The 69,045-nt window shown below is 27.8% G+C and overlaps 4 protein-coding genes across 5 annotated transcripts; 2 read left to right on the forward strand and 2 right to left on the reverse strand.

Moving 5' to 3' along the window:
• Positions 1 to 6,787: 6,787 nt before the first annotated feature.
• On the forward strand, positions 6,788 to 11,490 carry LOC107445116 (selenoprotein F). Of its 2 annotated transcripts, none has more exons than XM_016059455.3 (5): positions 6,788 to 6,925; positions 7,851 to 7,923; positions 8,249 to 8,419; positions 9,811 to 9,874; positions 11,038 to 11,490. In XM_016059455.3, the coding sequence occupies exons 2-5, from the start codon at positions 7,867 to 7,869 to the stop codon at positions 11,211 to 11,213; spliced, it is 468 nt and encodes a 155-aa protein (XP_015914941.1). In that variant the 5' UTR covers positions 6,788 to 6,925; positions 7,851 to 7,866; the 3' UTR covers positions 11,214 to 11,490. The 2 variants fall into 2 exon arrangements, with proteins under 2 accessions (XP_015914941.1, XP_015914942.1); XM_016059456.2 differs by having other exon boundaries at positions 6,922 to 7,067.
• Positions 11,491 to 13,491: 2,001 nt separating this feature from the next.
• LOC139424836 (eukaryotic translation initiation factor 5B-like) lies at positions 13,492 to 20,196 on the reverse strand. The gene is made up of 6 exons (XM_071180049.1): positions 19,788 to 20,196; positions 19,551 to 19,682; positions 18,795 to 18,871; positions 17,244 to 17,547; positions 14,938 to 15,099; positions 13,492 to 13,739 (listed from the first exon to the last, which is right to left on the reverse strand). The coding sequence occupies exons 1-6, from the start codon at positions 19,941 to 19,943 to the stop codon at positions 13,632 to 13,634; spliced, it is 939 nt and encodes a 312-aa protein (XP_071036150.1). The 5' UTR covers positions 19,944 to 20,196; the 3' UTR covers positions 13,492 to 13,631.
• Positions 20,197 to 23,552: 3,356 nt separating this feature from the next.
• On the reverse strand, positions 23,553 to 43,818 carry LOC107445094 (eukaryotic translation initiation factor 5B). The gene is made up of 15 exons (XM_043052261.2): positions 43,500 to 43,818; positions 40,924 to 40,969; positions 36,146 to 36,778; positions 35,864 to 35,969; positions 33,412 to 33,497; positions 31,365 to 31,481; positions 30,688 to 30,838; positions 30,076 to 30,168; positions 28,376 to 28,737; positions 27,279 to 27,386; positions 27,061 to 27,171; positions 26,322 to 26,389; positions 25,489 to 25,630; positions 24,753 to 24,884; positions 23,553 to 23,820 (listed from the first exon to the last, which is right to left on the reverse strand). Exons 1-15 carry the CDS (start codon positions 43,538 to 43,540, stop codon positions 23,584 to 23,586), a joined length of 2,433 nt encoding a protein of 810 aa, XP_042908195.2. The 5' UTR covers positions 43,541 to 43,818; the 3' UTR covers positions 23,553 to 23,583.
• Positions 43,819 to 43,871: 53 nt separating this feature from the next.
• On the forward strand, positions 43,872 to 45,877 carry LOC107445108 (V-type proton ATPase subunit C). The gene has a single exon (XM_016059441.3). The coding sequence runs from the start codon at positions 44,153 to 44,155 to the stop codon at positions 45,281 to 45,283; it is 1,131 nt and encodes a 376-aa protein (XP_015914927.1). The 5' UTR covers positions 43,872 to 44,152; the 3' UTR covers positions 45,284 to 45,877.
• Positions 45,878 to 69,045: the final 23,168 nt, after the last annotated feature.

A 69,045-nucleotide genomic window follows, 5' to 3' on the forward strand; every position in this document is an offset into this window, starting at 1 on the left:
TGAATATGATGTCTTGCAATAAATTGATTTTAATGACGTGATAGAAGGCTTCACCTCTCAAAACGCAGAAAAAGTATTGCTACCTTAAACTTTCAATGCAAATAATGTATTAAAGCTTTTATAATAACTTATCATTGTTTTACTTTCTAAAAAAAAATGAAAATTATTCAAGAGTAAAATTTTTTCTTTGAAATTACTCAAGGTCCCCCAAACAGGCCCAAACCCTCTAAAAACGGCTCTGTTTACACAGGTTTTTTAATGAAATATATACTAATTTTAGAACTATAACCAATTTACCCCACTCTGGGGTAAAGTGGGTATAACAAAGTCAAACTGTATTCTTTTGAATGTATTACTGTAAGAAATCAAACAAAATTGATCAGATATATGTCAATCTACATGAATTTAATGTAAATAAAATGCATCAAAATTTTTGGAAAAATAAATTTAATAGCTTGACTTTAGAGTCTTCTTCTTCTTCAAAAAAAAGCATAATTTATACACACTTTACCTAACCTGACCCTATAAAATAAAAATCTAAACATAAATAGCTAATTCTAAATACTCTTTAATATAATTAATCCAGCATTTTTTTTACAAATAACTATCAGCATTCCAATAAATCTTTAATACTTGCTTTTAATTTTAATGATGAATATCACTCACACACCACAGAGTTCACTAAATAATCAACCAAATAGTCAATTAAACCAAACATTTAAAAAAATACATTTTCATTTTAAGAATTTCTCAATAATTATTTAATACTGTATAAAAATAGTATTTCAGAATACTGGTCAATATCATGATAAGTCATATCTGGTGCCAGTAGTATCATCATATTACTGCATTTGAAAAATCTCAAAGAATTATTTAAATCTGAATAAAATGACATAATAGTATTTCAGAACAATGGAAAACATTATTATATCTGGTATTAAGTCATATCTGGTACCAGAAATCTCATCATAGCGAAAGATTAGAAAAATCCCACAAAGAATTAGGGTACATTAAAATTAATTAAATGGCAAACAGCATTTCTGAACACTGGAAAAGATCAATATAAGTCTCATGTTGCGCCAGGAGTGTCATCATGCCACCGTAATTGGAAACTTACCTCAAAGAATTATTTAAAACTGAATAAAATGGGAAATAGTATTTCAAAACACTGGCAAATGTAAGTCATACAATGCAAATTTTTTAAAGTAAACAATGAACAATTTGCTTAATAAATCAAATAACAATAATATAAAATGTATGGAAGTTTTACAACTAAAATTATTCATCCAAGAAAAACTGTGAGGAAAATTTAAATCCAACAAATCTATGCTATTCAAATGCAATGAAAATGATATCATTAAGAAGCAACTGTAGTACATTACAGGCTTGTGATAGCTGGAAGAAAAAACCATAAATTTTATGGTTACATATTTTACTTAATATTTTTTTCTAAATGTGTAGTTTTGCTTTCTTTAAAAGTTGTTTTTTTCTTTCTGCTAAGATTATTTTTGTTCTACCAAATGAAAAATTATTAAATAATAGACTTGTATTTTTATACACAAAAGTAACATCAATAAAGGATTCTGTTAAGTGACAATAGGAAAAAGAAATAAAGTTCTATCCAATGAATTTTTTCTCATCAACGAATTCAATCAAACCCCATTATAGTGAACTGTCTACGGTACGGACACAGTAATAACGGTGTGTGTGTGTGGTTCACTAAATTCCAATTTTTAAAAAAAATTATACTTTAGCGTATGACATTTAGCGTATTGTTGAAAATGGTTGTAATTGTATATTTTTTATAAATTATTAATTGATAATTAGATTATATACCAAATATTAAAAATAATTAATTTTCACATTCCATGGAAGAAATTAGTGATTTTCGATCGATTACTTGTGCAGATTTGAGCTTAGAAATTATATTATTTATTTATATTAATAAAAACAAAATCATTTGTTCGAAAATATTACCTCGCGCAATAACAGCAGTAAACTGACTAACATGAAATTGTCAGGTAAGAGCTTGTGATTTGTTTACAACATAGAGAAATAAAGAGAGCCTAGATAGCTTCTATTTCTGCTCCGTACGATGTAGTTTAATGACGTTCTCTATTGCTATTAATTCAAACTAATTTTAATTTGAAATGCTTCATGAAGTTCAGGTACAAAATGGTTATTAAAATAAAAAAGAAAAATAATTTTTAAAATATTGGAAAAATAAAATAAAAACATGAAAAAATAAAATGATTATCATAGAAATACAGTAGGGAACCGATTATCCGGAACGATCGGGACCATTGCTATTCCGGATAACTGATTTTTCCGGTTTTCTGAATCGCTACAAAAAGCCGTTTGTTTATTGTTAAACCCAACCAAAAAAAATGTTTTTTTGGAAATAATCTTAAAAAGAAGAATAAACAATGAAGGAATACACTAATAATTATTTCCTAAATGATGGTAAGGTAAACATCTTTCAAAAAAGAAAAAAAAATCCTAAAATATTATGAGGAAAAAAATTTTTTTTTTTTAAAAATGGCTCAAAAATTTATCGAATTTCGTTCCGGTTTTTTGGTTTTCTGATTTCCGGATAACGGGTTCTGTACTGTACAAAAATGCATGATGATAAAAAAAAAAGAATCTCCAATTCGAATAATATATTAAAAAACTCATTACGATTTTTAAACTCTTATATCTTAACTCTTATAATATACTGATTTGCTTGCTTATAAAAACATAGATTTATTTATTTTGTAAATTAAATTTAAAAACACAAACATAAAATTGTCCAAAAAAGGAGTTTATTCAATTCTGGACCCAACTGTTTTAATTTATGTTGACCTTTTTTTTTTGTCGTAATAAGCATAACATTGAGTGAAATCTTTTTAAGGGAGATTAATGATTAAGAAAATCAGTCATAGAATAAAAACAATACTGCTTTAATTAAAAAGATTCCATTTAAAATTTTGATAAGTATTATTATTTATCTAAATTGAACTACTGAAAACAAATTGAATTAAAACTTATACATAAAAAATAAAATTTACTTCTTTTTATGATACTAAGATTTTTCAAAAAGATGAAAACTAGAAATGATTATCATGATGATAAAAGAATCTGCAACAATCATTACTGCAAAACAAATTAATAAAATAAAACCATTAATTTCCACACATTTTTCAAGTTGAGAGATTATTATCGCTGTAATTGAGGCATGATATTTTGATGAATTTAAGAAAAAAATGTATTTTATAATGAATGATACATAGGATTATTTTTAAAATACATTAATTATTAAATTTATTCCAAAACAAAGCATACATTTTAAATAGTCCTAGATGATGAAAAGAAATAAGAAACTTATTAATATTGAAGACAAGACTATACAAACAAGAAGGTTCATCTAAATATCAGAATTTATTTGACACAATGTATATAAACAAAAAGGTACAAATGTATTTTAATACTTTAAATAACCAAGTTTATTTAGAGATAATAACATGCAGTTTAGCATCAGAGGATACTTGTGGCAGCATACACAAACCTGGTAATAATGAGAATCAAGTCAAATATTTGGATTAAAATTAAGAGATATTATGTATGACAATAATAATAACTCATAATGCAGAATGGAGCTTATTAAGCCTAAAAAAAATTGTATAATACTAAAATGCTATAGAACAGATGTTACTAAACACTATGTGAAAATAATGCAAAACATTAACATCAGACATATGAAACATTATGTGATCAGATGCATGATCATATCATTTCATATAAAAAATTAACTTTTAACTTTATCAATTGTATTTTTTCTCTATAATAACTTTCTTTGTATACCTTTTGGAAAGGAAAGATAAAAATCATAGATGTTGCAATAAGTAGCTACACAATTAAAAACATTAATTTTACAGATATGCCCTATAACTAAAGCTCATTAAATATAACAAAAATGATAATGATTAATTGATTATATCTGCTCATATTATTTCATATATAAAAGTAACATTTACTTTTAATCAACTGTACTCTATAATAACTTTCTATATTTGAATTATGATTTATATGTTACTATAAATAATTTTAACAGAACTGTATATAAATTAAAATGAGCCAGAGAAACAAAATATATGAATGTGCATTACAAGGGCTAATAAATGATAATATAATTTATTTTTACAACAGCATTTATAAATTGTTATGCAGAATAAAGCTCACTTACTAGTTTTTCATTATTCATACTGAAAAGGAATGTGAAGCTTAATGTTGCTGAATGAGATTTCTAAGCAAAAAGTACATTTAAGAATAAGATTACTTTGAGCACAATATACATATCGAAACAAAAAGATTAAAATGGATTCTAATAATTTGATTTAATTCCAAACATGCTTGAAAATAATAATCCCAACAATGGAGGATTTGGCACCAGAGCAGAAATTTGATTACAGGTATAAATTCAGATTAAAAAGGAACCATTTGATGAATATCCCTCCTACAGAGTTGGAACAAATCAAGAAATGAATTACTAACAAATAGAATTGAAAGAAAGAGTTCAGGCATATGCTAGAAAAATTAAACCAAGGGAGGATTAAACATCCTGAAACAAATTTTAAATTCATTAGAAAAAATTAAATACACTGAATAAATCTTCAGTGGTTGCCAGAAAAATTCTAATGATGGCATAAAATCTGAAAAGAATTAGTAACAAATAAAATACAGAGAATAAATTTTTTTTATCAACATCTTTTGCATCTATGAATTTTTGTGAGCATTATCTGTTTTGTTCAGTGTTAAAAAAAATAAAAAGTTCAGAAGTCTATACTTTTTGGCGACTTTTCGCTTGCGCCTGACAAACCGAAAAGTATCCATAATACATATTCATAATAAGTATTAATACAAAAATAAAATTATTTTCATTGCCTAATTAGATAAGCTTTGTACTATTAAAAATCTTAACACAACCAACTATAAAACCTAAAATTTATCTTTCAAATCCAGATTTTAAGAACCCGGTAATTCTAGTAGGAGCGAACATGCATCGATATGCTTTTAATTAACTTCTTTCAATTATTTTTTAATTAAACAGAGCTAAACGAAACAAAACTATTTTAAATAAAACGAAATTTTTTATTTCCTGTTTTAAGTTTGTAATGCTTCTTTTTGTCCTATTTAATATCTTAGAAAATCGATGAAACATTGAATCAATCGATGAACAAGATTAGTGGAAGGTTTCTAGATGGCGCTGGTTGTGATTAACTTCCTTACTTGTCATTAAGTGACAAATTAATGGAAATCAAATTCAATACTTCTGGTGGCAATTAAAAAAAGGGGCTACTCTCTTTCAATCGTATTTGTTTTGCTTGTTGATGCATGTGCTATGGTGTTTTCTACACTAGGGAACGCTGCAAGCTCTATACCGCTTATATCTCCGGGTTATTGTTTCCGGTGTATTTTAAAGCCATTTGGCTCAAAGCGTGATCATAGTGTTTTCAGATTTTTGCAAACGTGGTATTTGAGTGCATATTACTTGTGTTTACAATGCTAAAAATACTCATGTTCACAATGCTAAAGGTGCTAACACTACCCTAAAATGGTGCACAGCTTACAACAAGAACAAACAGTAATAAAAAAATGGAAAAAGGCCAAATCAGGACTGCCAAAAAAGCGAGTTATTGAAAATCTAGCAACCATATCACCTTTTTTAACAATATAAATAACTGAAACAATTTTTGCTTCAAACTCACCAGAATTACTTAACAACATTAATATCTTATGAAATACATCAGATTTGAGCTCAGAAATTATCTAATTTACTTCTTTTATTGAAAACAAAATTATCCGTTCAAAATATCACCTCGCGGAATAAGCTGTAGTAAGCAGTTGCAAACTTTCTAACCAGAACTAGAGCAGGTATACAGCTCGAGATTGTTATTGTTTATATTTATATTGAAAACACCATCCATTATGTGCTATGTATTCTTTTTATACACATGAATTTGTGGCGTAACTACCACTACAAATATTAAATACCAAATCAATAGTATATAAGACATGTTAACTTGAATCTATCACGAGGTACCTTTTGATAGATGAAGGTTGACATAGTCGACATATAATTCCCCACAAATTAAGAAATAAAACACAGTAAATCCTTTTACAGCACCAAGTTATTCCACGTACCAAACCAAAAACATTTTTTTTTATGAAGTAAATGTTTGGTTGAAGTAAATCATATTTTAATGGTAATAAAATATTTTGCCAATACAAAGATGTTTGTGAAGTCCTTAATCATTTACAGTTTAAATATATTTTAGGTATTAGAAAAAAATTAGCAATTTTTTTTCTTAAATTGAATCTTAATTACTTGATAAGCTTTTTACTTTAGAATAAGTTGACCTATACATGAGTAAAACTGTCAGGTAAAATATTTATTTAGATATTTCTTTCTAATCTTTCCTATAAACAAAATATTTTTTCCCTCAAATATTTTTATGTTCTTTCCCGATTAGCATAACCAGATTATTTGTTCTGATCATTTACAGGCCATTGTAAATGAAAATTATCCTTAATGATAATAAACTTTTATTATTTTAATAATGTGGTTGCAAATGACATAAAATGCATATTTTTAAGACTAAAATAAAATGAATGATCTAAATTTATGGATTAAGACAAATAATAATAAGATTTTATGAGCAATATTATGTCTCATAATGAAAAAATTTGTCGCAAAACGTGAGATAATCATCAAGCATCAAAATAAGCTAAACCTAAAACACTGAAAGTTTGTTGCCAACAAAAAATAGGTATTTACTTCCTTTAATTTGTAACTATCATTTCTATCATCTATTCATTCAAGAAAGAAAGTTAAAAGCTGGTTTAAAGTTGAACGTGTTATTTAATGTTTTAAACAGGAGCAAATGTACGTATGATTTCTGATAATTAATTAATGATTTCTGATTATTCTTAAATTTTATGTCTGTAATTGTTACGGAATTCTTCCCTCATATTCCTGTCTCATCATATTAGATATAAAATAGGACTTCTCATTCTTATGTTAGCCGGTATATCTAATTATTCTAAAATGAGAGATTATAAGTCACTATTCGGTCAATTGTTTCTTTAAGTTTAGATTTAAAAAAAAAATTATAACAAATTTAAATTTTTTTATTGTAAATTTGTTATTCATTTTTCCCACATATGTATCTTCTGAATGAATATTACCTTCAGAGTTGTTAACAAAAAACTGTTGTTTTAAACTTCTATTAAAAGGAAAAATGCTTGTTCAATTAATATTTATTAAATGACTATGATATTTGTAATTTATAAGCAAAATGAAAATTCAATCTTGTAATGATAATCCCCCCAATTGCTTACGATAATATTCTGAACAATAAAATATTTATTTTACTGTTAATTGACATATTGTTGCATTACTTTATTCAATTTTATGTCTGAAACGTATTTTTTAATACATAAAAAAAACATGAATGTTTAAAGTTAAATTATTATTTTTCAAAAAAATGTTTCGTTGTCAAAAGCATAGGATTTTTAATTTATTAAGGATATATTTCTTATTTCTTAAAATTTCCTTGACTTCATTGAAAAATCCCTCTTTTACTTTATTCTAAAGTGAATGTTATTATCAATTTACTTAGAGTTCAGTGGAAATTTCCAGTATAGTTATGCTTCCTTTTCATTAGATTTTAAGTATTGTTGCATAACACTGCTTTTTTTTCTAAACAAATACATTAATTTGTTACACTAATAAAAATATGTCACTTAAATGTACATCATATTTATATGATTTATGAACATGCATAACACATATTTAACTAATATTTTAGAAACAAACATGCTATAATGCTGAACAAAGCCCTTGGAGTTGCTAATGAGCTTCTGTTGTCTTTAACTGTACTGGTCAGTAAACCTTTTAAATACTTATTTTTATAGCAATTTTTCTTACATGATTTATAAATATTTTTAGTATATTTATATGTTTTTAAAAGAGTTTTTGCAGTTTGTAATAAATTTTTTTGTAAAAATTTTTGGTTTATAAAATATGTACCTTACGAAATATTATGAAAAAAATTACGACATTGGAACTTGTTGCAGAAACTGCATTTATTGAAGTGACGGAGTTTCTTTTTATTTATTATAAAGATTGAAAGAAATATTTTATGATCTCTATGCTGAGTATTATGTAATTTCTTGTAAAATGTAGGCTAACGGGAATTATTTGCAGGTGACAACCGTGGCCTGCAGTTTAAGCAATGAAGCTTGTTTTGACCTTGGTCTTAGGAGATCAGATCTTCAATGCACTTGGTGTGATAAATTAGTACAATTTGAATTGGATGACATCCTTAAGGATAGCTGCCTTAACTGTTGTGTGAAAGCAGAGAAAGAACCTGTTAAGGTATGTGGGATTTAAATTGACATTTCTTCTATCAGTAAAATATTTCAAGTTATTCTATTTGATAATAATAAAATTATTCTACAATCCCTGCAAACATTAGTCATATAGTTTTTGTACATGCTTTTAATAAAGTTGTAAACATTTATGCAGTTTAATATATTTTTCTGTTCTTTAAACTTTGAAGAGCTTAGTGGGAGTGAGAGACGTATGTCAGGTTTAAAAACATGCTGCTGTCAGCTTTTTTTGTTAAAAAATTTCTTCACATGGAAACATTTTGAATATAGCAATTTTGAATAGAACAAGATTTTTTTTATGATTATATTAAATCATTTAAATTTAACTTTTGAGTAAGCAATTCAATTTTTAATTAGTTTAGTAACAATTGGATCTGCATCATTAGATTAAGTGTTCATTGCTAAATTTTTAGATGATGTTGATCATCATCAGTGGTTCGACAGACCAGGGTGGGTCTTCTCAAGAAGTTTTTTCCAGGCTAACCCTTTTCCTGCAAGAGTTTTTTAGTTTTTAAGACCAAAGGGTTTTTTTCTAGGCCATCTATCCATCTCAAATTCACCCTGCCTCTTTTTTGTGTGCCATCTGATCTGGCAGTGAAAATTCTTTTTGTGGTATGGTTTTCATCCATTCTGATAACGTGGCCTGCCCATTTTATTCTTTGTCGTTTAATGAGGTTAATAATGTCAGGTTCATTATATGAGTGATAAAGCTCTAAATTTTATTTAAGCCAAACATGATTTTTTTTTAAATTCCTTCAAAAATATTTCTCAAGACCTTTCTTTTAAAGGTACCCAACATAACCTCCTCCGTACAGGATATCGTCCAGGTTTCTCAAGCATATGTTAAAATGATCTTAAAAGAGATTTATATAATAAAACTTGTTTTTTTTATGAATTATATTGGATTTTATGTATTTTCCAATTCCATTAAAACATCTATTGGCTATAGTTATTCTCTTTTGTATTTCCATTGTAATTTTGTTCCTGTTGTTGATTACAGAACCCAAGTAAACAAAATTGTCAACAACTTCAAATTTATATTCTTCAATTTCTAAGTGGGTGTTATTGAATCTTATGTTAGTGCAAGGCAAATATTTAGTTTTATTATTTAGTTATAATTTTTAAATGATACACTCTCATAAAAAATTAGAAAATAGCTTTTTCTAGAAACAATAAATTGCGTAAAAATATCAAAATTTAAAAGCTGACATTTAGTTTGGTATAACATTACTTTAAATATATTTTACATGCTGCTTTTGATTAATCAAGGTTGTTGTTTTAACTTTTCTAAAGATCTGCCAACTGTTTTGGAAGTCTTAGCGTAATCGATAGTTATACTAATAGATCATTTATAAAATATATATTGTTTATTTTTAGAAATATCCTCAAGCGCGACTTGAAGTGTGTGGATGAAAAGTCGGTCACTACCCACAAATCCAAGGTAAATATAACATAAAAAATATTCGAACTATACAAGACTTGGAACAGTTTTTGTTCATTTTATATCAATATTTTACCTTAGTTTTTACATTTAGTATGTAACACTAATTGGATAATTTAACACAAATATTGTAAAACTTTTCAACTATATATTCTTTGCTAGAAATTAATTTTTATCCTATTTTTAAAATTGTATGCCAGTGCAAATTGTATGTTCAAAAAAAATTTTTTTTTCTTTATTTCTAAGTAATTGTCATTTTCTCAAAATTTCATTTGATATATTATTCCAAGTAATTTTTTTGCTATTGTCTTGTTTAATTTATTGCATTTGACTGTTAAAGTAGATTTTTATATCTTCCATTTATAGCCTTTTAATTTCTTTAAAAAATTGTCCACAATCGAAGAATTCACAAAATGTCTTGACAGAGCTAAAAGACGATAATTTTTCTTACAGTTTCTGGTAATTCCAATAAGAAATGCTATAATGAAATACGACCTGTATTTATTTCAGACTACTTAATTTGTGTTCCAGTTAAGTAATTAAATATATTTACGTTATTGTTTCAAGAGTATATGACACAATAACATGTATGTTTACTCCTATACTTATGTTTAATGGGAGACTATCATATTTTACTTCTGCCTCTCAATTTTTCGTATTTAGACTATTTTTCCTTTTTTTTATTAAACTGAAAAAAAAGATTTTTTTCTTATTAAAAGTAAATCTTACATTTCTCAAAAATATTTATTTTTTTGCTCATTAAAACTGTCATCTATTGCATATGGGTATTTTTTTGAAAAATGGGGGGACATATCGCTCCATATTTACTTATACTTCTAGCATTGGATATATGATTAATAGTAGCTTATATAAGACAAAAAGTTAAGCCATTACTTTTTTTACTGCTAAATAATAACCAAATTTACCAAAATTGAGAACATTTTGTAATCCATGTTTTTGTGTCTAATAATTTTGAATATCTTAAAAATAGAATTGTAAAAAAATTGGTACAATGCCTCAAATAAATTTCAAAATGTTATGCTTCATATATCAATTTCCTTTTTCAATTAGCATAATTTTTTTTAAAAATGTAAAATGCAATTATGCCTTCTAAACTTCTTTAAATGAAATGTTCTAATGCTTTTAATATTTTTTTCCACCAGCATTTGTGCGTGGTGACCAATCAAAAAATTTCTCTGGACTCACTGTGAAGTATGTTCGGGGAGCAGATCCAGTGATCAAACTTCTGGATGCTGAAGGGAATGCTCAAGAAGAACTTAGCATTCAGAAATGGGACACTGATACAATCAATGAATTTCTTACTGAACATTTAGAATAGTTTAATTGTCTTGTTTATTATTATTTGTTTTAATGTCGAAAAATTGCACTGCAGACTAATGCTTCCTCTATCTTGAAAAAGCTTTTGGGACTCTTGCTGTACATGTATGAAGATTGTTCAAGAAACTAAGAGATTAGTTTGAACAATTTGATGTTTGTGTTCTGCATGATTTCTTATGTGTTTTGTTAAGATATCCTGATAAAGCATTGGAATCCGGTGTTTTTGTAATATGCTTTTAAAAAAAGTTTAATTTTGGAATAAAAAAACTATTCTTTGAGATTTCTTTTATTTTGTATTGAAACTTTTTGGGAAGTAAAGTTTATTTTTAAATTTTTATAGATATTCATCTTTTAAACAAAGAAAATTGTCGAGAATTACATTGGCAATTCTTTGTATTACTTTTATATATACTTATTAGTAATAAAAGTAAACTAAAATATCTTGTAAACATGGGTGAGTTAATGTTTGTTCTAAAAATGACCGTCTATTTATAAAATAAAAGAAAGGAAAATGAAAGAAATATAGGATTTTCTTTCTCACTAAGTTTCAAAATAAGTTACAAAGTTTGTCAGGAAATGGAATTTCTCATTAAAAAAAAAGTTGTAAGAAAAAATAATTTTAAAATAACCACTATTTGAAACATGACAAGCAGTATGAAGGCGAAGTTAGCTGACGCTATAGGCAAATATCTGTTGAAACAGCCAAACTTAGAGGTTGGGCAGCTCCAAAGAGCACGGAACAAGAAAGTTTTATAGCTGAACAATCCTGAACAAGAAAGTTTTATAGCTGAAATAAAGTTCAGCAAACACCTGACAGGAATGCCTTGCAGTTCCTAGGCCTTAATGCACCACTCTTTGACCAGAATAGAACTCACAATCACAAAGTATATGTCGTGAAGTCTCCTCCTCAAGATGACATTCTCTACAAAGAGGATCAGATACAATACCCATTATGCATTGGTGTCTCCTGAGGGTGCAGTGTCCAGTGAGAAGACCAATGATCTTCCTCAAACTGTTCCTGTTTAGCTTAAGAAGCTCTTTTTAACGCACACTAGAATAGTCATGATTCAGCTCTCTAGCGCCATTGCTCATAGGCAATTTTACCTTAGAGCTTGGAAACAGTTGCCCTGAATGATGTGGGGGAGATTCCCAAAGCTGGTTTAGGGCCCAAAAAAATGCCAAATCGCACTGGAGCCAGCTCATTTTCAAGATAACCCACTTTTATAGGTACACCTTGTTATGAGTAGAAAGCTCACAGAGAACCGAGCACTCCCACATTAGTGAAGAGGGGAATTTACACCTTGATAGTGATAGGAGAGCAGCCTGGCTGGTCAGAGAAGTGCATAGAAGCCAAACATGTAACACAATACATTGTTTTATGGTTTTTGTAGTTAGCTGTCATTTGTTGAAGAACTTTTTTATTATAAGTTATTTTTTATTATTCAGAAAATAATCAGTATCAGATTTATGTGATGACTGTTGCTAGAATATTGAATTTTTTTACTATTTATCTTATTGACTTGCTGAATTTTCTTCTCTTTTAGTTTATATATAAAAATGCATAAATAATTACATTTCGCAGCAAAATCTGAACCCATTGAATAAATTAAACTTTCATAATGAAATAATCACATTTTTATAAAAGCTGTATAGTAACTTTCTATTCCAGAACATGGCTGGAAAAAATTTATTTTTTTCCTCTTGCATATTTATATTTAACAATTCAGATGCCACTTTTGGTCTGTGGGTCATACATTGTGCCTCCCTGTTTTAGATGGAATTATCTAATTGGCAACTTTTATAAATATTTGTATCATATAGTGGATTCCAAGCATGGTGGAATATAATATGCATAAATGCAACATACTAGTCAAATAATTGTGACCATATTTTTAGAATGGATCTACTCTCCATATCTAGTGGCTCAAAAAGTGAAATCAACTGAAAAAGGGTATGCTTATACAGAGAAAATAAGTTTTTGCAATTTTGCATATTCTCTGCTCTAATTAATTGAGCATAGTTAAGGTTAATCATTTGAGATAGCATCTTACTACATGATAATCCTATCATTAAGTAAAGAGTTATTCAGACATTGTTTTCTTATGCAATGTAAACTAAATTTTAATTTTACACAGATCTACTTTACACAATTAATTTTACACAAATCTACTTTAAGACTTGACAGAAAAAATAATGTTCTATGCTAACCATAGTCTGTACTTATGATGCAGTGAATTTAAGGTGACCAGATAGAATAAGAAAGAAAATGGACATCAACATAAAGCAAATTTGTTAACCGTTTTATTAAAGTTATACATTAAAAACGAAACATAGAATTCCTTCCACTTAACAGTGTTGAGTATTGTTCTGGAATGGGACAGTACGAACGATAATTTAAAACAGCTAATTAATATCCTGATCACATTATTTGGAAGAGCTTTTTCAATTCCACCATCAATTGCCAGTCGGTTTTTTGAAGATCATCTCGGAAGTGTTCTTTGCACATATCTATTGACTGCCTTGATATCTAAAAGAAGGAAAGGGCGAAATTACTCTTAGATTAGTAAAGAACTTAGTAAGATATTAACAATTATATATAGTTGAAAACATTTATTTTCAAGCATAAACTACAAGAGTATATATATATATATATATATATATATTATCAAAATAACTAACTGCATGNCTCAACGACACCTTGCTGAGCTAAGAATCGCCTCACAGGCAAACGCAATGCATGGACGCGAACTTTTTCAATTGCTTTCGGCTTGCGTACGAACTGTGTGCGGATCATCTTCCACGCTTTCGCGTTCGAAAGCGTTTAAACCATTCAAAAGTTCTTGAGCGAGATAATGCTTCCTTGCCGTAAACTTGTTTTAACAATTTGTAGGTTTCTGCAGCTGTCTTGCACAATTTGAAGCAAAATTTAATGTTAATTCTCTGCTCCATTTCACTTCGACAACAGGAATTTAAGAGCTCCGTTTTAATACGCCTTTCCACCAGAACCACTCACTTCAGAATGGCGCCGATTGCGCTGCACATGAGCAAGAAAACACTCTTCAATATTCAATCATTAGCACCATCTTCCGGCTTTTCTTTCTCCTACAGTTACGTCAGTCCTGGAAATTAATAGCCGGACCTTGTAGAATCCTACTATTAAAGATGACAAGACATAAAATTTCAAACATTTTATAATTTACAAATATTATACCTGTCTTTTAACTTTAAGACAAATTAATATTGTTATTTTTATAATATTGGGCAAATTAGGAAATTTAGCCAGTGGCCAGCTGTAATATTTTTAGCAGAGACTACTTTGCATAACAAGTGGCCACCTATAAAAAGCGAACTTATTTAAATGATTAAAAAACTGTATCAATAAGCATTTCTTTTTAATCCTTTCAATAAATGGTAAAAATTACAAGTAATTTTAGGAATGAACTATTCATAATTTCATATTTATTAAAAAAATAAAATACATATAGGGTGAATTTTTGAAAAAAAAAAAAAAAGAAAATTAGAAAATTTTTTTAATTGCTATTTTTGTATTTGTTCAACCTGTAGCTGGTGGCGTCAATTAAATCTGCTTGATATTTTATAATGCTCAGAGATAAATAAGTTATTATTGATAACTGAAATCATCATGATCAGTGAAAGTTTCTGCTGCCCACTCCCAAAAGAAGGTTGTGTACTCTTACAATAAGATTTTGTCAAAAATTTCTTACCTTACTAACAACCATATCAGTATGATCAAAATGGCGTCCAAACATTTTAGGAGCTTCACCTCCACAGGGTTCTATTTTAATGCAGACCTCTTGGCCTTTTCGAGCTGAATCTATTGCTTTATGATTCACTTCAATTGTAGTAACTGTTCCAATATCTAGAAACTAATAAACACAATTCAAGATCCCATTATACAAAGGAAAAAAATCTTACACATAGGAAGATTTATTTTTGATAGAATTTAAAATAAATTGAATCATTTCTTTTATTAAGATTGATAGATATAAAAATATATAAATTTAAAAGCCTGAATTTAGCAGCAGTTTGAACCTATCATATTTAAGCTTCAAGAAACACAATTAAGTATTTACAGTTTATATTATATTGGTGTTACAAATATCAATGCGGCTCAATGTTTTTAATCTCGCTTAAAAAGAAAACTAACATTTGATCTAAAGAAATACTATTAAGTAAATGATTAAAATAAAAATAATGGGTAACAAAAGGTTATTTTTATAAGACAATAAAAAATGGTATCACAAAACTTTCTGCTCTTAGCATGGGATTTCAAATTAATGTAAGTCATTTTGCTAGTTTAAAGTTAAAAAGGTTGTTTTTCATTATTGTCACAATTTTTTTTTTTTTTTNTTTTTTTTTTTTTTTTTTTTTTTTTTTTTTTGGCTTTAAAAAAATACGCTATTTTTATAACTATTATAAGTTAGCAACAACTATTCACGACTGTTAAGTAAAGTTAAGGCTGTCTTAAGAAGACGCTATACTCCCTCTCTCAATAACAGCAGCTAATGCTTTTTTTAAATGGGACAGTTCTCTTTTCACAATTTGTTTGCATTTTGACAAAATTCTTTCAGCATTTGAAACTTCATAGTTTACTCTAACTATAACATAACATTATTATAATTTTCATTCTGTTTTGTGATTGAAATGTATAAGTGATGTGAAAGTGATTGAAATGTATAAAACAAAAAAAAATTTTTTCTTTGTGTTAAACTGTTTTTGGTCTAGTTTAATTATAATCTAATTTTAGTTTTTATTCGCTTATAAATTCACATACATGTGTGTATGTGTTAGAATATTAAAAATCAAAAAATTCTTAGATAAATACAAAACACAAAAATTATTAAGCAATGAAAATAAATTATAAAATTTTTTGAGAAATTATTATTTCTTTTTTTCAGAAAATAAAATTTATACAAATGGTGTAATGTAGGATTAAAAAAGTTACTTCAAAACAAAATGTGTTATTTTTTGTTGATACGTGATAACAAAGGTTTTCTGTTTCCTTTTGTCATTTTTTGTTTGTTAATTATTTTTCAATTTTTGTTTTACTTATATCACTTTTTACTATTCTATATTATGTCTTTATAAACTGCTTACATTCTTAGAAATTATATTTTTCTGAGAAATTTTTAATTTTTATAATTATATTTCGTGATATATTTCAGGCTCAATTACTTAGCTTATTTAGTGCAAATTATTGAAATTAAGTTTCTTTAATTATTTTCAAACACTAATTTCAGATACGTAGATAAAAACTTATATATTTCTGGGTGTCCTAATTTGAAATGAATAAATTGTAAGATATAAGTTGATCACTATTATCTTCTAAGCATCTATTAGCTATTTACAGTTTTAGTTAATCTAGATCAATATGTAGAATGTTTTTTCTGGATATTTCACAGAATCCCTTTTTGAAACTAATGCTTACATTGTTCAGTTTTTCTTAGACCATATGACACGTCATGTGACGATGTTACAGTTGTAGTTGGCCCTCTGTCACTCTAGAGGTCATTCTGCCAATTATCCTCTTTCACCCCCTAAAAGTAACACCCCGTGTGGCATAGTCAAGACTGATTTTACCAGTTCGGATTTTTTATTTTGGTATGGCGTCCTCTTGAGCTAATTTTGAAAATTGCGTAAAGCATCAAAATGAAGAAAGGCTACACTTTTGTGAAAATGAAAAGCTTTACTGATCCAAAAAGTACTCAGCCGCTTATTGAGAATTATTGATTTTAATAATATTAATCTAGGTGGGGAAATCTCACCAAACTGGCAATTTTTCTACACAACTTTTAATATATTTAAGTTATTTGTCTGGTCTAAAGCTCAGATAATTTTTACTGCAAGATTAAATATATTGTGTAAAATTATAGCTTTGCTCAAGTGTGAGGCATTTAAATATGGAATTTTTCTTTTCTTTGGCAAAAGAGCTTTGAAAAACACTGTTTACAATTTGTTGATATAGTAATTTTCAAAGTGTCATTAGTCAAGGTGATCAAAATAAACTTACTTCTTTGGATGGTACACACAAGGGTGTTCCTTCTTTTAATACTCCAGCTTCAATAGATACTCCCACAACAATAGGATCACGAGAATTGAAGACAAATTGAGGCAGGATTTTCAATTTACAAGGGAATACTGCAACACTTTTATACATTTCTCTATTGCGCTCTTTAATTTCAGTTCTATAATTCACAAACATGTCAAAAAGGTGATAAATTATATTGGCATGAAATATCTTGATATTTAGATAATCTGCAAGGTCTTGGGCTTCTCTTTCAATTCTAACATCAAATGCAAGGATCACAGCGAAACTAAAATAAAGAGAAATACATTCAAATTCTAATATTAATTAGAAATACAACACTGATCAAAAATTCGGTTTGCAACCATTCATTAAGAGACTGTTTGATGCCCAGATATACTTCAAACAATTGAGTCCTTTGATTTCAAAATTAGCTAGATCTATTTTTTGTAAAATTAAAAAAAACTACATTTTTTTTTTAAATAAGCAACACAAATATCAAATAAGATTGATACTCTTTGTTTTTAAATTTTCCATCACTCAATAAACAGAATAAAATAATAAAAGTTAAAGATAAATACATTTATTTTTATAATCCACAATCATGTCAAGCTTAATCTAAAATTTTTATTCTTTCGCTCTAAAAAAAAAATGGAATGTTTTTCACAATAAAGACTATATTAAAATAATTATGAGCTTTTGTCTTTGCTAAAACTATAAAAAACATTTCATTAAATTCAAATGTCTGATAGAGAGAGAGACTTTTTGTTTGATCTGAAAAAAAATTTAAAACCAAGGGATTAGGTTTGGAAATTAAATATTTCTCTTCACCTACAAAGAGTACTAGGAATGAAACAGTAATTCAAATTAATACAGGATTCAAAAGAAAACTCACATTTTAGCCACATAAAGTTAATGTTTTATTTTTGTTTTCAGATGATATGACTGAATCAATCTTTAAAAAAGTAAAAAAGATAAATAATTTAAAGACTTTGAAAAATGTTCATTCTTAATACAATCAAACTAAAAGCATTCAAGTTTCTAGAATTACTACAGTTAAAAAGATTACATCAACAAAAATAAAAACCCTTGAACAATATGCCCGAGACAAGTTTTTATTTGTCCATTTGGAAAAATACTGTACTTCCATAGTCGACAAGAAGCATTTAGGATTTGCAAATTTACAAGTGTATAAAGTAGTTTTCCTATTAAGCGGTTCATTATATTTGAATACATATTAATGAGGTTGCTATGACATGATAAGTGTAAGAGAGAAGAATGAAATGTTAACAAAAATATGAGAAAAACTTTCTTCTTTTAATGAATAAACACTTTTGGCTATGAATAAACACTCTTAATGAATGAACACTTAATGAATAAACACTCTTCGTAAAAAGTACTACAATGGAATGGCCAGTTTTTATAGCAATTGCCAACACGTTTACTGTCAAGGACTTTTTACGTAATAAACAAGCAGTAATTATTAAACAAATACGTAGGAAATAAAATAAACAGTTAGGAAAAGTGTTAACTTACGTAGGGTCATGTTCTAACATAGCAGATGCTTTCATTACATCTTTTTTTGTAACAGGACCAATACGAACACCAGAAACCTTTAGAAAAGAGAATTTAATTTACTTAAATATGAAACACCAAATATATTACACCAGCTTTGAAAATAATAAATTTCCTAAAAAGTCAGCATATTTGATGAATTTTAGTTGAGGGGAAGATTATTTTGAAGGTGAAATAATGTTTATTTATTTTTGTATTCTACAAGTACATTCCATGATCTGAGATAACAGTTTATTTTAAATAAGTAAAAATGAAATTGATCTAACTTAAAACAAAGATATAAAAAGTTGAGTATTTAGCAAAACTTTAAATAATTTAGTCTATCATAATAGAAAACATGTTTTGTAAATCACAAGCTTTATTGTTATCTAAAAATGCGATTGTAGAAATAAGTTGAAAATGTATTCATTCTCTTTTCTAGATACAATTCAAACTTTGAAGCATGTCCAACAATTTAAATTTATGACGGTTCAACTTATAATATATTTATAAATTCAATTACTCAATAGCATAATAAAAACTCTCAATTTCCAGCAAATATTTTAATATTGCTATCTTTACCCACACATGTATAAGCTAAAATTTTCACTTTTAATGTAAGACATAATTTTAAATATTTGTTGGAGAGAAACAAGAACATAGTCTAAGATCACATTCAATACTATTGGGTTAAATTTTTTTTTTTTTAAAGGTTAAAAACACAAATAAAAAACTTACTGGAATTTTAGATTCAGTTAAAAATTCCATGAGTGCCTCTAGTGAACCTAAAGTAGAAGTTTGCACATAAACACCTGTACCTGTAACTTTGATAGAATTCATTGTCTCTTTAAACATTGATGCCATCTCTTCCTGAAAATCAATTTAGTGAAATTTATGTTAGTTAAAAAAAACTTCTTGAAAACATACATTTGCTTGTAAAGTTAAAGAACATAAAAAGAGAAAACTCGAAATCACCATTAATATTTTAGTTTCATCAGCTCTCTTTGGAACAAGTATAGGAAGACCAGCAATTGCTTTCTCTAAATCTTTAGCACATATTTTAACCCCTTGAGCTCCTTCCACTTCTCGATGCTCAAGAAATTGAGTCTGAGGAAGAAAAATGTTGATCATGAATTAATATATATGTAATTTTTAATGCAAGGGAGAAAAAAAATAGCAGCAATGCTTAAAAAATTTTTTTTTGTGAGAAAATAATGCAGGCTGCGTAGCCAAATTATTCAACAAAAAATAGGCAATTCTTAAGCACTCAAAAAATGTTTTTAAGCACTTTAAAAAAAATATCATAACTAGGCAGGGTCGGAAAGTTTGTGACAATTGAGAGTTTTATCTTGTTTTAACCGTCATGTCAAANAAAAAAAAAAAACTTTTGGCATTATTTTTGACAGTTGTTAAAAATCATGAAATTTTGAATTGTGTAAAACGAATGGTGTTTTCATACGCTACAGACTGACTATACTCAGAAATAGATTGGGTTTGAATTAATTATGGAAATGCTGAATAGAACAATGTGAATTGTGTCTTTTTGCATAATTAATCAACATAGTAAAGGAAAAATCTCATTTAGAAAAAGGAAAATTAAACACTTTCAGGTTTGGGCTTGATCTTTTCTTCATTTGCTTGTCGAGGAGGCTATAAAAATTATTAATTTACAATTTTTATTACTTAGATTTTTTTTCCATTTGGAACTGAATAATAATTTAATCATACTGAATAATTTTGAGCGAATAAAAACAGATCCTACTCACTGCCGGATGTTATTAAAACTTTGATAGTGATACAGTGTCAGAAAATCTCAATATTTCATGCTATGCTGTAAAATATTTTTTCTATTTAACAAATTTAATTAATTTTACATTTAATATTTTTATAACTCAATTGAAAAAAAACACATTTCCTTAAATATTTTTATTAATAGCAACTTTAAAAAAATAAGTTAGTAAAAACATAATATTTGATTTGCTAAGTATAGTAAGGCTCGATTCATGTGATAGGATTACTTTCAAGAATTATCAATATATTTATTGTAAACAATAGTTATCTTATCATTTCATGGACCCTAAGCATTACGAATGATAATAGCAATAGTATTATTGTAATCGATAACTATGAATTGTTGATTATTGTCAAAATATAATCACTGTTAATGAGCTTAAACTAAATATTTACAATGAGACTATTCACAATATATTTTATTTTATAACTGGGGTAGAACAGCCGACCTAATTCTGAATTTACAACTACCAATGTTCAACTATGTAGCCTTGCAATTTTGAACTCCATCCAGACGTCGAGTGAACTCCTATATCAACTATTGGGAGAAATTTGCCACTGCAGAGAACTTTTTGATGGAATTGACCTGCATTGGAGTTACATAAGAGGAAAACCACGAAAACTTCACATGGTCAACCTGAAGGCAAGGGGACTCTAACCCACGATCTGTCTACTACCACTGAGGACATCTCTGTGTTAACACTGGGGTACGTGCAAGTCGGCTGCAGAATTCGAATTGTACCGGGGCCACCTCATAGGGTGGCAAGTGCTCTATCCCCTAAGCCACTGCAGCTTATTTGCAATATTAAAAAATATCAATATTTCATGATATATTACTCAGCCCTATAACGCATATAAGCCCTTCAATACTTGAAAAAAAATCATAGCACTGCTTGAAATATATTACATTGTTAAGCTCTAGGAACAAACATTATTGCTTCAATATTTTTTAGAAGAATAAGAAATTCAACTTATTGCACATCAGTACATAAAGTGTTATAAAAATCCAACCTTACAACTCTACAAGAAGTTCAATGAAAGGAGTAAAATTGACTTGTTCTTTATATTTTATTTTCTAAAAGACTTAAGAGTAAATACACAAAGAAAGGCAAATGTAATTGTATCAAAGTTTAAAGGTAAAGCAGCTTTTTTTGTTGTTGATAAAAACACATCAATGTTCCAGAGAAATTGGTCTTTATTATTATTTATATTAGGGGTGCACAACCTGGGGCCCGCGGGCCAAATGCGGCCCGCCAAACCTCAATGTGCGGCCCGCTACCGCTATCTGAACAAAATGAAAAAAAAATTTTTTTAATTTTTTTTTAAATAAAAAAAAATTCAAAAATTTGAAATTTACGCATTTAAGTTTTTGACGCACCCAATTTCACTCAATGTAGTTTACGAATCGCAATGTAGTTTACGAATTACGAATATTATTATGAATCGCGATTAAATAATCACTCATTTAGATAACCATTTTTTGACGTGGTTTATTTGTGCCAATTTTATTGCAAATCAAATTATTTTTCAATCGTTATTTTGGCAATTATTGTTACACATATCTACAAGGTTTTGAAAGTCCGATATTTTTTATACCCTATTTTGATACTTTAATTTCACATTTAAATACATAAAATTTTGACGCGTTTTATTTACACCAATTTCACCGCAAATATAAAGGTATTTTGNAAAAAGGGTTTAACACTCTCAAGAGAATCTTTGTTTTCTCTTTTTAAGTCATTTAATATTTTCAATATAATACAGTTAAAGCCATCTGGTTAATTTATTGAAAATATATGTAAATGATTAATGCATTTATATTAGAAACTTTTAGTTTTATGCAAATTTTGGTGAAAATATAAAATTTACTTTGTAGTTTAAGTTAAATATTAAATAATTTATATTGGTTTGTGAAATAAACAATTGTTCATGAACGTAATCAGGTTGACTTCCAACCCATAATTTTTGTTTCCAGTACATCTGATAGTAAATTAAACATATTTTAAAATAAATTTCAGACAATTATGTTTTATAAGTAATTAATAAGAAATTTAAAGTTAAATATATTTTCTTTAATCTTTATAAATTTCCTTTGTTAAATATAGCTTTTTATCATATTAACAAATTAGGAAACACATAAATTAAAAATAGTTCAAATCAAAAGTTTAGTTCTTTACAGTAAGTTTGTAAAATGTACTTATAGAAGTAAATCTTAAATATCAGAATCTGCTTTAAAACAATCACAAGTAAAATACAAGAAAAAAAAAATCGCTTATTATTATTCTAGTATTAAAGCCACTGTTGCCACTAACTTATAAGTATTGTACCTCACATACTGATGCTTGAATAAAGTCATGGTAAGAAATTTCAAAGCCACATCATTGGTCTCATTGAAAGTTTGACCTTTGTGGTGAAATAAACTGGTTTAATAAGTGAATGTGAAGAGCTTTTTGATTACCAAGTTTATATTTCAAGCTTTCAAAATAAATTTTTTTTTGCACTGCATCAAATTGATCATTTTATGTAAATAATAATTAATCATTTTGTTAGCAGGGGAAGTGGGTTGATTTGGTTGAGCTAAAGAAATATAAAAGTTATAATTTGCGTTGTTTCACTCCTTTTTATAATAGTACTAGTTTATTTTAGTTTGTACATCAAGGTTTCCACTTCTATTAAAATGAAGCATATTACATTATTATTAAAAAAGCACCACAATTTTAAGACTTTATTTTCAAAAATTTATTAAAAAATTATGGTGAATCCTTAATCTAAATATTCCAGAGAAGGTCAATAACTTTAGATAAATAAGATCATATTTCATGCTGAAATTTAAAATTATTAATTTAGAGGTAAATTTAGAATTATTAAAAAATTGAAATGCTGTGTTAATCAACACCAAAAAGTAAAAAAGAATGTAAATTTAGAAATATCTTTTCCAATCGCTGATAATAAAAACTTACTGCACATAATGATGAGAACATTAATAAAAAGATACTTTATATATATCAGAACTAAAAAAAACATAGATTCTAACCTCTAAGACTGTAGCTTGTAATTCTTCAGAAAACATGAGACGTTTTGCCATCATAGATTGTGTAAGTTCAACAATGAGAGCCTGTAAGTTACCCATTCCTTCTCCAGTAAGGGCAGATGTGGGCACCATTGAAATATATGAGCGAGGGTCTTGGTTTTCATAATAAAGGACAACATTCAAAGACTGAAAAGAATTAAAAATATATTAAAAAAGTTTTTTTTTTAATGGAGGGAATTCTTTCTTGTTTATTAAAATAAAAATTGTAACATCATAACATGATGCACATCCTGTTAGCAATGCAATAACAAATATGAAACGCTGAACTTAAAATGCAAAAATATAGATTAAGAATCAAAATTGCACTTAGGAGATGACATGTCTCGAATTATTTTACTTAAAATAGATATAGAGTTTTATGAAATGAATATTCTACACATATATAAAAAATTGCTGCCAAAAAGGAAAACAAAAACTTACACAAAGTATGAATTGCTAATTTATGTTTAAAATAGCAAAAAAATAAGAATATTATTGAAAATTGGCAAATCATTATTGAGGAAGGCAAGGCTAAGAACAGGATTTTAGAAACAACTTCAAGTTTCAGCGAACAATCAAAATGGTTTTGACATTTTTTATAATAAATCTGTGAATTCAATAAAATAAATTGAATAATCATTTAATGGCATAGATAACAACTAAAAAACTAAAATTTTGATATTCTCAATATCTTAAAATCTGCAATAATAATGTTATTAATCTGCAATAATAAAGTAATTAACAAAATTTAAAACTAAATTTTGTCAAACTGTCAGTTATTTTTGGGCCAGTTTCCAAAAGTCTTGAATGATGTGTGAATAAGAAAGGACAGAGGGATTATAACATGGTGAGTTGCTTATATCCAGTAATGTTAATAAATATCAGTTAAGGAAATGACATCATGCATGTTATTTTAAACAATATAACTTATTACATATTGATTAAATACAAAACATCTAAGAAAACATGCATAAAAAATGGATATAATAATAAAATTTTTTGGAATACATAAAAAACAAATGAAAAAAAGATATTGGATTTAAAATAAACATGAAAAAATAAAATTAGAAACTGATTACCTGATTAGCAAATTCAAGTATAATTTGCTTCACTCGGTCATCAAAAAACTGCTTAGTTGGACGAGACTGACTTTTAATTATATCCTGGACATCTTTATTTTTTGAAGTTTTCCATTCATAGACTCTATCAATCTAAGTGAAAAAAGAACAATTCAAACTGCAAGCATTGAAAAAAAAAATTATAACTGAAATTAATTTTAGGGTAAGTCTGAAGAAATTAGCTTTGCTTAACAGAATATAAATCAGGAAATTATTTTCAAAATATTTTTTAGTTAGAAAATCACCTTATAATAAAATAATATTTATAAAGGCAATTTAGTCAAGCATATCAAATAGCGCTATAAATTAGTACAGGTGTCATTATAAACATTGATTGAATGACTTTCAATACATCTACAATAACTACAAAAGTTTTATGGAGAATACAGTGTATGTTACAGAACATGCCATTTGTTTCATGCTTTATAGATTGAAAATGTGTGAAGATAATATACACTTATTATAAATATATATATAAAAGAGTCATATTTAAATTGTGAAATTTATGTATATATAAAAAATTTTTTTGCTTATATTTTGAGCTAGAAGCTTATTTACATATTCTGAAGTATACTTAAAGTAAACAAAACTTTAAAGGCACCAAGAAATAAAACAACAAAAATAAAAATGTAGTTTTAAAAATTATGATCAACTGCTAAATTGATAATAAAACTAAAATGAGTAACTAAATACATACCTTGTTTAAAGCAACAATAAAAGGTGTCTTCTTTTGTTTCAGCATGTTAATAGATTCAATTGTCTGGGGTTCCAAACCGTGCATGATATCAACAACCAGAATGGCAATGTCACACAGAGATGAACCACGGGACCTTAAATTGCTAAAAAAAAGAAGAAAAAAAGTTCGCAAATATTTATCAATTTAAAAACACAACTTAAAGTAAATTGTTGAGACTGAATAATAAGAACAATACAACAGAGCTCAATACTTTCATTTAATAATTCTATAACAAGGCATTTTGTAAGTTATACTGATCTTTCACTTAACTTCTTAGCCTGTAGCTTGTGACATATATTTAAACTTCGGGTTGTAAAAAACATATATTGTAAATTTTTTTTTAATAAGCATTATTATTTGCAAATAATTTATCTATGTTCATAACATACATTACATGAAATACACGGGATCATTCAAATATTTTCTATGAGAGCAAAAAGTATTAAGCTGAAAAAGTTTTACAGAAAAATCCATTGAGCTTCATTACCAATATTGAATTTGCTTTCTTTTTTTTATCAGCATTATTATTATGCTCACAAATAAATATATTTAAAGAAGTAAAAATAGTAAAATAAATAAAATCTAATGTTCTTTTTTTTTCCAAAACAAAATTAAGCTAAATGATTGCAAGTGATTAAAATTAAATCATAAATTTCAATTAACCATTATGCAAGCTTTAAATTTTATCATTAATTTTTTTCCAATTAATAATGTAGACAAAGTAAGAAAAGAAAGCCTATAAATTACAGTTACCTTAAAAATTATTTCAATTTTACTATTAAGCAATTAAATACCTAAAAGATTCGTGACCAGGTGTATCAATAATCAAAAGTCCAGGAACTTTCAATTCCATCTCTGCAAACTAAAAAAAATAATTTTTTTTTTATAAATAGTAGGGATAAATACGCAATTACAGTTAAAATGGTACACGCTCTTTCTTGGCACACAAACTTAAGTTTGAACAGTCAGCTCTATACATTTCATAAAAAAAATTTATGCACTTTCCTTTATGTCAGTTTCTACTTTGTAGATGACTAATGCTTTTAAAGCATTAATCTTAAAGCCAAAAGAAAAATTAAAAAAAATAAATTAATATTTAAAATTATAACTTTGATAAAAATAAAAACATTAGTAAGTTTTGATGTTTTCAAATTGGAAAGAAATAGGTTGAGTCATAAAAAGTTATTACATAGCACTATCAATTTGGTAAGAATATTCTCTACCCTAATGATATTTAACTATAAATAAAATGCTTATGGATGTTAGTTTTTATAATTATCAAAATAGAATGTCATCACTTTAATAATAATAATAATAAAAAAATGTGAGTATTATTTTGATTGTAAAAACACTTTTTAAATAATCCCATTGTTCAATAAATTTAACTAAGGAATTATTTTTATATTTTGATTAATACATATTTCACAGGTGAAATCCCCCCCTCATCAAATTGATCATTCAAATGCTATTATTATAGAAACAGCAAAATAAAAGGATAAAAGTCATAAATAAATAGGGCAAATTATTACTCACCCCTTTGACAAATTTACATTGTTCCATAAGAGCTTCATGGGGAACCATTGTTGCTCCAATTTGTTGAGTAATACCTCCTGCTTCATGATCCTGTACATTACTGCTACGAATCTGTAATTTGAAAGAAGGAGAAAAAAAAAATAAGACGACTTAGTAATTTATTCAAAATATTGGTTTGCTTTCAGACGGGAGACGCTCAGTTTTTTTTCCTTACTTACTTTATCAAGAATCTTAGTTTTTCCAGTATCTACGTGACCTAAAACGCAAACTACAGGAGATCGCAATTTATCCAGGCTTCGATTGCTTTCAGCAAGTTCTCGTCGTTTCTGAAAACAAAATAAAATTTCATTGACTCAATCAAAACTGATTTCCTGTTTATATCCAACAGAAAATCATAAGGAGCTGTACAGTTTGTATTTCTTTTACACCAATAAAAAAGAATAAATAAGAACAATATTGTGATTGAATGTGTGATTAGAAAAAAATAATTAATTATAACCAATATCCCTTTTCTAATCATCTTTACATTAAGTTTTTCCATCACAAGAATAATAAAACAAAGCAATACTATAACTGAATGAGTAATTAGAAAAAAAGATAATATTCCTTTTCATTATGTAAGGAATATTATCTTTTTTCTAGTTATCAATTCAATTAATATATTTGACAGATACAAGTAAACTCTAATAGGAATTTATAAAAAGGTTTTATACCAACAAAACAGGTCAAGTGGTAGAAAAACATAAAATTTTATTTGTAAAAGAAAAAAACAAAAGGAAGACTTTTTTGTCCGATGATTGATTTGATTTATCACTTCAGACATGAAATGTAAGTATTTAAAGCATAATTCATAGATAGCTAAAGGTAAAACTTTTTATAAGTGAAATAATAAAACTTTTATTACCCTTCATTGCTTGCCACTAAAGTTTTGCATTATCTCTAGTAACAGTGAAATTATTAATGACATAACAAGTGAATGAGACAAGACCATAAAATAACAATCACCTAAACGTATCATTTGGAAATATTTCCTAATACCAAAAAGGTGCTTATTTTTACAGGACAAAATTATAGTACTTATTCAAGTCAACAAGTTTTGATAATTCTTTATGCAAAATGTCATACATTTTAATTTTTAACTATTAGAAAGGTATTTGCTAATACTTGATAGTAAATAAAGAAAATATTTTAATTTTGATAAAATTAAGATATTTTGCAAGAAATTTAAATAGGAGCAATTTTGTCCCCTTAAGCTTTCTTAACATTTATTTATTAAATTAATTGATTTATATATTTATTGAAAAAGAAATTATACCTGAATTCGTAAGCGTATTTTTTCTTCTGAAGATTCTTCTGTTTTATCACTATCAGAGCTACTGTCGGAACTCTCTTCACCTGAATCCGATTCTTCTTCGGAAGAATCTTCACTACCAGAGGACTCTGTTTCAGATTCAGCACCTTTAGCAGTTTTTGATGTTACGATCTCAACTTTTTTGACACCTTTTGCATCTTGTTTCTCTAATTCCTCATCTTCAGATGAAGTGTCATCCCAGGCATCTTTGATGTTGTCTTCTTCACCGGGAACAGGTGTGGGCTCTTTTATTTCGGGTGTTTCTTCCTTCACTTCAGGAGATTCTTCTTTCTGATCTTCTGGCTTAGATGTTTCAAGGGTGTCTTCTGCAGTAAAGAAAAGACGCATCTAACTTTAAAATCAGAACTTTTTTTCTTCAAATAATCATTAATTTAAAAAAATTTTTACTTTCAAGGGCACTTGGAAGTAAGATAATTATTTAATAATACTTATTAACAGTTATTAAAAAGGATAAAATTTTAATACAGTAATTGAACAGAGTATTAGGTGTTTAAGAAAAATCTGCAACAACAATTCTTATTGGAATAGATCGTCTTAAATTTAGGTAATTTCCAATTAACTCTCTTATCACATGATCAACTTGCACTGGTAGTATTTTGATATTACATAAATTACATAGGGGCACAATCTTTGACCTTGTAAGTGAAATATGGCCGGAGAATAGTTCATATCCAGGCCACATCTTCTAGCAAAAATTTTAAAAATTGCTTATGTAATTAAAATAAGAAATTTTTTAATAAATTATCCCATAACATCTAAATTATAACAAAGAAATTATGTTCAAAAATTTGAAGCAGATAATTTTTTTTTTAATCACAACGCTTTCAAAACAAGTATAGTTTAAGGATTTAATAGCAAAAGATACAATTCATACTAAGTAAAACATCAAAGCTGGCTATAATTTCTTAATATACAAATATAAACTTAATTCAGTGGCCATGACAGCCAAGGTCTACTGTGCCCACCTCAGTTTTCTTGACCTTGGGCTCTGGGGTGCAAGAGCAGATAACCAGTGTTTAGTCCCCAAGCATGCTTGGTTCTCATTTTAACAATCAACTGATGGGATGAAAGGCTGATGTATGTGTGTATATATATACAGTGAGTTAGCAAGTTTTTCAAATAAATATATATTAGATTTTTATTTATTTATTTTTCATTTTAAGTAGGATAATTCCTCAAGACATTTTCAAACTTTTTTTTTTTATCTATATCTATATTTACAGACATGTGTTTGTAGATTCCTACATAAATGAGCGTGAATGAATTTAAATTCCAGTTAGTTCCTTTAAATTTTACTAATTTTTCTTGCGACTATTCAAAATACTTTTAATGAACAAAAAACCTTTCACAGTTTGTGGCCCTAAAACACTAATGTTATATCAGTGGGTCTCATTTTGAAAAAAGTTCTGCACTACTAGAATACATAAACTAACATAGACAAATAAAAAGGTTTTCATTATAAATTATGTTTTAGAAAGCTTTTTGATTCTCAATTTTCTTCAAAATATTTTTGTTTTTCCACTCAACTTGCATTAACATTAAATAACATTCATTCCTTAGAAGATTATTTTGAACTGACTAACATTACACATACATGAGAGAGAAATTAATGAAATTGAGCACTGTTTAGAAAAATATCTCACCAGTCAAAGATGCCTTCTTTCTAGGAGTTTTTTTACGATCACCAAGCCTAGGTGCTTTTTCTTTCTTCTCTCCAATTTGGGGGACTTCAACTCCTGAAACAGTATACGTAGAAAATTTTGATTAATAAAGCTTTTACTACATAAAACTGTTTAGAAGCAATCATTAAAATAATGCAAAATAACAGTAAAAATTATGAGTGCTTCACAAAAAAAGGGGATTAAGATAGAATAAAATGTGTTATAGTATCTCAATAATAAGATTGAAAACAGCATTGCATAAAGTGAGAGAATAATACAACAACTACAATTTTTAAATAATGCTTATAAGAAGAAATTATATTGAATAAATAATTATATAGAATAAAATGTGTTATAGTATTTCAATAATAAGACTGAAAATAGCATTGCATTAAATGAGAGAATAACATTACAACTGCAATTTTTAAATAATAGTTTGAGAATAAAAGAAAAAGATCTACAGTATTGAAGTAAAAGAAGTACAGGATAGCTATATTACAGTATCCAAATAACAACAGATCAAATTTTCAGACTTTATAAGAGTGAATAAGGAATTCAATAAGAAACATGATTTAAATGAGATCAAAATCACACCTTGCTCTCTGAGGGCAGCGAGTGTAGCTTCCATTCGAGCCCGATTTTGCTTCTGAGACTTAGTTAATAATTTTCCTTCAGCTTTTAGTCTTTCCCGCTTTTCCTTCTCTTTCTGTTTTTTCTTCTCCTTCCTTTCTTGTTCTAATCTTAGCTGTAATTAATAAATAATTTAAAATGCCACTATTAACAAAAGATGGTGAAATATGAGGAATTGAAATTAGGGAATTGTACTTCCTATAAATTTTCGGAACTAAAATTGAAGTTTTTAAAAAATGTTCTTTATTTGAAAATAAATGCATAAATAAATTTAAAAAATATTTAATAAAGAAAAAAGTTAACAATAAATAATACAATAAAAGAAAGTAAAGAAGGGTACAATTAATCTTTACATTGTAAGGAAGAAACCTTTTTACAACCATGGTGAAACTGAGAATGAAATGAAACATTTCTATATTAAAGAAGTATAAAAAGTACAATGCAAGAAAGCATTTTCCTCTATTTTTTGGAATTGAAGCAATAAAAAAAAACTAGTCAAATTTTTTAATAATATAGTATAAAGAAAAATTTATATACTCTTGTTATAAAATTTCTTTTTTCGAAACTAATAAATTATAAGTTAAAATTAAAGAATAATAAATAAACAAAAATATTCAATATTAAATTAGCTTAATACATACTTTTTCCAAACGTAGCTGTTCAGCTTCCTCTTCAGCTTTTAATTTTGCTTCTTCTTCGAGTCTCATACGTTCCTCCTCTTCTTTGATCTTCTTTAATGCTTCTTGCATAGCAGCCAACTAAACAGTATAAACAGATCAATGAATTTACAATATAGTTAAATTGACGAATTTCTACTTCTTATATATATTTCTACTTCTTCTTATATTATACATAAAACAAATATAATCTTATTATTCTTTAAGATATAAAATACAAAATACTTTTTTTTAAAAATGATCTTTTTAACTAAACAGAGAAATTGACAAGTAATATCACAGTCATGTACAAAAGTTTAAAGCAGAAAGTTATTATTAATTTTAATAAAATGGAGCAACACCAAGAAAACATAATTATAAGTGATTTTAGGGCTTATGGCAGAATTACGGTGACATTGTTGCAGAATGTTAGAGTCTTTGCAAAAAGATGTTTCTTTTGGGAAGGGAAAAATTTTGGTTTTCCTTTCTGCATAATTTTTCGAAAAATGTTTTCTTCTTTCTTCTGCAGAATTTCTTTTCAAAGATGTCTTTTTTGCGCATCAAAGAGGAAAGAAATAATCATATCTTTCTATTCTCATTTGAAATTTTATAAAAAAAATTCATGATGAATGGCTTCAGCTAGAATTTCAAATTAATAATATAAAATAAAAAATTAAAAGATAGTTCGGTCTAGAAATGATGTTTTTTTTCTCAGTTTTTCTTTTCTTTAAAGAATGCCATAATTTACATACACTTATTTGAGTATCTCTTTTTTACAGAGTCCTATTCGCGTGATCCGTTATCTATATTTTGGGAGTTACTGCACAGATTTTGCAAATTTATTCCTACAAAGAATTTTAATTCATGTAATGATTTACAAAATTTGTGAGAAGAAATAATTAGTGCATTTCTCTGCCTACAAAATGCGAGAATATCGCCAATAATATTAGAATTTAAAAAAATATTACTTTCACAATTAAAATTTTTTTATACACTTTTAATCTATACTTTCTTCAGTAAACACAATGTTTCTGTTACTTTAAATTAATAATTGTTATAATTAAAAGTATCTTAAAGCAAAATATTAGTGCTAGGGAAGTTTGTTGCAGAAAGCCTAAAAATTCTGTCACAGGGATTTCAGGACCATAAGTACAGAATTACTTAAATTTTAAATTAGAAAACTATCAGAAGTACAACTGAAATGAGTTGAAGATCATTAGTAGTGAAAAGACAGAGAAGAGAAAAAAAGTAGAATCAGCAACACCAAGTTATCACATCAAATAATAACAGATGTTTAAACTAATGTATAATCAATAACATATATTACAGTTAACATATTGATTATACAAACTACAAGTAGCAAAAAATCCTGGCATGGACATCCGTAGAGCTATTTGAGAAATAATTATGTTCACAATGGTCAATGCTATAATTTGTTAGCGAATGCAAACTAAAGTATGCAAAAAAATTAAAATAAATAAATAAATAAAAAATAAATTTGAAATTTAATTATCTGGCTTTAAATGGCTCACAAAGAGAAAAGCTAAGGAGAGAATAGTCTGAGCTAGGTACAATTAAGGAATCCACTGAAATTTTAAACTTATAGCTATTACTTTTATTATGAAATTAAATATATCAACTGATTAATATTTGGTTCATTGAAATATTTCCTCAAAATATTTGAAAAGATCACCAATAAAATTAGAAAACAAATGACGAATTTTTCAAAATTAATTTTTTACCATACATATTTTCTTGCTTGTATATAAAAAATTGAATTGAATTTTTTTGAGTGCATGCAAGATTTGCTTTTTCTATTAAATTTGCCTCCCGATTTCTTATAAGTATGTTTTCCTTAACATAAAGCAAAAAATAATCAATTTTAAACGTATGAAACATGATAAAATAACATCTAGCAGTTAGACAAGACTTAAAAATACACTGTTAAAACATTCATATCATGTTAGAAAACTTTGAAAGAAAATAAACAAAGAAAAAAAAAGTTAAATTTGTGTTACATTAGATTTCATACCTGCTTTTTGCCTGGCTTCTTTTTATCTTTTTTATCATCTTCTTCACCTTTCTTTTTTTTCTTTTTCTTTTTACTATCTCCTTCATCTGAGAAAAACAGTAAGAAGTTCGTTAATAACTCAAGAATAACCCAAATGTAGAAAAATATCTAAGCAATTTGGCATTTAAATTTTAAAATAAATAAATAAAATGCAAAACTGCCACTGCTATGGCAGGAGAGTTTAAAATGAAATTTTTTTCTTCATAAAATAGTAATAAAAAAACTGCAAATTAAAAATATATAAGCAAAAGTTGCGAAGAAAAACAATTCTGATGGAAAACTATAGAAAATTGAACATCTATGAAGAGAATTACATTTAACATCAGAATAATACTCATTATGAAACAAACAACTAAAAATTTTAACAATTTATGTATACATAAAATTTCAACCATTCAAAATGAGCAGGAAAGAAGACTTGATTGGAAAGACTTGAAGACTTGATTGGAAAAAAATGTCACACCTCAACAAAAAAGACAAACGCATATTGGAATTGGTACGTATAAAAAAAAATAATAACCATAAAAGAAGGAAAACTTTATCATCAGAAAAAATATTAAAGATTGATAAAAAATAATATCTGAAATTACAAACTGGGAAAAAAATAAAGAAAGGTATCAAATGAAAAATCTTCTTTGACTTTTTAACTTTAATTTAATTAATATCAGTTTCAGTTACTTAACAATAAATTAGCAACATGCCCTATTATCGAATTTACAAGGAATAATGTATTTACTTGTTACTGCAGTGGCGCAATAAATAACAAATGAGTTTACAGCAAATTTTTCTAGCAATTTTTATTGTCATCTGGCATAGAGTTTCAACTGAGCTAACAAACTATAGTGTTGGAAAGTGTGGTAAAATGTGGTCAAAACTTTTAATGACAATATATTCACTTTGTTGATAATATTGCAATAAGTTCTACGTTTAGTGGTCAGGAAACAATTATTTAAGTATAGATTATTTAAGTATATTTATTACCTATTATATACCTATTATTTAAGTATAGATCTTAACAAATTTTAACAAAGTAATTATTAATAAAAGGGGAAAATTATATTAAAAATAGTTTTTTCATTTCTGAATGAATTCTAATACTAAAAGTACTCAATTTTCTGCAAATATGTAACTAAGTTTACTGATAAAAAAATTTAGTGCTTAGAACACTTATGTGTACATAATTATCAGATTTGCTGCTGACATGACTGAATATGCAAGTGGCCCTTCATTCAAAAAGGTTGTGCACCCTACTATATACATATCAGCATGTATGTCTATACATATCATATGAAGATATAAAATGAGTTATTGATTTATCTTATACTCGCGTTTCTTTGTAATAGAAATGTTCGCTCAGAAACATTCCAATTAAACATTTAATAAGTTTTTTTTTTTGATAAGAACCACCAATTTTCATTACTTTAATCTGGGATTTTTTGTGCTACTAATTTTACAATATAGAATAGTACACAATAAAGAGTAGCACTAAAACTGAATAGTTACAATATATTTTATCACTGAAAAAATACTATAATCAAATTACATACTTGATGTTAAAATTTGAGGAAAAGAGTGATACATGTATCTTTACAGCATCATAATTTCTTAAGATTTTCTTCCTAATAGTAATACTAAAATTTTTTCTGCAAATGGTGTTCATGCATATTATGAATATCTGGTGATCAAAATTCAACTGATAAATTCAAATTATCTTTGTAGTTATCAAGAAATAATAGAAACTTGCATTGACACAAAAAAAACAACCTCCAATCGAGATTTGAGTTGTTGTTTTTTCTAATGCCACTTGCTAAATGTCAGCTTGGCGAAACAAAGCAAATTTAAGGTAGCAGGTTCATTTCTTGTTTTTCAGTGGTGCTATCGATGGATAAAAATACGATTTTGGCCACAAACACATGTCACAGTCCATTTTAAAGGTCAGATCTATTCATATATCCATTTATTCACCCACATATCGTAATTTTGACCTAAACCAGAGAACCACCAATTTCCAATTCAGTATCCCCAGAGGTATTGATTTGTTATGGGAACTTGGAGGACTTTATGATCCGACAGATTTAACGTGCCACAGTTCCCATTTACAACACAGGGAGTCGTCAGCTGGCTGGATCGAACTCACAACCTCTTGGAAATGAGCCCATCGCCGTATCAGCCAGGCTATCCCAAATATTTGAGTACTTGAATTGATCAGAAGTTTTGAGTGTAAGATTCCATCTTCACATGCATAAAGCAAGTAAATAATGCAAAAATTAAAAAAAAAAACCATAAAATGATTAACAGAAAATACGTAACAATGATTTAAAATTAAGATGATCATCATAAAATCATGATAAAACATAAAAAACATTAACACCAACTCTTATAAAGAGAATAAGTATAGTTCAGAAAGAAATACCATCATCATCTTTCTTTTCTTCATCATCTTTTTCTTCTTCTACTTCTTTCGGAGTAGGTGATTCCTCTTTTTGTGTTTTAGGCTCTATTTTCTTTTTTTGAGCTAACTAAAAAAAAGAAACACCCCTTCTTTAATTTATACTTCATTCCAAGCACATTTTATGGTCATTACACAATATCTAAGAGGGTAAAAGGAGAATATAATTTAAAACCATACGGAAGACACATTTATCAATAAAAAGTATAACAATAATATAGTATAAAATGGATAGCTTTATTTTACCTCTAATTTTTTCTGTTTTTCTCTTTCTTTCTTTTCTTTTTTCTTCTGAGCAGCAGTTTTAACAGTAGAACCTTCTTCTTTTGAATCTGCTTCAACTGTCCCATCTTCAGGAGTTTCTTCAACAGAAGGTGGAGGCTGTTCATTTTTCTTTTTCTTCTTTTTCTCTTTTTTATCTTCCTTTTTATCAACTTCTAGTACTTCTTCGGTTTTAGTTTCTGGCTGAGCTTCTTCAGCTGGTTTTGTAGCAGGTTTTCCACCCCCAGCTTCTAAAGCTAACTCTTCAAGAAGTTTTTCTAGATCTTCTTCATCATCGTCATCCTTCTTTTTTCGGTCTTTTTTCTTGGACTTTTTGGCCCCTGATTTTGAACTAGACTTTGAGGACTCATTGGTTTCCTTTTTAGGCTTATCTTCAGCTTTTGCTTCTTCGTCTTCACTATTTCCTCTAGAGTCACCAGATTCTCCTTCAATAGCAAGAACACTAAAATTTGATTTCGCCTTTTTCTGCTTCTTTTTCTTTTTTCCTTGTTGTTCTAATGTAATTATTTCTATTTCGGACTCTTCATCACTAAATTGACTGGCAATCACAGATTTAGGAGGAGTATCTTCTTTAGAACCATTTTTTAGTGATTTTTCCTAAAAAAAGTAGTAAATGCAAATTTAATAAAATGGAAACAAAAAAAAGTAAACAATAATTACAATTTCTTTAATGTAAATTTCCCTAGGTGTCCTAATGTTAATCATAATGTCCTACTGTAATGTCTTAATGTTAATAATGTAATTGATATATTGATGAAGTTAAAGCCCCCTTAGTCTGGTCATTCTCTGTAATTATTTTGTCAATAACAAAATTTTACTATTGTATTATTATAAAATTAATTCAATCACCTTAAGTAAAAACCCAGTTAAAAAAAACAAAACAATTACAACAAAGTTTAGAAATATTACAAAAATTCAAACTTCAATTTTCAACACCCTTGCTCTTCAAGAAGAGAAAGGTGTATAAAGCAGAGATAGAACAAAAATCACAGTATATTATTAGACTGTTATGCTTGCTTAACTAAAAAATTTAGCTATTGCAATACATTTCAGAACTAAATTTTGATAATGAAAAATTTAGAGAAACAATTATAATTTTGTAGTAGACCAAATAGTCTAATAAAGTAGCATCAACTATAGGAAAAAGCATTGGTTATTGTTCTCTTTACTTTTAGGTAGCATACTTAACTTAGTAACAGAACTTGAATTACAAGAAAATAATTCTTAGTGGTCTAAGGGATTTATAATATATATATAATGAAAAAATTAATTTGTAATATTAGAAGAACAATAAAAACTTTCTAGTTGCCCATATAGTCTAATAAAGCAGCAATGAATTTATTGAAATAACTCTTATAAAATATTATATATATATAATATTTCTGTTTTTCAATTTTTAAAGTGTTATCTTATTTTATGACCGCCATTGAACAGTCTACCCAAAATATTGAGTTTACGATTATTAATGTTCAACTACGCAGTCTTGTAATTTTGAACACAATCCAGAAGACAAGGGAACTCCTGGATCAAGAATTGGGAGATATTTCCCTTTGTGGAGGACTTTTTGATGAAACTAACCAGCATTTGCGTCACATGGAGAGGAAAACCACAAGAAATTCCCAAAGTGAGCCTGACGACAAGGGGTCTCTAACCCATGATCTGTCTACCACTGAGGGTATTTTATGTCAGCACTGAGTTGGTTCGGGCCAAGTGCGGAATTCAAATCAACCAGCCATTGCTGGGATTTGAAGCCGATTCACTTCGGGTGGAAGGCGGGTGCTCTATCTCTTGAGCCATCATGGCTCAAAGTATAGTAAGTGTATTAATATGAACAAGCAGAAAAAATCTAAATATTTTAAAATCACAATGAAACATAGAATTAATGACTCAGATCTTTAATCAAGCTATCAAGTTCAGCGATTTGTTTCCCTGCTTGTCTGGATTTTCTTTTTTTCCTCCACTTTAAATTCTTTTTGTGTTCAGCAGCCCTCCTTTTTTTTTGGATGCTAGATTTTCAGATCCTTTCACAAGAAGTTCTTTCGCTCTTAGCTCTTCATAATAACTGTGAGCGTTTCTGGCTGCAAGTATCATTTGTTTCGTTATGTCTGCCTTGAACAAACCTACAATATTACTAATACCATAAACAGTTCAAAAAGCATTTGCTGACTTTTCTTGCATGATCTCAATCAGCAAAACCTTACCAATAAAAAATTGTTCTGAACAGCAGCACTACCATGTGACATAATCAAAATACTTTTTATAAACATGAATAAGTTTTGATAGCTTGTGTTTTCAGCCAATAATGAAGAATACAAAATATCTAATCTTTCACTCTTACATTTGAACTCAGATATTTCCTTTTGAACCTGAGGAAAAGCAAGTTTATACTTACAAAATACTGATTTCACTTTATTAGCACTGACTACTGTCATTTGATCAAAATCAACAAAACTATCCAAAGCTATTTCTATCTTCTTAATACAGGATGAATTTGAAGTAGATATAATAGTTAGAGGCAGGCAGCTTATACCTTTAACAAGCTTCAAATGTAGGGGATTTCGTTACACAAATTTGAGTCATCTTTTGTAAAAATGAAAGACATTCTTTCTCAAAAGTAGACTTAAGAGTATCTGATGCTTTATTTTCATTCCCTTACTGCAAAACTAATGTCCACATTAGTAATTAGTAAAAAATTACATTTCTGGATAACATCAACTTTCATTGCACAATTGTTTAACTCAAAAACCGAATTTTTGATTGATCTCAAAAACAGAACAGAACTGTGAAGCATCAAATACTTTTCTTTATACAGGAAAGGCACTATTGGCTCACCAGCCTAATACCTTACTATTAAAAAAAAAAAAAAAAAAAAAAAAAAAAAAAAAAAAAAAAAAAAAAAANGAAACCTAATTTTGCTTCTAAAAGCACACTGCACGTTAACATTGATTTCACTGTATCATAAGTCTTAGTACTTAGTTCAAAATTTTTTGCTTCCGTCTTTTTAATAAAGACTCTTAAGTACAGCAAGATATCTAAAGCCCTTTGCCCTATAGCTGAGCTCTCTTGCTGCCCACTTGAACTGAGCAAAATTTAAGTGGGAAAACATCCAGGTTTGTTAAGAGCACAAAATTAACTCGTCTGGTTGGTGAATCTTTTAAAAAATTAAATATAGCACATAGAAACTTGTTTAGATCTCAAGGTGTACTTTTATAACCCATTTTAAAAGCACCATGGACAATATGGACACCACAAAATCCAATATCCAAAAGACATTTGAGGCAAAGTTCTTGTTTAAATCATTTTATACAAATGAATGTAGTTTCAGATTCCCAATAGGACCATCCATAAATAATTAGAATATTTTTTCATAACTGAAGATGGTACAGAAACTTCTTAGAGCATTCAATACAGATGTTGCATCTGAATAACCAAGGAAAACTGCTGTTAAATATCGTGTTGTAACAACATTCATATTTTTATTTTACCAAAATCTAACATGTTCATTTGACCATTCATCAAAGCATATAATATATGAATCTAAAGAGAAAAGTTCAGCTTGTAAGTCATTTTTAAAGAAGGGAGATAATCCAAAACAAATTGTATATGATGTCTTGTATTTTTTGAGCTGCATTTTTTAACGATGTCACTGTTCTGAGTCAAAACATGTCTTGTATATGTGTGTGTGTATATNTATATATATAAATAGTTTATCTTGTAACCACAACTCTAAATGAATGGTTAGGGAATTCTTCATAAAAACAGATTATACTATCGTTGTTTGTTCCTATTTGACGGAGGATGGGGTAAACAATTCAAGTTAAAAGGACAACCAGCCTCCAGGAGTTTGCAGGAGAAAAGAAGTAATGAACAAAAGGTGGGTAGAAGAACAGATTTTAGAAAAGAAAATTGGGGGAACCTCTAACCCCAGGGGAGATAGGAATGTGTAGTAGTATAAATAAAGAACAAAAGGTGGGAAGAACTGGCTTAAGAAAGAAAAATCTTCTTTTAGCAGTTTTAAGATGGAAGAAAAATTGCATTTGAGGTCAATCTTAAAAACATTTCTTTCTTTAAAAAAATAAAGAAAAAGAAATCTTTTGAGATTGGTTTATTTTATTTTTGAAATTTTTCACATTTTCTAAAGAAAGTTACAAATTTCCCTGACTATTCCAGTACATAAATATCTCCCCGACTTTTCCAGATTGGTAGACACCCTGTTTGAAGAGTCTACTTATACACCAAGATATATTATAACCGTCGTTGAACAGCCGACCCAATTTCCGGGTTTATGACTGCTAATGTCCAACTACATAGTCTTGTAATTTTGAACACAATCCAGAAGACAAGGGAACTCCTGGATCAAGAATTGGGAGATATTTGCCCTCGTGGAGGATTTTTTGATGGAACTAACCTGCAGTTGCATCACATGGAGAGGAAAACCACAAGTACCTCCCAAATTGAGCCTAAAGGCAAGGGGTCTCTATCTCTAATCCATGATCTGTCTACCACTGAGGATATTTCACAACAGCACTGTGGTCGGTGCAAGCCGGATGCAGAATTCGTTTCGACCAATCATCGCTAGGGTTCGAACAGGGTTCACCTCATTGGAAGTTGAACGCTCTATGCCCTGAGCCATTGCGGCTCACAAGATATAGGGTAATTTGAAAAATATAATGCAATATAAAAATAGATATGGCTTTTTGTATAGAAATAATTAAGAAAAATGATTAAAAAATGAAGCTTACTTTTGGATTAGAATCAATATTGGATACTGTCTCAGGATCTTCAAATCTAAAGGGCAATAAATAAAATAAATTAATATTTATTAAGCATACACACAAACATCACATCATATTTAAATATTTCCGGTAAACATTTCTATTTTAAACTGTGGAATAACCAGATATTGTAGTTGAATTTTATCTTAAGTGAGTAAAGAAATTTGCAAAAACAACAAGGAAAAAATAAATAAACAATTATCATTAATCAGAAATCTGGGACATATATAAGCATGAAATAAATAAATAAAAAGAATAAATGTTTTTTTTTTAAAAATCATTCAATCTTTTATGAATTATAATTTTATACAGATAATATATTTTAAACTCAAAGTTATGAATATATACAGACATTTATTTTTCGATTTCAGACACTATGGGCTTACATTTTAGATTAAGATAAATTTTTCCCCCCCACAATATGGGTTTTGGAGACTTTAATACCAAAACTCTACATGTCTCATCTAAAACTAGTTTCGAATGTCTATAATACCGATCTACTAATTATAAATTTTTTTTTTATCAATTAAAAATAAATAAATAAATAAATAAAAGGTCAACACAAACTTTTTTTTGAACTTCAAAGAATATTTAATCTCCAATTTCAAATTCTTAAATTCAGATAAAAATATGCTAATTTTTAAAGACACTTGTAAAAATTTTGGTTCATTAAATCAGCAAATGTGTAATAGAGGTATAAATACAGTATTTATCAAAATTCCAATGTATACAACACAGACATTTATAGGTTAAATTTTAATTTTTTGAAATAAAGAACTGTTATTTCATTAAAACCAGGGTTTTTGACTCACCCACAAACCTAAAAAAAAGCCAAAGTGTTAATCTGCCCATATATCAATTGTTATTTTTTATCAATTGTTTTAACTAGGTGATATCTTAAAAAACCCACAGGTTATTTTTAAAAAAATAAAAAACCCTGGGTATTTTCCAACTCTGATAAAAACATATAATTTTAAGAGAGCAATAATGATTTTAATTAGTCATTAGACTTCAGGTTTTGATGAGAGTGTCTGCACAATAACCCTTTATTACATCATTCTTTATATAGAATTATCTATATAAAGAAGAACCTAATTTTTTTTCTTTTATCATAAATGAACTTTTTATGAGTAAAAAACTACAATAGAAATCTAGTTACTTTTAGGATTAAATAATAAACACAGTAAGTTGGCAATTTCACAATGTTTACAACATTATTTATTTATTTAACAATGTCAGATCTTATTAAAAAAAAAGAAAGAATTTATTTCTTTGTTAATAACATATTAATAGCAATGCTTTTATCAGTTACAACCAGGTTAAATAATGATTTTCAAAATAGATAAGTGAAATCACATCTTTTTTAATAGAACAGAATGTTGATTTTTTTAGACAAACATTGAATGACCGATATCCTTTTGTGTTATCCATCAAATTTTATTTTCCTTGTATATAAAAAAAATAAATAATTAAATAAATAAGAGTTTCTTAATTTTTCAAAAACTCATTTCATTTGGTTGAGTTGCAAGAGCAACAGTGATATTATAAAATAAAGACAAAGCTTTATTTCCTAAATGAATACTCCAATTTAGGAGAAATAAACAGCCTTTCATACAACAAATCTGTAAAGAAGTTCAATGAGTTTTAAATCATTAGCAACTAATATGATAATTAATTCAGAAACAGTAATTATTTGAAAGTATTTTTCAAAATAAATTATGTAATTAGAATATTTGAAATTTAAAAGGAGAATCGTACATAGGGATTAAGAAAAAATAGTAAAACATATTTACTTTTAATTGAATTTTTTAATTACTGTATTATACAAAAATTACAATTTTATATCATAAAAATAAAATAAATAATGTATAAAAAAAACCAAACATTAATGTATAATATAAAATCCAAATATTAAATGAAACAATTGAAAATTAGTTTCAATACTTATGAAAAGATTGTATTGTAGTTTAGTCATACATCCAATTCAACTTTTATGACAATCATAAACAAATCATATCAATAAAAATAACACAAATATAATTAGAATGTTTTGACAACGTAAAATTATTTAAAAAAAATTAATGCTCAAAGAACCCAAGCAAGACATTTCTTGGTGGGCAAAGGAGCTTTTAAATTTAAAACTAGAATAAATCTTTTATAAATTAAAAATAAATGCTGCAATTACTAGTTAAAGAACTCTCTGAAGATGAGAAGTTAAATTGAAGCAATGAAATGAGATATTGTTTGATGATTGTCTATATTTAAATACAAATCATCTTTACGACCTTATCAAACCTATGCTGAATAGTAAATTTATTGATATGATGCGAAACCATTAAAAAAGATTTAATATTTAACATCAAGGATAATGACATTAAACAATAAATATGAATTTTTAAATTAACATAAGAAAATTTAAAGTGAAAATGACCGAATTCAACCAGACGACCTGATTTTGAATTTTTTTACCCTGTTTTTACAGTTGACAATTCTTATATATTTGACGATGGTTAATAAATCCTTTTCTTTTGTCTAAAACTTACTTGTCATCGCGATTTTTCTTTTGTTTTTTATCTTTCCCCATTGCACATATGCTATTACAATATATTTATGTGGCTAATATACACACACGTAGATATATACATCAATTAAATTTAATATCATTCAGTTCTATTGGTATATTTTCGATAAAGAGTTCTATGATTATATGCTAGAATTTTAATATTTTCCGCAGAATTCCAGATATACATGTGTAAACAAATAGAAATTTCCACTAATTTCGAATTAGCACAGCAGTAGCTTTGAACACATGTCAATCAATCAAAAAAGAGCGAATATTTTCATCGAACACGCCGAATGTTTAATCGATTCAGTTAATCGATGACACTAGACTCGAAAGTAAAATATTTGTTCAATCAATTATTTTCCTAAAAAAGGTGACGATTATTAATATACAATATTAATTAATATTCATAAAATGATTTAAAAGGAATTTCAATTCAGAATATCATCGAAAATGAATTTAATATCAAGTGTGCTGTAAGCATGATCAAAGTTAAAGCACTGAAGAATGACCTTTTTAGAAACAAAATAAATAAGTCACATGATCTGACTGAACTGATCTTAGGGAGTATTTAATAGTGTTAGGTGTAGACAAAATTTATTGTCGATTATTAAAAGATAGATAAATTTAAAAATGCCTGAGTATTGGATCATATCTGCCCCTGGACCTCAAACCCTAGAAAAGCTGAATAACGCAACGAAACCGAACAATGTTTCTAATAACTATAAATTTCATATTCCTGATCTAAAAGTTGGAACTCTCGATACTCTTGTTGGCTTAACTGATGATTTGGGTAAAATAGATTCATATGTTGAAGCTATTATTAAGAAGTTAGTATCTTACATGGAGGAAATTCTAGAAGATCAAAAAGAAATGTTGAAAGAAAATTTGCACGTCAACAACGTTGATCTTTGCACATTCCTTACTCGCTTTTCTTGGGACATGGCGAAGTATCCTGCTCGCCAGCCTCTAATGCACATTGCTGAAATAATTAATAAACAGGTGCAGCAGATCGAAGCTGATCTTAAACAACGTGCCTCGGCCTATAATAGCTTAAAGACGAGTTTACAGAATCTGGAACGCAAGCAAACAGGGAGTCTTCTCTTAAGATCATTGGGTGATCTTGTCAAAAAGGAACATTTCGTGTTGGATTCTGAGTATTTAACCACACTTCTTGTAGTTGTACCAAACCCTTTGTCGAAGGATTGGGAAAAGACTTATGAAAGTCTACACGAGCATGTAGTACCCAGATCAAGTCAAAAGATCTTTGAAGATAATGAACACTCTCTTTATAATGTTTCATTGTTTAAAAAGGCCGTCGAGGTGTTTAAACAAAAGTCACGAGAAAAAAAGTTTGTCGTCCGTGAGTTCAAATATTCTGAGGAAGAGCTGGCTTCCGTTAAGAGTCAGCATGCTAAGTTGAAAATGGATAAGAGCAAGCAGTTGAGCGTTTTGTTTAGATGGTTGAAAGTCAACTTCAGTGAATGCTTTGTGGCTTGGATCCATGTTAAAGCTCTGAGAGTCTTTGTGGAATCTGTCCTACGTTACGGTTTGCCCGTTAATTTCCAAGCTGTTTTGCTGGAGCCGTTAAAACCGAAGAAGTTGAGGGAACTTTTGAACAAATTTTACAGTCATTTAGATAGCAGCTTAGCATCAGGCCAAATAGAAGATATACCTGGAGGTTTGACGAGTTTTGGCGTTGAAGAATACTATCCATATGTATACTTCAAAATTAATGTTGATTTGACTGATGATAAAAAATAGTGTATTGTTATTATTTTCATATATTCTAATTCCATAAATACATATATATGTTGTGTTTAAATAAGATAGGTTTTAAGGGTCAAGACTGATCAAAGTCTAAACATTCCTATAAGCGGAGTTGTATAATTTATATTTTAATCTAGTCAAATGATTTAGTAAATGTTAGATTTAAAATTGATTTTTCTTTTATAAACCAGATATCTGTGTATGTTACAAAGTCTAAATGTATAAGCATTACATATGTGTAAAAGATGTTAATGTTGCTGTGGGTTTTTCATCTCGTTTATAGTCATGTTATTGAGCTCAATGTTGTGCAGCTGTAAGTTTCCAGTTCTAACTTCATTGTGTAATTTTTTAATCGTGATTATTCTCCATTCACTTTTAAATAATTTTGTGAATTTTTAAATTTATAAATTATTCTCTTTTGCAGTTATTCATTTTAAGCACACAAATTGTGAACTGATTTTTATTATTCTTTGTAATTTATTTATTTACTATTAGTTCTTGCAGTAAACAGAATGTGTTGTGAAACAGAATTTAGTAAATGTAATTTACTATCTAATTTCTGTGAATAAAATGAATGAATTACTCACAGGTTTATAGTTTTTATTATATGAATTATAAATTTTTAAGTAGGGGAATAAATCTTGTTTCATAAGTTAATTTTTATAATTAAGTAAGTGACCTGTTTCACCTTAAGAATTTGATTTATATTGATTTTTATTTTCATAATTTTTTATTTTATTTAATAACTAATGAAAATTATAATACAGTGAAACAAGCTGTTATAGATACTCCCGCAAAACTGACGCCTCTCAATCGGAACATATTTTTAATTCCCCGTGAATCTTTTCTGAATAAACCATTATGTACGTTCTCCACGAACAGTCATCTTTACCCCGAAAGGTTATTTTCTATCTCTTCAAACTGGACACAATTTTTAATTGGAAAAAAAAAACTTTTCTGCTTTAACTTGCAAGAAGATAAAAAAGCAACTTTTTACCATTTTTAAAGCATGTATATGTTTTTCCTTATACATAACTAAAAATATTAAGCTATTTCACTACTAAAGAATCAATCTTTCTCCTGTCACCTTGCCTTATCTTTGCAAAGAAAGGAGGGAAAATGATAATACTCATTCAGATAAAAAAAGAGAGAACAGAAATATAATTTTTAAGGTGTTCATATAGATTAAACATTTATTCAGACACTTGATACCTAGATAATTAATTGTGAATATATCAACTCCATAGGATCTCTTAGTTTACAGGTAAGCATTGATTTCTTTTGTTTTCTGTGAATCGTGGGAGGTTTACATTCAAAGAAATATTAACCAAGTTTCTTATCACGTGATAGGTAGGTGTTATGGGGTATAAACCTAATAATTGAAACCGATTGAGGCCTAGAAGCTTCTATTCGGTATCATATGACTAACTTGAACATCTGTGTTAATAGGAAAATTATATTAATTTATCTGTAGCTACAATCTAGAATTATGTATATCAAACTTTTTCATGTATGCACAGAAAAAATATTTTTTAAAGTTTAAATAATTATCCTTGTAAATAGTGTCCATGTAAATGTAGATTATTTAATTATTTCTATATCATTGAAAATATTTTGAAAACAATTTACGGTGTTGAACTTCATATTATGGTACCCTTCCTGTAAACGGACATATTTTTCGGTCCCAAGAATGTCCGCTTAACTGTGGTTTCACTGTTTATGTAAATATAAATTTGGAATTGATAGTTAGGCCATAGCTCAACTATAGCAGTTCCTTATTCATACCAGTGCTTGAGTTATTAGATTTTTTTGTTGGAAATAAACAATTTTTAAAAAAAATTATTGACTTTATCCTATTATACGTTACTTGGTGGATTTGGTGATATTCGGGAAGATAATAAAGTTTTGATATCCGTAGTTAGAGATTTGTTGAATTATTGCGTTTTAGTAATTTTTCATTTTGGAATTTGTGATGTGATTTTGCAGTGGTGCATCGGCAAAAATTTTCAGAATGGTTCCAATCATGTAACATATACTAGGATTTTACCTAATTAATTAAACTGGCTTTAAAATAAAATGTTTAAATTTATTATCCTTTTTTGGTGTGAGTACTTTTCTTTTAATTGAAATTTTATACAGTTTTAGGCTTAAAAAGGTTATTTACATTAGCAGTAGTTGTAAAATTTTAGATTATGTTAATAGCTTTTTATGTTGTGAATTAAGCTGTCATAAAACATATTTAAAAGAAAATATTTCTTGTTGTTGAAAAAAAATCAATTAAATTTTTTTATATAATTTGAATCGTGGACTGCCAACAAATATTTCTTAAAGTGAAATACAAAGAGTCTCCATTTCATACAGCATTATAATTTTCATAGCAAAACACTATTTTTATACAGTCTATTCTGTGATTTTCCCATTATAATGACCAATGCGATGTATGATGAATTTTAGCAAAATTGACTGCTCGTTAACTGATAAATGCTATATGATTAGAACATAAGTTAAATATTTTCAAGGAAGTGGACAGAAGATTTACACCAAAATCACAAATTGCTTAAAATATTCAAAATCCTGGAAAGCTTTTTAATGATTAAAAATCGTGATGTAATTCTATAGACAGGAAAAGCCATTGTTCTTGTGAAAGAGAATTTTGAAATCTAAAAAAGACACTGAATGACTTTCTAAAAATTATTCATAATATTAAAAGATGTCATTTGAAAAAAATTAAATGAACGTTTAATGTATTATATTAATACTTGCACTTTATTGATACTAAAAAAAAAAAAACTTAGTTTATGTCAATTATTCCTGTAGTTTCCTAATTCTTTTTAATGCATAGCATGTTTTTCTCTTAAGTCCAGTATTTATTAATTATAAGTAAATATTTGGTCTAGTTTTCTATTTTCAAAAGATAGTGCAATCACATTATAGCGTTTGTTTTTGTTTGGGTTTATCGGGGTCTATATATCAAGTGTGGACTGTAATAAGATAGTAAATTTACGGATGTTTATTTGTTGCTATTTTTTAGAAAAGCTGGCAAATAAAATCATTTTCAGTTCTTAAATTTATCGATTATCTACCTATTGTTATTATTTACCATCCTATATTTCCCAGATGTGTGGTGAAATCATAGCTAATAGCTCATCAAATGGATGGTAAAGGTTGTGGATTTTAAAAATTGTTATGCTAACATTAGTGTGAAGCATTATTATTTTAGTAACAGCCTAGCATATTTTATTCACTTTACAAAACAAAAATGAGGTTTAATTATGATGTACCAATAAGCATTTAATAAATTTAATTATGTGAAATGAAGTATTTAATTATGTTTGAAACAGAAAAAAGTACTTAATTTTTGTGTCTGCAGTACTAGGGTTAGACCCAGATGTGCTTCAATTTTAAAATAGCTGAGGTAGAAAATGTTAACAATGTTGTATCTCTTTGCTCAGTAATGTAAATGTTTGAATGATTGACTTCATAAAGTGCTAGTAATAATATTACTTTTATGACGACCGCTGCTGTATGATAATTTTTTTAGAATTCCTTTTTTCACTTTTAATTTTTGCAATGCATTAAGTTGGTGAGTTTATTTTTGAGATATGGGACCAGAGAGATCCCACAAATACTTCTTGAGTTGTGAATAAAAGAGAATTTCATCATTTGAACGATATTTTTGTTTTTATTGTTTTAATTAAGAATCAGAAAATCTAACCTACAGGTCAAACTGGCTGGTTTTCAATACTAATTCAGGTGAATATCACAAATAAAGAGGGTTCAGACTGATTTACGCGGTCCGAAAAGTTAGAGTTGAAGCAAGGAAAAAAAAAAAAAAAAACGATGTCATGGCCTAAACTTACCGAGACTGAAAAAGCCAAAGAACGTAGATGGGAAGATCTTTAGCGTTACCCACAAACGGAAAAACGAAAGGATTTCGTTCGCAAACGCAAGTATAAAGCCCATCCCTCACAAAAGTACCAAAGTGGTTGAGAGAATTGAACCCTACCGAAGAGCGAATGGTGACTCTCCGAACCCCTTTCATGCGAATACGAGAACTGGTTGTTGATCATCAGTTAAGGATAAAAGAATTCATTATCAACTTACCCAATGACTGCCTTCCACGCAATATAAATTATTCATACACTATTCATGTAAAATAGAAAAAAAGCCTAGCTTTTAAATCATATTTCATGTATGAACTTGTGAATCCGAAACGGATTAATGATGCAGCTTACAATCTCCATCAAACACCATTGTACCAATCCGAAAATGTTAATATTGATCTCGATTGGCTGTTCAATGTCTATTCAAAAGAATTTACACAGAATGCGTCTGAGCTACATTCAAATACGTCTGCGAAATTATGTACTGAGCAGTTCAGGATTAACACTTAAAGACGTCCAAGATGAAAGCACAATAAAGTTGCTTAAAAAAAATAAAAAATGAGAACCATTTCACCAATGGGTAACCTGTGATCGCCTTGCGGCGATAACAATATTTTTTTTAATAATTAACTTCTGTTTCAAATTTGCAATGTTTAGTTACATTAATTGGTAAGTTTTCGGTAAATTACTCTGACCTTAATTTATCAAAAACATGTAGGTAAAAATAATAGCTGGTTTGCAAACTTCTTATAGACATTTAAAAGCAACAAATAAAAATTTATTACAACTACAATTTCAAGTGGGCTAAATGGGAAACAATTTTATTTTTCTGAGACCTTAAGTTAAGAATTGATATCCATTTTAGGTCTGACAAAAATTAAAACATTTTTAAATGTAGTTTTTAAAATTTATTTTGTTTTCTTGTGTTATTCATTTCTAGATTAATCAATTCTCTGATTAATTCATCAATCAGCTTCTTCGTTTCATTCTAGACTTACTATCATTTTAATGTAGTAAGAAGTAGTAGTAAGAACGTGTTCTTATTAAAATTTACATTGAACAGCTAAAATTTAGTTTTATTTGAGTTTTTTCTAACCTTAATAAGAACACGAATTTACATATGCAGCTGGTATTCAGCATTTTTACTATAGTGATTGCACATTAAGCCAGATGTTGGCTATTTACAGAAACAAATATAATAAAATTGCCAATTTCTTTTAATGCCCATATATTGCTTTTTTAAGTGCTTTGATATTTAATTTCACAGTTTTTTTTAAACTAAAATTATTTTTAGTGACAATACTATTTAATTTTCTTCACTTGAGTTTTTCTCTCTAGTATTGTTCATCTTTTATATAAAGTTTTAATTTAATTGAGAGTTACGACAAACACTTTGATTTAGGAACTAAAAATAGCAAAATTTTAATTTTTTTATGTAGGAAAGTAATAAATTAGCAGCTTTTTGCAAAAGTTACTGCTGATAAAAAAGTTAATTTTTAATGTGCTATTAGAAGACTTTTGCTGTAAAAACTACTTCAAGAAAATATTGGTTTCATATAACTGTATTGCATACTAAAAAAATCCGAGCTAAAACTGACCTGTTGAAAAAAAAAAAAAAACAAAAAAACAATGGATTCCGTTAGATAATTAGCTTTAAAATGTGCAACCAGTATTAAACTAAACCTGGTAACAGTAAAAATCAAGTAATAAAATTTTCTTTTATTATTACTGTTTTTTTTTTTTTCTGTCTGTAGCTCACATTTAAATATTAATTGGCATACTGTTTTCTACTCTCTCTTTGTCAGAGATATTGAATGTAATGCAAATCTAGAACAAAATTAGAAAAAATATTGCTAGGCAGTTTTTTTTTTTTTTTTTTTTTTTTTTTTTTTTTTTTTTTTTTAAATAAAGATAAATCTGGATTTTTAGTTTAAAAATGGAATTTCATATATTTTTCTTTTCCATTTTTGTTATTGATGAGATATTTGCTTTCTCTCTCTTTTCTTTGTCTTTTTTCCTTTTAAATTTAATAAAAATAGTTTAATATAAGAAATAGTCTGTCTAGCTTGAGGGGAAATGAGTCACTGAGTTATTTTTGTATTAAAAAATGATTTATAAATTAGTGTTTTAAACCCAAAAATAATATTGTTATTTTTATTTCGCTTAGTATTATGAATAAAAACGAAAGAAAACGAGTCACTCTTAAAAACTTTCAATCAAAGGAAAGGATTTTTAATCTATTAAGTTGGAAATATACTAATCGTCTAAAATATAACAATACAATTTGTGCAGCCAATTTATGTTACTCATTTAACACAAATTTATGTTTTCTCTGAGTCCGTAAGTATTTTTGTTTCCAATGCATTCTTGACCTTCAGGAAATGAAGAGCATGCGAAGAACTCAAGAATATCTGCCTTCAACCTATAACTCTGAGTTTAAACCCCTATGTTAATTTTATTTTTTGCATATTATGTCATATTTCTGATACTTCATGGAAAAATAGAAAGAAAAAAAATTGCATAAACTTTAGAAATTAGCCTACTGAAAAATTATTGTAAGCTAGTGCTAAAAAAAATTTTTTATTATTATATTTTAATGATCAGAAAAAATTAAATTTTATTCATTATTGTTTCGTCGTAAAAAAATACTTTAAATGCGCAAATTAGAAAAAAAAAAGATTATCTGAATAACATTTGATTAAATAATCAAATTTCCGCAGAATAAGATCCACTCACTATTTTGGTTTGAGTGATAGTAGAAACATATTAAATAATTTGTCCAGTCAATATTTTAAGTGAGATTCAATAATGTTCTTCTAATATTTTAACGGATTCTTATATTTGACTTGTAAATTATGGGAATATCTAATGTTAATTCCTTATGAAAAAGTAATTTTAATTACTTACTTAATTTAATAGTTACTGAAATTTTTTCTAAATATTTACGTAAACAAGTTTTTACATGATTTTAACTGATCAAACAAAATTTGAATGAAATCGATTAAATAATTGAGTAATAAAATTTCAAAAGAGTTCAATTTTTAAATTTTAGTTTCTTGAGAACTTTTCAAACAATTCTATTGAAATTTTGAATCTTGCTATTTAAATTTGCATAGTTTGAAATTATGTACAAATCTGTATACCTTACAATTAAGTTTTTTTTTGGTAATTACTAATTTAAATAATAATTGTAGAACATTTTTTGAATTTCAAAATATTTATGAATATTTATCCTTGCATGGAATACTCCCCCCCCCCTGTATTTTAAGGAAAAAAAATATAAATCCATTGATATAAAAATTATTACATTTCAAAATCAGAATACAATTAATTTAGTAATTATAAATGATTATAGTTATTATTCATATTAAGTAGATTTTTACTATATCTTAAGTGATAGCGGTAAAAAAATTTTGAATTCTAAGGTATACAAAATCTTACTTCCTAGAAAAAAATCGTGCAAATTTGGTCGAACAATTCTTGAGAAATCGATGCTTTTATTAAAATTCCATTTCTCAAGAACTTTTAGATTTGCTCAAATTTTGTATTTTGTCACGTAAAATTAATGTAAAAAATACTTTTAAAATGATGTAAAAAATGTTACACCTTACAATTGAAATTTTTTTCTATATAATTAAATAAAATATTAAAAAGCAATAAATATTTACTAATATTTTGCATGGAATTATCTTTGGAAAAGCAAATTTTACAGCTGTGCGCAATTTTTTTTTTTAATTCGCTAAAAAAGTTCTTGAGATATGGCGAAATACGCAAAAAATTACCGTTAAGGAGTCTTAAACTTCAGACCGTTCTCCTGATCAAACCATATTTTCCCGATTAGAGCTAACACGTATATTTTGGGGGTCAGAAATCCAAATCAGTTGAAAANAAAAAAAAAAAAAAAAAAAAAAAAAAAAAAAAAAAAAAAAAAAAAAAAAAAAAAAGAACAATGGATGCCGTTAGATAATTAGCTTTAAAATGTGCAAACAGTATTAAACTAAACCTGGTAACAGTAAAAATTCTCTTTTATTATTACTGTTTTTTTTTCTGCCTGTTGCTCACATATATTTAAATATTAATTGGCATACTGTTTTCTTCTCTCTCTTTGATGTAATATTGAAGTATTAATTCAGAGATATTGAATGTAATACAATTCCAGAACAAAATTTAAAAAAAAAAAATGCTAGGCAGTTTTTTTTTTTTAAATAAAGATAAATCTGGATTTTTAGTTTAAAAATGGAATTTCATATTTTTTTCTTTTCCATTTTTGTTATTGATGAAATGTTTGCTTTCTCTCTCTCTCTTTTCTTTGTCTTTTTTTCCTTTTAAATTTAATGAAAATAGTTTGATATAAGAAATAGTCTGTCCAGCTTGAAGGGAAATGAGTCTTTGAGTTATTTTTGTTTTAAAAATTGACATATAAAGCAGTGTTTTAAGCCCAAAAATAATATTGTTATTTTAATTTTGCTTTACGAATTAAAACGAAAGAAAACGTAAACAATACTTACAATGCGTGAATTAGAAAAAAAAAAAAGATTATCTGAATAACTTTTGATTAAATAATCAAATTTCCGCAGAATAAGATTCACTTACTATTAATGGATTGAGTGACACTAGAAACATATTAAATAATTTGTGCAGCCAATATTTTAAGATACCAAGTGAGATTCAATAATGTTCTTTTCATATTTTAACGGATTCTTATATTTGACTCGCAAAATATGGGAATATCTAATGTTAATTCCATATGAAAAAGTAATTTTAATTATTTATTTAATTTAATAGTTATCGAAATTTTTTCTAAATAGTTATGTCAACAAATCTTTACATAATTTTAATTGACCAAACAAAATTTGAATGAAATCGATTAAATAATTGAGTATTAAAATTTCAAAAGAGTTCAATTTTTAAATTTTAATTTCTTGAGAACTTTTCAAACAATTCTATTAAAATTTTGAATCTTGCTTTTTAAATTTGCACAGTTTGAAATTATGTACAAATCTGTATACCTTACAAGTAAGTTTTTTTTGGTAGTTACTAATTTAAATAATAGTTGTAGAACAATTTTTGAATTTTAAAATATTTATGAATATTTATCCTTGCATGGAGTACTCCCCCCCCCGTATTTTAAGGAAAAAAAATATATCCATTGATATAAAAATTATTACATTTCAAAATCAGAATACAATTAATTTAGTAATTATAAATGATTATAGTTATTATTCATATTAAGTAGATTTTTACTATATCTTAAGTGATAGCGGTAAAAAAATTTTGAATTCTAAGGTATACAAAATCTTACTTCCTAGAAAAAAATCGTGCAAATTTGGTCGAACAATTCTTGAGAAATCGATGCTTTTATTAAAATTCCATTTCTCAAGAACTTTTAGATTTGCTCAAACTTTGTATTTTGTCACGTAAAATTAATGTAAAAAATACTTTTAAAATGATGTAAAAAATGTTACACCTTACAATTGAAATTTTTTTCTATATAATTAAATAAAATATTAAAAAGCAATAAATATTTACTAATATTTTGCATGGAATTATCTTTGGAAAAGCAAATTTTACAGCTGTGCGCAATTTTTTTTTTTAATTCGCTAAAAAAGTTCTTGAGATATGGCGAAATACGCAAAAAATTACCGTTAAGGAGTCTTAAACTTCAGACCGTTCTCCTGATCAAACCATATTTTCCCGATTAGAGCTAACACGTATATTTTGGGGGTCAGAAATCCAAATCAGTTGAAAAAAAGTATGTTTATTCAGAAAAAACACGTTTATGTGTCTGATCTTGTAATTTAACATATCATCTGCATTAATTAATTAGCATAATTGAGGTCATCTCCTTGAACCTTTAAGATTGAGTCCTAAGACGAGAAGGTACGATTCGATACGGATCGAAAGTTATTCCGGGTGGTCCGTTTTTTATTTTGCGCACGTTACATATTTGTTTATACAAAATGAACATTTCTTGAAACCATTGGAATTTATATTGTCATCAGGTATAAGGCTCCAGTTAAAATTTTATTATTTTATACTTATATTAAATTTTATTATTTTATTATACTAGTAGAAAAATGCTTAGAATTTCTTCTTCTTCACTCGCGCGACAGCTCTGGGTGGGCCCTGGCTTTCTCTTGGAGTTTTCTCTTACTGTCCCTTTGTTTGGCGACGTTCCTCCAGTTCTTGATTTTCAAAGTGTTGATGTCCTTCTCAACACTGTCGATCCACCTAAGATGTGGTCTTCCTCTTCGTCTTGTTCCCCTAAGTTTTGATAAAAATATTTTCTTGCAGTTTCGGTCTTCCTGCTTTCTGATTAAATGTTCTGCCCTTTTTAGTCTTTCTATTATTATGTTCTTGACAACATCAGACTCACTTAAGATTTTATACAGCTCTGAGTTAGTTCTTCTTCTCCATGGTTTATCTATCGAGGGTTTATCTGAGTTCCACCACAGATACTTCATAGCACCCTTCTTTCAAAAATTGCAATCGCCTACTCGTTTTTCGAAGACAATGCCTAGGTCTCAAAAGCATAAATCAAGACTGGTCTTATAAGAGTTTTGTATAAGAGTAGTTTAGTTCTTAATTTTAAAGAGTTGGATCTGATACATTTTTTCAGACTGTGAAAATATCTATTAGCATTTGCGATTAGTTTGTATGCATTTTTGTAGTAAGGTAATTGCTATTGTTAAATTCTGCTCCTAAATGGGTGAAGCAATATAATTTTTCAAATTTGTATTCCATAATTTCTAAACGACTAATTTGGAGATCAGAATTTAGACACGGCATATACATGGTCTTTTTCGTTTAATATTAAATTCATTGTCGTTGCCTTTTGTTTTAAGACAATAGAGGCTTGCTTAAGAGCTTGAGTAGTCTGTGCCATAATAGCGATATCGTCTGCATAGGCCAATAGTTTGACTGACTTACTAACGATATTATGTTATGTTAGAATCTCTGATAACCTTTTCTAGGGCAATATTAAATAAGAGAAAAGCCAATGCGCCTTCTTGACGTACATACATCGTTCTTAATATATCAAACTGTTCTGTCAGGTCTCCCTGGATACGGATTTGTATATTTGCTTCTTTAATCTTTTGCTTACGGTGTACCAGTTATATCACTACATGTGATGTGGTCTACATTTTGTACTAACCGTAAGCAAGAGGTTAAGGGCACCAGAGAAACAAATTTATCTGGGTATACTCAGTTCATGCATTGCTTCCAGAAGGAATTCCCTATTAATACAATCATACGTAGTTTTGAAATCTATGAAAAGGTGTCAATTCTATATTCTCCGCATTTTTCCAAAATCTGTCTTAGACAGAAGACGATTACAGGACGATAAATTTTGCTTGAAGTAAGCAGACGATGACTGAATCTCGCATTGTTATTAAGCAATGGTGCAGTTACAATTTGATCTATTTACCTAGTAGAATATTGAGTGGAATTTTGCTGTTAAAAAAAGTTCAAATTTCCGCGACATATCAGTTTTTAGCGGTTAGGAATTGATTGAAATTTGTATTGAGATCAGACACAGAACTCCATATTAAATGTAATTACTCTTGCAAGTCAAAATTAAAAAAAAAAATGAATATCCGTGAATTTCATTATGCGATTATATATCTTTAAATTCTATTTAAAGTGATCAGAAAAAAAATGAAGTTAGTGATAGCATCCAGTACAAAGAATTAGTTAAAATTTTACTTCTTTAGCTAGTCTTAAATCGCTTAGAATTTTGATTGACGATTAATTCTCTTTAACGATAATGATATTTTGTAATTATTAAATAATTAAGGGTAATCACTTTAATTGACATTAATGTTAAATTACACGTTTTAACCAAAATAGAAGTTTCGCAGTACTTGATACAGGAGTTCTCTTGTTTTCTGGATTGGGTTCAAAATTATAAAACTACGGATTTGAACATTGGTAGCAGTAAGCTTAAAATTGGATCGGCTGTTCAACGTAGGTTATAAAATAAAATAAATACTTTTTGTGAAATGGGTGAACAACGGCATTGTCTATTTGTGCTTTATTACTTCTATACTAACTATTAAGACATAAATGCTTGCAGTGAACCTTTGAATCAGAGTATATTTCTTATTATTGTTCTACTTTCCCCTAAGCTTTGCTTTCCACTTCACCCCCTGGGTTTACCAATCGATTTTTGGATATTTTAAAGTTAAAATAAATAACAGTAAATGATCTTTTTTAATATTCCTTTCTCAAAAAAGAACACGTGTGAAAATTTGAATATTTTTACTCTTTGCCTTTCATTTAACCTTAACCTACATAAAATTTTAATTTTTAGCATTCAAATGTAATCAACGATTTTGTGAAAAGAAATTATGATGGGACTTAAATAAAAAAAAGTCCTTATCATTCTAACAAGACCTTGACTTTGCCTCATCATTTAAAAGTTTTTCTGCAGGTGCTTCCGTGAAAAAACTAAAGCTCGATAAAGTCCTAATCTCCACTTCGTACAATGCTAAGCAGTTTCCATTTATAATAATGCTTGTACTTTATGTTATATGCATTATTTATGTATTTCTCATGCTCTATGAATGCCAGAGAATACACTTTTTTTTCTTCTTTTTTAACTTTTTTCATTCTCTATCACCTTTCCTTTTCTACCTACTATATAAATGTCCTCATCAGTAAATCTTCTGCTCTGATTTATGAAACTGAGTCAAGGCCAAGAACTGGTTCACATGATGATGATAAGATTTAATTTCGGTTGAACGTGGGTAAGGAATTGAAAATGAAACACCACCAAGTGTTGCAATACTTAAAAGTTTTACTTTGAATTATTAATAGACGCTGATAGTTCGTGATTAATGTTTATTGGTTTTTAAAATTTTAATGAGGTTGTAGGTGGATAATCCATAACAAATATATTAAACGATTTACTAGTCTCGATGGCAGTGGTTCCCAAATGTTGCTCCGCGGAACTCTAGGGTTCCGTGGAAGAGTTAAACGGGTTCCAAAACTTAAGATTTATTTTTAAAGCTTTTTTTTGAACATTTTTAAAACTTGTAAATACATTTAGATTCAATCAATGATCCATTATTTATTAATATTTTGATTGACTTTGGGATATTATTTAAAGTAAATTACTGATAAAAAAGAAACATCAAATTTTTTTGATGAAAAAAATACATAATTTTCAAATAATACTATGTATTGGATATATATTATTGCATAGTGTATTGAATAAGCTATGAAATGGCAAGCATTTATAAAATATTGTATTAATACTTCCCATCATGCTTTTCAAACCAAAATGAAATAACTAGATTGTTAATAAAGAAATATGTTTCACTACCAGAAATTTTCAACGTTTATAGCATTTCTTTTTAGTTTTCATTCCAACGAAAACCATGATTCGACTTATTTCATTCATTTTCAGTTTATGTTTATACACAAAGAACAAATTTATAACTAGACTAGATTCAGCTCCAGGTCTGTAAATTCAAGTGTAGAACCTAATTTAAGATTATTCATAATAAGACGATGAAAAAATGCCGTTCTTCTTATTAAATATTTTCAAAATAAAGCCGTCTTTAATAGGTTATTAAATTCACTGTTTTTATATACTTCAGTTATAAAGTCGGGGTACTGTCAAAAAAAATGTCGTTAGTCGAAAAAAAAATTGGGAACCGCTGCTCTATAGCATTATCCATCACATTTTGATTGTTTTAAACCTAAAAATAAATAATTTTACCTCTTTTTGGGTTTATAAGTTCATTTTAATCGTTGCTTTTGAAATTATGCAATCAATGTGGACGTAAATTTCATATATATCCTTAGGAGTGGAAGAAAAAGCATTTTTAAAATTTTTCATTTTTGGATTTTCCTTATTTTGTGTTGTTCTAGAAGTTTCGGTATACGAAAAATCTACTTTCGTATTTTTTGTGTCAAAATTTAGTACATCTACAGCACAAAAAACTATTATGAAAAAAAAAAAAAAAACTGTAGATTAATTTATTACAGAAAGTTTTACTTATTTATTGCTTTAAATATGAAACTTTAAACTCTAACAAATTTTAAGAAAATTAATTTATTAAAAGCCAATTTTTGGAATTGTTTCCTAAAGGTACCGTCTACAAGTGATGTCACGCTCTGAGGGAGCGGAAGGAGTTAATGAATTGTGAAAGTTAACCACAAGGGAGGAAAGAGGGGTAAGAAGAAGTGGAACAACATATTTTGGTTAAAAAAAGAATTTAATCATCATCATTATTATTGGCACCACAGCCCAGGGTGGGCCCTGGCTCTCTCGGAGATTCTTTTCAATCTTTAACTGTTATCAGCAAAGGTTTTCCTGTTTTTAAAGTCAATTAAAATTAAAATCAGCAGATTAAATTTTTTGTATTTTTTATTTTTATATTTTTTCACCTTCTTCACAAAAAAAATATGCATACTATAATCATAATTATTGTTATGTTACATAGTACTTTGTTTCTGAATTGCAAGTATATGTTTATTATTATGTGACAAGTGAAAAGCAGGGATAGAGCGGTATGAAGAAGTGTGATAAAAGAGTGGAGGGGATTAAAAATAGTGGAATAAAAGGAGTTAAGTCACTTATTACACTTTTATCATTATAATTACTTTTATACACTAACTTCCCACTGAGAAAAAAAAACCTGGTCAAAACTACCATAATCTGGTAAAATTTACCGTGCTTCTGGCTCTATGGGGACACTAAAAGACTCGGAAATTTTTACCAAGGTGCTTTTGTAATGATTACGGTAAAATTAACAGTATAACTGTTTTAAAATACGTGATAAAATTTAATAAATGTGACGAAATTTGTAAACGTGATAAAATTTGGTAAATTTATCACGACACTTTAGATACATAAAAACCATTTATTCGGCTGCATTTACTTCTCAGTTTTGTAATTTTTGTATTTGTATGGGGTAATTATATTTAGTTAATAATGAATCAAAATCAAAAATACATTTCATCAGAATTGTATTTAATATAAAATTAATTAATCACAAAAAATAATCAATTTAATGTTTTATATAATCATAAACTACTTCTACATGAAAACTCAATTTAGTCCCTTCTGACAAATCTAAATTTTGTTTTAAATAAAAACGTATTTATTTGACTTATTCGATTCATTTTTTTCTATTTCTACTGGGTTTTTAATTTCCTTTCCTGCTCGATATATACTTTTCTCCTGAAAAAACCATACCCCTAATGCACTTTTTTTTGTTAAGATATGCAAAAGTATAGATTTTGTTGGAAAATATAAAGGTAAATTAAGCTTTTCTTAACATAGAGATTACATTATTACTACTTCAATAAAGCTTCAAAGAAAAAAAACTTCAATAAAAGCTTTAAATAAGAATGCATTCGAATAGTAATTTGAATGCGGACAAATTATTACATAAAATATAAATCGTAGGCTTCAAAACAGTTGTTAATACAAAACGAATAGCATTCAAAAATGTAATAGATTAAACATTTTGTAAGCTTGTGACGTCATAAATTCGGTTCTCCAAAGAAGGGGGGAAATAGATTTCGGGAAGAGCAAATTTTACTGCTTATTAACATTGCATCCTACTAATTGACCTGCATTATTCGACAAATAGGCCAAAAAAATTATTTTTCACGTTAATATAGTGTATAGTTTTCTTGTTATATTCATCAAAAGTGGCTGTTTTAAGAACGATAAACCAGTAACTAGTAGATAAGAACTAATCTTTTTTTTTTATCTAGCACAATCATAATTTTTTGTATCCATCTATTTTTTAGTGAATAAATTGGTAAATTTGTTTAACTTAAAAAAATAATCTCAATGAAACTTTTTTATACTGTTATTTATGATAAAAAAATTCATCTATCTCAATTTGAAACTAATTTAATTTTTTTTTCTCAAGTGTTTGCTATTGAATGAAATAAAAAGAAAAAAAAAATAGATACTACTTAAAGAAAATTCGATTTCTCAACGTAGAAAAAATAAAATTTACAAAAATGTCAATTCAAACAAAATAGTTTATTTGAGTGTGTACTCAAAGCAATCGCCTGTAGTTAATGGTTTTAATTTATTAAAACACCGTTAATGACTTCAAAGAAAAATATTAAATTGAGAAATCGTTAGTTAGGTTCATCACATGAACTTCCGGGAATTTTCTCTTGAAAGGATAAACTTAAATTAAAATGTTTAAAATATTTTCTTCTTCCTTTTTTTGCCATTTTTTTGGCACATACTACCCTACTCAAAAGCAAAGAGACCATGGCTTTGAGCAAGGCCATATTTAAGTAACCTGTGCTCTTTTTTGACCTCATAGTGACGCCCTATTTCAACAAACCTCGTTTCTCACTCAATATAGCTAAGTTTACTTTATTAACTGATATTTAGATTCATTAAGATTCTATTTAAAAACTTAATTATTTTTTATGATAGTTGATTAGAATTTCCGGGATTTTGCCTTGAATGAAATTAATAATTTTTCATGCAATTGATTATTATTATTATTATTGTTGCTATTTTTGCTTAAAGGGTTATTAATAGTATCGGAAATAGTGAAACATTTGTGAAGATTATTTATTCGTTTATAATAATAGTTGTTTGAGTTCAAAAACGTTTGAGCATTTACTTTTTAATAATTCTGGGTTGTTAAAAATAGGGTACAATATTTCCGCAATATGGTTATAATCTGTCTAGTAAGAAAACTGGGGAGAATTTGTACGATTGTAGTGGGGCCCATTGGTATGCTCACGGGGTGGGGGCGAGGTGGTGAATGGTCCACCCTAATTTATTCTGTTAAAAACTTAGTTTTCAATTTGATGTTAAAAGTCATGCTAGAAATAACTTTAATGTATCGATCTAATCCATCGTGGCTTAGGGGATAGAGCGTTCTTCTTCCAATGAGGTGAACTTTGTTCGAATCCCATCGATGGCTGGTCGATACGAATTACGCACCTGGCTCGCATGGACCACAGTGTTGACGTAAAATATCATCAGTGATAGACAGATCATGGGTTAGAGCCCCCTTGCCGTAAGGCTAACCATGGGAGGTTTTCATGGCTTTCCTCTCCATGTAACTCAAATGCGGTTGGTTGCCTCAAAAAGTCCTCCACGAAAGCAAATTTTTTCCAATACTTGATTCAGGAGTTTTCTTGTCTTCTGGATTGGGCTCCAAACTACAAGTTTGCAGAGTTGTAAGCCCAAAATTGGGTCGGCTGTTCAACAACTGTAATAAAATAAAATGCTTCGATCAAATGATGTTCCTATTATGAAACACACTTTTTAAAATTACGATAAAAACTTAATAACTATTCTGATATTCAGTGTTATATTATTATTATATCTAATGAACATGTGGGTAGTATAATATTCGAGGTTTACACGGATTTGTAAAACTCACAGAAACACCACAAAGTTATTTCAAAAAATAGAAATGTTGGCAAGTCTGCAAAATCACGAAAAGGTGCCCAAATATGGGATAAAATCAATATTTGGGCACCTTTTCGCAATATAAATACGAATACGTAACGCAATACATATAAATACGCAAGTTCTATATATATTAATAGTATAAGTAAGTTCATATATATTATTGAATATATATATTACATACGTAAGTTCATCTTAAACGAAAATGCAAAATATTTGAGACCATTTCTTTTTCTTCGGTTGAGTTCCCTTCTTTTGCCTTCCGATTGCTTGCTATATTTGAGCACACATAATTGTCTTCTTTCCTCCTCTTCTCCAATATTGTATTTTTCAAGCTGAAGTTCCAAAAGAAACATGCTTAGTAGTAATAAATCGATTTCAATTAGCATTAAGAGGTTAAGATTTCACTAGTTCGATCCCAGCAGACCATAAGACTCCTCGTGTAACAAGATTTCCCTATAAGAAACATGGTTTCTTAGTAGAGATAGTTTGCAGATTAGGTAATGTGTGGGATCGCATAGATAAAACTAACTATTTAGCATAAGTAATACCACTTCAAAAATAAGCTAAGCTCCGTTAAGAATTAGTCCGTTAAGAAATCAGTCTAACTGACAAATCCGGAAATAAAAAATAAATTATTCTTAAAATTATATTCGCTTGGCTTCTATTATCTCCCAATTTATTATTTTTATCAAATGATTTTTTATTTAATTTATAGCAGTATCTATCATAAGAATTAAATTAGCTTTTTTAATTTTTTTAATTTTTTGACTTTCATTATTCCTCGATCTCTCATAGTTAAATGATATTTTACATTTTCATGATAACCTTAATAATTAAAAATAATTTATCATAATAACTAAATGATCTTTTTCATTAGTTTCTTAAGGAATTGACAATATTTTTTTAAATAAACACAGTGCTTTTGCCTAAATAATGTGCACGAACAAAAATGTCTCAAGCTATCGTGAATTTGTCAAGCAGATAACTCAATGCATAATAATAATAATAATAAAGAACGAAATTTTTATTTTTTACTTTTGCTATTCCCCAATTTTTTCATAATTATGTACTAATTTTTGTTTGTAATTAAGTAATTTATGACACAATGTTACTGATTATTTTTAAAGAACTCCTCAAACACAACCAGTTTAGTATTCTTGCATTAAATAAAAATGAAGAATATGCTACACTGAATAAATCTTTTCACTTTTGCTAAAATACAAAAATTTCTAATTTTTAAATTACATTTTGCTCCATTTATCTGTAACAAAGTGAAAAAAAAAGAGTTTAAAATTAGTAAAAGATATTCTCAAGCTAATCACAGATAAAACTGAACATCATTTTCATCCCCAATCCAGCATGATGTTAGCGGATGAAGAGGTTTGAATTCATATGGTCACTTTACCCATCTTTCTCCAATATATTTAATAATTCAAGGAGTTATTAAATTAAAAACACATGTATGACATAAAGACACGTATGTGCACGCATTAACATACATAGGTATTAACTATTAATTATTTAATTTTATAGGGTCGAGGGGACAAGTATGGACATGAGGAGAAATTGGACAGCTGGGATAATCTCGACTGTTTATTTTCAAAATTTCACTAAAAGTTTTGGTTAATTATTTTAAAAAAATGCCAGAGCAGGTGCCTCAGCGGTCAGCGTGCCTGATTGCGAAGCCAATGGTTGGCGGTTCGAATCCCGATCAGGGCATGGATGTTTTTCTCTGTCGTATGATGTGGGAATGTGGCCCACCCTATGCAAGGGTATCTAGGGTAGTGTGGCGTGGGTATTGCAGCAACTTCGGCATTTTCCGAGGGAAAGAACAGTTCAGTGCCTGCCTCAAAGAAGGAGAAAAAATTTTTTTTTTACTTTTTTAAAAGTGTTTTTACAAACATGCTTGCATGACAACACACATGATTATTGAGACGTCAATTATTAAATAAGGGATTTTATGAAAGTTCTAATGTTTTTTCAATTGTTACTTTAGAATTCTTTTATTCGTTGTTTTAAAAAGTAGGAGTATCATTCGCGAATATGTCTACTACACATTTTAAAATATCTTTTGATTGTTTCTATTTTTTTTTAAAAATTGACCAATTGAACTGAAACGAAGAAGTCACTCGATGAGGCTCATATTAGTCTTTTTATGACGTTCTAATGTGGGTTAATTAAAGACGCACCACTTATTAGGGTATTTAATTACTAAATTATATTGACTTTATTACGAAATGAATTTATTTAAAATTTTTATTTTAGGATTTTAAGTTTTTATTTATTTGATTTGTTTTATTTTTGTTTAGTGAAAATTTAAGAAAAATTAGTTTTTTAATGCATTATATGTCACTTTTCTTATCTGAAATGTTGATTACCGATGAAAATTCATTATTCTTTAATAACAGAGGTGTAAAATGTCTCTAAAAATTCTTATATTATTCACGAAATATGACTCATTTGCATAAATAATATGGGATTGGAATTTAGTGTTTATTAGTCAAATTACTTTATAATATAAAAGACAAATTGAATTTTATTATTTTTTTCTACTAAAAAATAATAAAAATTGATTCCAGATGTGCTATTTTTCTTTTTGGGAACTATTTTGTGATACTTTTCCTCGGATTGTGGATTGTAGGTATAATTATAAATTAATACTTATGTGGAAGAAAATCAATTAAATTATTGCTGCGAATTTATGGTAGATTGTTTTTAGGCTAAAGTTAGTCTCATTTTGTTTCAATTCTTATAAATAATGTTTTTAGGTTAATAATATTTTTTATGTACAAGTGATATTTTTAGTTTTAAGTAATATTTTAGATTTGCATTATTTTTTGGATTTTAAGAAATAATAAATTAAATTTTTTCTTAACTTGTCCCGTATAGTGATCAATTCTTATTAGACAGTGTGGTTAAAAATAACTTTAATAATAAAAGATTATTGAAAAAGTATGCGCTCAGATTAACTTATGTGTCATTTAAAATGAAAATTAGTCCTTAGAGTTTAATAAATAAATATAGATAACTTAAGTTAACTTGCTTTCAATAAAAATATTAAAAGCATCTAAGTTACTACTTACTTCTTCTTCTTCTTCTTCTTCTTCTTGCTTACAAAAGTGATTTGAAATAAAAATGTAAAGTTGCCAATGAAAAATGGAAAAATAAAGGTGAGAAGCATAATTAGAAAAAAAAAATCACAGTAACCGAGGGGGTAAAAAAATGAAAAACAGCAGGAAAGAAACAGAACTAGAACAAAAAAGTTCCTCAATGCTCTGGATTCTTGTTTTGTTTATTCTTCGCATTTATTCTTTTATCTTCTCTTGTTAATGACATTAGTTCCTCAACACCTCTCCATAGTGTGTGGAAATGCATTTTATCCTGATTTGCACCTCTCGGCCACTGTGGTTTTTCATCTTTTTCATTCTGTGAATTTTTTTTAGCTTTGTTTATCACTTTTATTTTTTCCTTTTTTATTGGCAACTATACAGTTTTATTTCAAATCACTTTTGTTTCTTCTCATTCACGTCTGACAAGTCTTGAAATTGGCACCTGTTTTTGAGAGCTCGAAACATATCTAATTTTATTTTCAATTTTCATATGTTTCAGTTTCAGTTTCTTAGAATTATTTAATTAATACGGAGGACATATTCATACCATGTTTCTAAATCCAAAATTTTTGAATTTTTGTCGAAAATTGTACTGTGAATGCATAGAAATTCTTATAACTCCTAAATACTTAATGCTATCAGTTTGGTTTTAGTTTCATTTGATACAGCGTCAAAAAACAATACTTTGGTAACACACATCACTTACTTAGTTATCTGAATTTGAATTTTATTAGCTCCTCATTTAATACCTCCTCAGAAAATTCAAGACTGTGGTAACTATTCATGAAAGAGAGGACTAACTTCAGGTACTGTCTGACAATCAGGAGATGAGCTCTCCGTGAGGTTGTTTCCAGTTCGGTCAGAGGCTTATCCAGTGACTCATCTCGTGATAGTCAGACTATATCATTATAGAAAAGAAGAGAACGTACAGAATATATAGGAAGAGGTATATAGGAAGGATATATAAGAAGAGATATAAAGGAAGAGATATATAGGAAGAGATATATAGGAAGAGATATATAGGAAGAGGATAAATAAGACTGTCTGACAATCACGACAAGAGTTCTCAATAAGGTTGCCTCCAGTTCGGTCAAAGACTTATTCAGTGGCTTAGCTCACGATTGTCGGATTATATCCTTATATTGAGCTTGAAACAAAGCATTAAAAAATATGATTACTTCTGTGTTTTACTCTTGATTTTGACGTAGAAAAACATGGCGTATGAAACAAATATCATTCAGCTAACGGTAACTGCAAAGTTTTGTAAGTTCAACCATCTTCTTGGTGCAGTCAATTGCACCATGGAGGTATTTCTCGTTCATACTTACCAATTTATGATGTAAATAAAGTAAAATAATCTTTTATTTAACCAAATTATGGTTGAATGTGAAACTTTGCACCTAATATTGGTTTAAGTTTCACCGAGTTTTTGCAGTGTACACTAGATACTTTAGTTTTAATTTCTAAAAATAAAATGTGTAATTACGATCATAGTTTCATTAAATAAAGCCCATCATTTCATAAACCAGTCATTTCATAAAAACAAGGAATTTTTTTGTAGAAATTAAAAGATATTGAGGACTGTAAAGCAATAAAATGTAAAACCGCACTGTAAAAAAATTTTCTATTATCTGAACACCAGAAATGGTGGAAACTACTTTACACCAAAATGAGGTTCCACTGCACCAAAACCCAAGGATAGCTCCGGGTGCTCTGCAACACCTAGAATGCTCTTTTACACTACCGCGTGAAAAGTAGCCGCCAACAACCACCACGTTTGTTATTAAGTAACCCTAAAATTCATAATTATAATAAGATATAATACTCATAAGAATCAGTAAAGTTATTTTTACGAGACACAATAATGTAAGAATCAGTAATTTAGGTTGCATACATACACTAATTTCAGAGATAAAATGAGTTAGTACAGTGCACGAAACAAAAAATGAACCATTTTAAATAACTTTTGATCTAAGAATCTTCACGTTCAAAGACACAATTTTAATGATTCTAAGTGGTGAGCTCAAATATGTCAATTAGTTAGTGCAGATGATACTGTACGTTGCAAAATCAGACGTAAAAATGTACTTTATCTGAATAAACATAACTTTTTTTCGGCTGATTTGGATTTCTGACTCCCAAAATATAGGGGATAGCGGGAATCTGAGATACATGGTCCCAATAGTTTGATCAGGATAGCTGTCTAAAGTTTGGACCCATAAATGTCAATTTTACTTTTAGTGTATTTCATCATACCTCGAGAACTTTTTAAGCGAATTTAAGCATTTCTGCACGTAAAATCTGTTTATCCAAAGACAATTCCATGCAAAACATAACTTTTAGTATAATTTTAGTCTTTTAGTTAATGCTAGTCATGAAACTTTTGAGTTGCAAATATAAACTTTTTTCCATCATTTTAATGAATGTAATTTTGCATGGCAAAATACAAAAATTGAACAAAATAAGTTCCTGACAAATACAAATATATATATGCAAAATTCCTGATAAATACAAATCAAATTTTAAAGAAGTCATATGTTTAAAATTCGATTTCTCAGAAACTATTCGACAGATTTCGCTCCAATTTTGACAACATTTGCTTAGAGGTCAGACAGATCAGTAACAGATCAGAAACAGACAAAAATTGTACATTATAAAATTATTTAATACAGTTTACGGAGACTTGAAAATTAAAATATAAATATCCTTATTACACAGACCGCCTTTACTTCCCAGACAAGCTGGTACCCATCTACCTGAAGCTGGATAGGCTTCACGCTGTCACTGGGGATCAATCCCCAGTTCTTCACAATGACAGTGTTCTTCAATGCGCATATAATTTTGAAGTATTTAATGATAAAGGAATTAAAAATATAAGTTAAAAGCGGTGATTACGGAACACCCTATTTACAGATATGAATATAATGATAGACTTTTTTTAACGGAAAATGTCAGAAAGTGTTCAATTTTTTAAAAATTTACGGCAGCTGGAATCAAATAATAAACACATTCAGTGTTTTTTTTTTTTAATTCTTCATAAGCTAGTTTTCATCTGTGCCCCTGATAAAAGAGTTGAACTAAATTGTATAGAACATATATTATCCTATTAACACTTATCTTATACTAGATGATATTAATAATTAATTTTAGCCTTTTGAAACTTACATGAAGCTGTATCTCCAAAACCAATCATCAAAATGAGGTTTGAAAGTTAGAAAAAAACATGGTTAATCTAAACAAAAATTTATAATTTTTTTTATCGTTTTATCAGGTGTATAACTTTCAGCCAATGTAAAGGCTGATTAATTAAAACTTAATTTCTATTTCAAACTTATATCATCG

Source organism: Parasteatoda tepidariorum, chromosome 4 (assembly GCF_043381705.1).
Source record: "Parasteatoda tepidariorum isolate YZ-2023 chromosome 4, CAS_Ptep_4.0, whole genome shotgun sequence".
Classification (NCBI taxonomy): domain Eukaryota; kingdom Metazoa; phylum Arthropoda; class Arachnida; order Araneae; family Theridiidae; genus Parasteatoda; species Parasteatoda tepidariorum.

What these genes read in the sequence shown, in the direction of transcription:
- LOC107445094 (XM_043052261.2), bottom strand. Translation starts at nt 43,540, where the DNA reads ATGGGGAAAGATAAAAAACAAAAGAAAAATCGCGATGACAA. An exon ending in AGAAAAGAAAGATGATGATG is followed by an intron (nt 33,498 to 35,863) that starts GTATTTCTTTCT and finishes TGTTTTTCTCAG; the next exon opens with ATGAAGGAGATAGTAAAAAG. An exon ending in AAATACGCTTACGAATTCAG is followed by an intron (nt 27,387 to 28,375) that starts GTATAATTTCTT and finishes TTTTGTTTTCAG; the next exon opens with AAACGACGAGAACTTGCTGA.
- LOC107445108 (XM_016059441.3), top strand. Translation starts at nt 44,153, where the DNA reads ATGCCTGAGTATTGGATCATATCTGCCCCTGGACCTCAAACCCTAGAA.
- LOC139424836 (XM_071180049.1), bottom strand. Translation starts at nt 19,943, where the DNA reads ATGATCAACATTTTTCTTCCTCAGACTCAATTTCTTGAGCATCGAGAA. An exon ending in TAACTGAATCTAAAATTCCA is followed by an intron (nt 18,872 to 19,550) that starts GTAAGTTTTTTA and finishes TCTTTTCTAAAG; the next exon opens with GTTTCTGGTGTTCGTATTGG. An exon ending in TGTGTGTACCATCCAAAGAA is followed by an intron (nt 15,100 to 17,243) that starts GTAAGTTTATTT and finishes TGTGTTTATTAG; the next exon opens with TTTCTAGATATTGGAACAGT.